Source organism: Cannabis sativa, chromosome 6 (assembly GCF_029168945.1).
Source record: "Cannabis sativa cultivar Pink pepper isolate KNU-18-1 chromosome 6, ASM2916894v1, whole genome shotgun sequence".
NCBI lineage: Eukaryota > Viridiplantae > Streptophyta > Magnoliopsida > Rosales > Cannabaceae > Cannabis > Cannabis sativa.
The window spans coordinates 66,867,927-66,940,015 of NC_083606.1; the positions used below are offsets into that span (position 1 = coordinate 66,867,927).

The following is a 72,089-nucleotide window of genomic DNA, read 5'->3' on the forward strand; positions in this document are numbered from 1 at the left end:
AAATTTTTTTTTTCAAGTCTTATGGTATTTTTGACAAGTGTTGCTTAAAATTTGTTGTATTTGTGATATTTAATTATTTAATCATCGTCCAAACCGCATAAATTGTACCGCACCGCACCATTTTTTACAGTGTAGTTTTTGCAGTTTTTTAGTTTCACAGAGCGGGTGCGGTTTGAGAAATTGAAAAAACTGCATGTGCGGGTTGGTTTGAAAAAATAGTCAAAAACTGCACCACCCGCACCGCGAACACCCCTAACGTCGACCATTATTTTTCTTGAACAACGAATGGAGAATTTCGAAGCCAACAATCACATTATCATTTATCGCTCGCCCGACACAAGCACACTCTGAAAGGAGAAGATAAGAGGGAAAAGAGTGCCTTTTATCCTTAGTGCCAAAGCCTTCCATAATTGTATACATATCAGAACACAAACTAATGGGTCGATACTCCTTAACCAATTTTGATTTTTGAGTTTTCAGTATCAACACCACATTTGATCTGTTGACTTGTTGCGCGGACTTTCCATCATTAAGGATGGACAAGCACGCCTGGGATACTCTCTCACCCACCACATCCCAAAATTTATGGAAGAAAATTACATGAAAACCACTCGGACTTGGAGCATTGGTTGCCCCAATGGCCTTAACCACGTATATAATATCATCTTTGGTAAATGGAGAAATTAACATCATATTATCAACTTCAATCACACGGGCTTCCACATTCTCAATCCCATGTTGTATCTAGTCATGGGTCGGGTTAGTAGTTTGGAAAATTTCCTTGAAATAATGCTCAATTTCCTCCACAATATTCACCTCAGTAGAAATTCTTCGTCTCGCTTTAGTTTTAAGTTCACTGATAGTGTTCTTCTTTCTCCTACCTAAAGATTTATTGTGGAAATATTTGTGTAAAGACCGCTCAATTTTAATATGAATAATTATATAATAATTAGGGTTTAATTATGAAATTAGAGTAATAACCATAATTTATACATTTATGGAGATTTATATGAATTCAGATTATGCTATTTATAATGTACATGCGAATTTCTTGTTTTCCATATTTATGTATGCTAGCATTAGACCGCGACGTTGGGCCATTAGAGACTCACGTTTTCATATGGTTTAGAATTTTAGTAGTAGCAGGGCAACATGGTTAGACATTGGAAGTGTCGAGAAATTATCAAGGTTTGGAAATGATCAAACTACCCTTGGGTATCATTAAACTATTGGATTATGTTAAGGGGCAAAATAGTATTTTCCCTTAGATTCTTTGTCCTTTTGTGATTTTTGTTGGGTTTTATGCCCTAAATAAAACTCCATTTCAATGTAATCCATTTTATTCAACATCAATAAAGAAACAGAAGTATTTTTCATTCATTTGTGTATGTTTTGGTTCATCTTATCAATTGCTTGTCTATTTGATTTGTAAATTCATCTGAAACCCTTTTCACATACTTGATCTTGTTTATTGTGTTGTCAACACATTGGAAAGTAAACATGACTATGTGAATAAAGTTTCCTAGATTTATTAGACACATGGTTTTTTTTGATATGATAATCTACAACAGAGTTTACTTGCATTTGGAGAAATACTATGTTCTTTCCAGAGCATTGGTTAAAGTAAAGCTCAGGTTGGATGCATGGAGTATGCATTGGAAGGGAGCGATATTAAACTTTGACTTAGATTTATTAAACTTACCGTAATATCTATTCAAGTCAATATCGCCTAGTTGATCCTAAATCAAATGATCTTAATCCTGTTATGATTAGGCTCAATCTCAAGAGGTTATTCGTGTTCTTTGATTTGTTAGTTAAGCCTACTTTTGGGTCAGGGTGATACATACATTTTGGGAACACGGTAGTGCAATTGAGTGGGAGCGCTAACATAAACATGGAATCTATAGCTTCTATCTGGCGAATAGTAAGTAAAGGGTGATCTCCTTCGAGCTTGACCAAACGAAAATAAATGGTGGAGTACTCATTTCACATAAGCTGAAATATCATTTATACGGGGTTAAGTGTTTTAAGGATAAAATACATTGTAGGGTGTAAATTGTAATCTAATCCCTTTACAGTGTAGATCATTCATATAGAGGATCATTGATCAAATTAGGATTATAACAATGGATAACTAATGATGTGTCTATATGGTGGAACATATAGAGAATTCTATATACTGAGAGTGCAATTCTAAGTCCTATGCGTGGATTCAACGAAGAATTAATAAGTCAGTGAATTTAGGTTATAAATTCTTGATCTGCTTATTGGAAGCTCGGTTATATAGACTCATGGTCCCCCCACTAGTTGAGATAATATTACTTGTAAGACTCATTTAATTGGTTTTGATTAATCAATTATAATTCTCAAATTAGACTATGTCTATTTGTGAAATTTTCACTAAGTAAGGGTGAAATTGTAAAGAAAGAGTTTTTAGGGCATATTTGTTAATTATGATACTTTGTATGGTTCAATTAATAAATATGATAAATGACAATATTATTTAATAATTATTTATAGTTATTAAATAGTTAGAATTGGCATTTAAATGGTTGAATTTTAAAATTGGCGTTTTTGAGAAAATGAGATGCAGAAATGATAAGAATGCAAAATTGCAAAAAGTGAGGCCCAAATCCACATTTCCTAGGCCGGCCACTTTTATAGGTTTTTTCATCTGATATTTTCATTATTTTAATGCCAAATAATTCAAACCTAACCCTAGTGGAATGCTATAAATAGATAGTGAAGGCTTTAGGAAAATTACACTTTTCACTTCTGATTTCCTTTAGAGAAAAACCTGAGCCTTCTCTCTCTAACCTAGCCGCCACCTATACTCTCTTCTTCTTCCTTGAAATTTCGAACCACTTAGTGTTAGAGTAGTGCCCACACACAGCAAGTGATACCTCAATCATAGTGAGGAAGATCGTGAAGAAAGACATTCAACAAGAAGGAGTTTCAACACTAAAGGAGGAGAGAAAGAGATCCAGGTTCAGATCTTGATAATACTCTGCGACAGAAAGGATAGAAGGGTTAGAGATCTGAACGGAAGGAGACATAATATTCCGCTGCACCCAATGTAAGGTTTCTAATACTTTATATGTGTTTATTTTATAATCGTTTTAGAAGTTCATATTTAGGATGTTAATCAACATACTTATGAGTAGATCTAAGATCCTGGTAAAATAATTTCCAACAATTTTATGTTGGAGTAATAATATGATTTTTTTAAGTAATAATCCAACTTAAGAAAAAATAAAATAAAACCTCTTCATCACCTCTCTCTTCCTCTCTTTTATTTTTAAGAAATAACCAGAGGAATCCTAACCTTTCCTTCATCAAATTCTGTAGAATTCATCAATCATTCAAGATTTAAAACCCAAAGAATGACTCTAGCTCCTTTCTTTAAAGCTTTTTGAGAGTTTTGGTTAAGTTCAAGCTTGTAAATTTTGGTTATAAGTTCTTTCTGAACCTTAAGCTTTTAGGAGTGGTTTTTTTTGGGTTAAATTTAGGGTTTTTGGTGTTTAGTTGATCTAGTTTTGGTGGCTAAGTGAGTGGTTGAGCAAGTTTGGCTCAACAATGGCATTTTTTGATTCTATGTGTTTTGCTAGCTAGTGTTGCTTGGATTTTGCTTATTGTTGCTTAAATCGGTGTTTTGGAGCTTGGTTTCAAGTTTGGGGTTAGTTTGAGCTCGAATTGAGACTTGGTGATTTTCTGCAGTAGAAAACGGTAGACTATTTTTTCAGAAATAGTCTACCATTTTAACTGGCAAATTACCCAAAAAAATAGTCTGCCATTTTTACAAAACAAACTACCCTTTTTTCTGACAGTTTTTCCAAAGTCTTATTTTTTCGTGTTTTCTTGATATTGAGGGCATTGCCAAGTTATTTATTAGTAGGGAAACTTCTAATTTTGTGTTTAGGTTCACGTAAAAGGTTTTAGTAGTTATTTACCTGTTTTATGTGATTGAGACATGGGCCTCCATTAAACGTGTGAATTACTATTCAAGTTGATCGACACACTTGAATCTGAAAACGATGTAAGACTAGCATAAAATATATATATATGTATATCACATCCAATATTTTTAGGCCCATCCAGATCCGATCCAATTATATATTGGATGCTAGATTTTACCATCCGATCCGATCCAATTGATTTCAGTCATCCAACCGATCCAACATCCATTGGATGTTGGATTGGATTGGTTCTATCCATTGGATATATTTCATATATATTTATTGGTTCAATTTTAATTTATTTAATATTTTAGACTAGTATTTTTGGATCGGATCAGATCTATCCAATATTTTAGATCCAATATGTACTGGATTAGACTAGATCCATGCAATCCAAGAAAAAAAAGAGTAAAATTTTAATGTTCATTTTTATGTTTACATATATATTTTACGTATAGCATTATAAAATCTAATTACTCATCCAAACTAAATGAAAATACTAATTAGTTTAATTGGATGTTGGATGTATTGGATTTTTAGACACTCCATCCAACATCCGATCTGATCCAATTGGATATTCAAAAATAACATCCAATCTGATCCGATCACAATTGGATATCCAATGTTTGGCGGTTGGTTGTGATTGGATCGGTCGGTTGTCATTGGATTGGATCGATTTATGCACACCCCTATGTATATGTGTATGTGTATTATATGCATGTTGTATTATGTGATTTGGATACTACTAACACTAGTACAGTTGCGGTACGAAGTGTATTAGTACAGTATATAATATTCATAGTGTACGATATAGTATTACCAATACTAGTATGGGACGAGTATGTAGTGCATGTGGTACAACATTTAGTGGTACTCAAGGTGTAGTTCAATTCTACCAACAGTAGTACGAGACAAGTACTTAGTGCATGTAGTACATGGGTCGTACTTCTGTTAAGAACGTTCTTGATGCATCTAAAGCCTTATAAATAGGTGTATGGATATCTAGATACAAGATGATATGATGTTATATGTTTTGTGCTTTTCTTACTGAGTTTATTGACTCACAAATATGTTTGCATGTGTATGTTAAGGAAAGGCAGAGGCTGAGCACCAGCAAGTCCGAAGCTTGAGAATGGTTGTCCCTATTATGATGGTTAGACCTAGAGAGTTCGATCTCGAGACGATTTGGGCCTTTATTTTGTAGTCCCGTAGTGACATGTTTATAAAATGTATTTTGAATAAAATTGTACACAGTTCAGACGGGATTCCAGCTTTTATGCACGATTATGTATTTATAAAAGTTTCAAATTTAGTTAAAAATTTAAATTTGACACGATTTTTTGAAAAACTCTTCGACTAGTAATGGCGTGCACAATAAAAGAAAATTATTGTAGCATGCTTAAGTAATAGGGCGTTAGACCAGATCTCAAACTAACTCAAAATCCTTCAAACGCAGGGCCCTACCGTGTCAGATTTTGTCCTCTACATCAGCGTGGCGGAGTGTGTACACTACTAAAAAGAGGTCACATTTTTGTCCAACGTCATAATCTCTAACATTCTTAGTACAAAAATGACATCGCATGACATCGAACACCTTTGAATGGTCCCTGCTTGTACAGACAATTTTCACCTCATGAATCGGGCCTCATTCAATTGGCCCAAAGTCAATAAACATTGTATTTTACCCCATAAGATGATCTATTTGATACCTTAAAATCCTACTTGGTCCGAGTATGCCCATACCCAGTTCTTTCCTATAAATAGAACATTACTTCTTCATGTGAGGGGAGTGAGAGATTGATTTTTGGGAAGAAGAACTAAGAATTAGGATTCTTCAACTAGGACATATACACTTGTAAGAAATACTTTGGAGATTTTTTAGCTTAATAACATTGACTCGTAGACTAGAGTTGATTAACACTCAAACCACATAAACATCTAGTTTCCTTCTCCTTTAATTTATATCTTTCTTAAGCTTATCTATTTAAAATATTTAGTTTCTAAAAATTTTGGTAGCCAGAGGGTTTTACTACCAAAAAATTAGTTTGTGGGGTTAAGTGTTACAACATGTATAGTTCCTGTAGTTAAACTGCCAATATTCAAAAAAAAAAAAATTATATGTGCAATAAATTATTTAAACTCTGAGTTTGACACTCTACGTTGCTCTAAATTTTTTGAAATTTACAAATAGTCCTAAATAACTATAATAAAACTATCGTATAAATAAGTTAAAATTACAATTTTATTTTTATGAGCCTAATCGAAAGAGGATGCACCATAAACATTTTTTAATAATGGTTAATTAGTATTTTTGTTCCCATAATTTTTATATATATCAAATTATATCTTCAGAAATTTTTAGGTCCTTAAAAATTTCCATCGAACTATTGAGATTGTTGAATTTAAAGACTTCTCTCCGATTCTATTTAATTTTACAAATGCAATGATTGTCCATGTACTAAATTGTGCCCAGTGAGGACATATGACCCCACTTAAGTTTTACTAAATTGCATTTCTGTATAGAAATTTTTGAATAATTTTAATTTTGCCCCCCAAAAATTATCTCTTTTTATATTTTTGCCCCTATAAATTTATACTTTATATTTTTATTGTTACATGTTGTTCATGTTTATCCTCGTAATAAATATATATGTATTTTTTTCCCTCATATATAATTATTTTTATATCTATAAAATTTATAAACTTTTACCAAAAAAAATTAAAAATATTTGTTCATATCCTATTTCAAAGAAGAAAAAATTTGTTGCCCCCTTAAGATAAGCGGCTGGCTCCGCCACTCTTCTAGCCTCCTAAATTTTGATATGTATTAAATTGTTTATATCCACTTTAAATTTTTGTTAGTAAAATTAAAATTTTAATAATTCAACAATTTTAATAATTCGATCAAAAATTTTAACACCTTAAAAAATTCAAAAAATATAATTTAAGACATATATTAAAATTTAGAGGACAAAAATCATAATTATCTATTAAGAATGGTACCAGAAAAGTCTCTAATAGTATTTATGTAATGTTTGTTATTAATAAAATAAATAAAGATGAAAATGTGCTTTTGATAATTTCATCAATATGTTTTGATCAAAAATGACACTTTCTGAAATATGCTGCTATTTTATATATATATCATAGGAAACATAAATACTCTGTACAAATATATTTATTAGTAGGTAATAATTGGGTGGTCCAAAATTGAACCTTTTATGTTATTTATTTTTATTTTTTATTTTCTCTAATTTATTGTCTTCTCATAATTCACTAATTACGTGGCATATTTGAATGAGGTTATAGATGACCAATATGTACTCATTGTGCATATGCTGCCTGTTTTTTAGATTGATTGCCATTAATTTTCTCATGTAAATTTTTTAATTAATGATTTCTTCACTCTAATGAGTCTAATCAAGCATATTGTCAAACATTATAACGATCAAGATCAATCCTGTTTATCGATCTACTAACACTTATGTCCACACTTTAGCTAAGTATGTTTTTACGGTGGATACTGAATGTATTTGGGTGGAGATTTTTCCTTCTCCACTAATGACTCTTATATAATTCTTTTGAATTAATATAACAATCTTTTTCTCAAAAAAAAAAAATACAACACTGTCAATTAATTTTGCTTTTTATTTGTCTTGAAAAAAAAAAGTATTTTATAATATTTTCTCTTGCTTTACAGTATTTATATTTATTTAATAATATATTGAAATCAGGAATAACTAAATTAACCTCTTAACAAATGTTGTACATCCGTACGTGTCAGGCCTAATTTATTCTGTGTTTTATAAAATATTATCGTGTCGTGTGGTGTTATAAAAAAATATAATTTTTTTATTGAAATATTAAATTTTAAGCAAAAAATTATAATTTTACTGTCATAAGGAATTTTTTATAAAAATACGATCTTTTTATAAAACAACCGTAAAATAACAAAATAAAACAATTAAAACAACAGTTGAAAAACTTAAAAACAACCGTGAAACAACAGTAAAAACTTAACCTAGTATACAGTATAAAATTTACATAGTATTTTTGAAAAAAAATCAGCCCCACAATAAAAAAGTAAAAAAGTTAAAAATTTCAGTATGTGGTGTAAAACCTTAAAAAAAATATAAGTCATGTCGTATCGTGCTAACATATCTAAAGAGTACACCCAGTACAACTCGTAAGCCCAATGTTTTCGTGTTGTAGAGTGCTTTACTCGTGCAAATAATCCAATTTTCTTAAATAGGTCAGCCCATTTTTATATTCAGGGTCGACTTCATGTTTTACTTTTTTATATTTATTTTTACAAGTAATGAGTTAATTATTAAAATATATATTATTTAAAAATTTAATTATAGATATAATTTTTCAATAATAGTTTACACATATTCATATTAAAAATTATTAAAATTTTAATATTTTACTTATAAATATTCAAACTCAAATTTTTATTTCATACTTTATAAATAAATATATCTTTTTAATTTCTAATTTTAATTATAAAACTATACTATATGCATTTAAGTTTTATTATTAGTTTAATTTATTTATAATTAATAAATATATATTATTTATTGTTATTATTATTAAATTATAGTATTTTTTAATATGCTTTGTGCTTTTTGGGCTTGTTTCGTCTTTCGGGCTAGTCTATTCGTGATTACGTATCGTGTCATTTGTACTTGTCGTATCGTGTCGTGCTTAAATACATATTTTTAATGTCGTGTCGTACTAATGTATAGCATCATATTGTATCGTGTCCAAATTTATATTTTTTCGTGTCTAGTCGTGCTCATACTACCGAAACTAGTGTCAATTTGTGTCATATCACAATATTTGGTTTGTATTTACAGCACTACTCCTTTCTAAAGAAGCCACCTCCTTTCTAAAGAAGCCACCTTTAACTCACACACTATCCCATAGTGTGTAAGTATGCAAATAAAATCTTCTAAACTATGATTTTGGAGAGTTATGCCCTTGGAATTTTTTTTCTAAAAAACCCACTAATATTCATTGCAAATATGTTCCATAGGTTGTATTTTGTTCATTTTCCTAAAATAATTTGTTATTATTTTCTATTGCTGATCAAACAACATATATTTTCTTTTTTTTTTTTCATTCAAATTTATTTTTGTATTTCTTTCCTCCCTACTAGAGTCTAGACATTAAACATAATGATAACAGTGTTAAGCTTTTAAAGCTTTTCTTTACTTATTCATAGCTTTTTTAGTCTTTATCTCATTTTAATTCTTATAATTTTGATCTTAAACTAAAATGTTTGAAATTAAATCCCAAACTTGAAGACAGTAACAGCCAATTAAAATGTTTGAAATCCCAAAATTGATCGACAATAATGGATGATGAAATATTGAGTTAATTAAGAGAATAATAATAATAATAATAAGTAAAAGTTGCATTTAATTTTCTAGTTTTCCTAGAGAATAATATTTATAATAATTAATTGTTATATGTAATGTAAGTGTAAGTGAACCCCAAACAAAATCCAACCCAAAATTCTACAAATTGATAATAATAACAACAACATCAAAACAGCCGGGACCAGAACACGTTGCTTTTACACAAAACAACAACAATCACGCTCCATAAAGCACCACTTTCCTTCCTCCTAATTTCTTTCTTCTAAATAATATTTTCACCATTTTAATTCAACTCACTCCATTACAAAATTTTCTCTTTTCCCTTTTTTCTAATGTTAAAAAATAAAAATGAGAATAGAAATGAAATGAAATGATCCAAATATACAACAGTAAGTAAGTAGAACAAGTATGCCCATTACTTCACAGCCTGTATTATTATTTTAAGCTCTTCAAAAATGAAAAATCAGTTTTTAAAGCCGACACTTGAAGATTATTCTAAGCATCCCATGTGGGACTTTTTTATTTTATGTTCTTTCAAAATTTAATTTTTCTCTGTTTTTTTTTTATATATTTGCTCTGAATTTTCAGTCTGAGTTGAGAAGAAAGAAAACCCACCTCAGATTTTCCAGGATTTTTGGTTATTACCATCATCATGTGGGAATCTGAAAGTGAGTCAGTTGCTGAACGTGAGTATGGGAATGGAGTTCTTAGCTCAAGCAAACATGGTGTTAAAACTGATGGGTTTGAGCAACGTGGACGTGACTGGTATGTATCATTTTTCATTTTTATGGTTTTTGGAGGTTGAATTCTGCCATGGTTGGAATGTTATGAAAACCCCATTTGAGATAATGAACTTTTCTTTTCTTATGTAATAAGGTATGTGGCTACTGATATTCCCAGTGATTTGCTTGTTCAAGTTGGAGATGTTTGTTTTCATTTGCACAAGGTACAAAATTTCCTTAACTTTATTAAAAACAAGACTTGAAATTCTGTGAATTGTTCTGAATTGTGGTTTGTTTTTTGGTTTTTTAAGTATCCCCTTCTTGCAAGGAGTGGAAAGATGAATAGAATTATATATGAAACCCGGGACCCGGATATGAGTAAGGTTGTTCTTGATGATATTCCTGGAGGGGCTGAAGCTTTTGAGCTAGCAGCAAAGTTTTGTTATGGAGTAGCTGTTGATCTAACGGCTGCTAACATATCCGGCCTTCGTTGTGGCGCGGAGTATCTTGAAATGACTGAGGATTTAGAAGAAGGCAATCTTATATTCAAGACAGAAGCTTTTCTGAGTTATGTTGTTTTGTCTTCATGGAGAGATTCCATTGTTGTTTTGAAGAGTTGTGAGAAGCTCTCTCCTTGGGCTGAGAATCTTCAAATTGTGAGAAGATGTAGTGAGTCTATTGCTTGGAAGGCTTGTGCTAATCCTAAAGGGATTAGATGGGCTTATACTGGGAAACACCAGAGTGTTTCAAGCCCGAAATGGAATGAAAGGAACGAATCTAGCCCGAGTAGGGGTCAGCAACAAGTTCCTCCTGATTGGTGGTTTGAAGATGCTTCAATTCTAAGGATTGATCATTTTGTTAGAGTCATTACTGCAATTAAAGTAAAGGGTATGAGATTTGAGCTTATTGGAGCTGCAATAATGCATTATGCATCTAAATGGCTACCGGGTTTGATAAGTGAAGATGGATTTGTAGTTGGAGATGAAGGCAGCCACAGCAGCAACAGCAACACTAGTAGCAGTGGAGCTGCCAGTTGGAAAGGCGGGCTTCATATGATTCTCGCAGGGACTAAAGAAGACATCCCAACGGTGCAGGCAAAAGATCAACGGATGATAATTGAGAGCTTGATTAGTATTATACCGCCGCAGAAGGACAGTGTCTCCTGCAGCTTCCTTCTTAGGCTGCTGAGAATGGCAAACATGTTGAAAGTGGCACCGGCTTTGGTGACTGAGTTGGAGAAGAGAGTGGGAATGCAGTTTGAGCAAGCCACTTTGGCTGATCTTTTGATTCCTAATTTCAACAAAGGAGAGACTATGTTTGATGTTGATCTTGTTCAAAGACTTTTAGAGCATTTTCTGGTTCAAGAACAGACTGAAGGTTCAAGTCCAAGCAGGCAATCATTTTCAGATAAACACATGTATGATGCAAGCCAAAGAGCTGCTCTTGCTGGTCCTAATGCCAAGATGAGAGTATCTAGGCTTGTTGATAGTTACCTTACTGAGGTGTCTAGAGACAGAAACCTCTCTCTCACTAAGTTTCAGGTACTGGCTGAAGCTTTGCCTGAATCTGCAAGGACATGTGATGATGGCCTTTATAGGGCAATAGATTCCTATCTTAAGGTAAAATTCACTCTCTCATTTCATGCAATTTTTGTCAATGCCCTTTTTTATGAAGAGTGATCAAAACTATATGCAAAAAACATTGCTGGCCAATACCCTTTTTTCAAAGAAAAATTCTTAGCAAACAAATGGAGCTGCATTGTAAATTTCCAATAAGATTTCATGTATCCTTTTTGGGTTTTTGTCATCAATTGAGTTAGCATCTGGGAAATGTTTTGTTTAGCTCAGAAACTTTATATAACTCAAAATCAAAATTGTGAACTCAACAGGCTCATCCAACACTCTCTGAGCATGAAAGGAAGAGACTTTGTCGAGTAATGGATTGTCAAAAGCTATCGATCGATGCTTGTATGCACGCTGCTCAGAACGAAAGGCTTCCATTGAGAGTAGTAGTCCAAGTACTCTTCTCAGAACAGGTCAAGATAAGTAATGCCTTATCCAATACTACACTGAAAGAGGCTGCAGGAGAGTCCCAGTTCCAACCAATGGTCTCAAACAGAAAAAGTCTACTTGAAGGGACCCCACAATCATTTCAAGAAGGATGGGCTACTGCCAAAAAAGACATTAACACACTAAAGTTTGAGCTGGAGACTGTTAAAGCCAAGTATGCTGAACTCCAAAACGACATGGATACCCTTCAACGACAGTTCGAAAAGATGTCAAAACAAAAACAAGGATCTGCTTGGACAAGTGGATGGAAGAAACTTGGTAAACTTACAAAGATGACACACATTGAGAACCATGAAATTGGTTCTCAGCTCCCTACAACAGCTGCAGATCAGCAGACCAAAAAGACTCCTAGAAGGTGGAGAAACTCAATATCTTAAGAGAGAGAGATACATATAAAGAAATAGAGATTGATTGGTTTTTTTTTTCTTTTCCAAAAGTGATTTTCATTTTTTATTTGCAAGAAAAAATGAAGGCCTTTTCTTTCTTTTTTTGTTTCTTTAGTACAGTGTTTTTGGGGAAACTAGCATAATAATTGACACTAAATTCTGTTAGTTGTCTTCAGTGAGTGACCCCTTTTTTCTTTCTGCTTTTTGTAATGTAAATGGATTTTTGAACTTTTTGTCTTTTCACTTTAAAGAATGAAACAGCCTTGAGCTGTAAAATCACATAGAAATTATGATAGTTACCAAAACAATCAGTCAAAGATTGAAGAAACAAAAAAAAAATGTCAATTAACTTAATTACAAACTAAAGATTCATACACAAAGCAAATTTACCAAGTTTTCATTTTTCATTATGGCCTTAAGTCTAAAGATTTACCCAATGAACCAATCATAAGCTTCTTTAGCTGTAATAACTTATCTTATTGAATCTGACTTATGTCATTATTATCTTTTTGTCTTATATATAGTAATAGTATAAAAATAGAATAAATATGATCCTATCTTGGTTGAACATGTATAGTTTAAAAATGTGGTGTTCAAAGTATGAAAAGAATGATTTTGAGTTCAATGTCGGATAGACTTTGAATGTGGAAGACAATGTGCCACGCCATTACTATATATACATATATTTATATATATATGATGTTTGATACACATTATTTAATGTTATGTTGTGTTGTGACTCTAACATGTGCATTGCCACATTTAGAGTTAATAATTAGTATCCCCACCAAGATTTGGACTTCAAAGGAAACCTATATCTATATGTCTACACTATTACTAATATATACATTGGGATATATATGATTTAATATTAAGTTATTATTACTATTTTTATTATTGGTGGGAGGATCTTAGCATTTGAATCTTGATGAAGTACTTCATCATGTATATATAAAATTGTAAAATCACATTCTCAAATATGTTGCACTTTTCCCTTTCAAAAAAAATGTTGCACTTTTTATAGTACAAGCACACTTGTGCCTTGTACAGCCTTCCCTTCGCATGCTTGCATTGCAGTTTATTCCTTTTCTAACAAATATGTATCTTAGGTTAGAAAAATTAATAATAAACACAAGATCTATTTCTATATAACATAGAACACAATAATAAAAATAATAGTTAGGTATGTGTACCTGATTGATCCATAGCAATTATCTCTATTTGATCCACAGCAGTTACTCCAGTTTGATAGTGCAATACTATCAACTAAGTCTTCCTCCCTAGATCTCTAAATCAGAAGCAGTTTATTTATCTGATTATCAAAAGGTATACAATTGTGATGAGATAATATGTATTTATAGAGTTAGGGATGGGACTTAGCTACAAAACCCTAGTTGGGTTGGGCCTGCTCATCAAAGGCTTCAGTCAACTAGAAAAGCCCACACTTCTGCTTCACCTAGACTTTACACACAGATGCTAAGCCCATTAACAATTGATCACCAACAACATGGGCTAACACAGCAAAGAACTATCCAATCAACCCAAGTTTTAATAAAACTAATAAAATTTAATGTAAGCCCAAATAAAAGTCTAACATTCTCCCACTTGGGCTACATTGATTTCAATACATATATATTATATATCAAAATAATTTTGTTTGAAAACGACTCATGGGTTGAACAATAGGAAAACATTTGTGGCCACTTTAAAAAATGATAGTTCTCTGATAGCATCTCAACATACCGGTCCAATTTAACCTTTGATAATGAACTATGACAATCATATTGTTTTTAACTCAACAAAAGACATTCATAATCACAAATACCAAAGTATTAAATCGACATGGTCAATAAGTCTAGTAGTGTGGTAAGGAATTATGTTCAACATGTGATCAATTTAAAATAACATAATATCCTTATCAGTCCTCAATTTCACTGATACCGTGATGCTTAATAAAATAAGCCAGTGAAATTAAACATACACTACTTAATAAATAAGTAAGTGTCATTAAACTTGCTTAAAACATTAAGCCAACAAAATATCATTGTCTTTTAGTAAATATACTTAAAATACAATGATCACAACAAGATATGAACTACATGCTTTCAATTCAATTATTCTCGAGAATATAACAAAGCCTAACTGAAAGCATAAACATCCAATAATCAAAAAAGTATTGGCCCACAAAGTAGTTCATAACATCAACAAGTAAATTACATATAAATGTAATCTCAAAAGATAAAGCAAGAAACTCCCACTAACCCAAAGGAGCAAAAGATTATAAAATGCCTATATCAAAAACATGTTTATCAAACAATATGGCACTTAATCCTTTGGTTAGAGGATCTGCAAACATCAACTTGGTCTTTCAATATTCTATCACAATATCTCCTTTCTTAACCAAGTCTTTAATAGTGAGATACTTTATTTCCTTATATTGGGAAGCACTACTAATCTCATTATTCTTTGAAAAGAAAACAACAATACTATTATCACAATAGATTAGTATAGGAGAGGAAATAGGATCAACTAGTCGTATCTCTAAAATCAAATTCTTTAACCATAAAGCTTGCAAAGATGCCCCATAACATGCAACAAATTTAACATACATAGTAGATGATACGATTAAAGTCTATTTAACACTTTTTCAAGAAATAGCAGCACCAACAAAAGTGAAAATATAGCCAGAAGTTGACTTTAAATCATCTACATAACCACCAAACTCTGAATCTGAATAACCAACAACTTAAAGATTGTTGACATGCTTATACACAAGCATAAAACTCTTCGTTCTATGCAAATATCTCAAAACTTTATTGGCTGCAACCCAATGATCATGGCCAGGATCAGATAAATATCTCCTAAGAACATCGACCATGAAAGCAATATCAGGTCTAGTGCAAACCTAAGCATACATCAAACTCCCTACTGCACTTGCATATGGGATATTCTTCATTGCTTCTCTTTTTAAGTCGTTCTTAGGACAATGTTGCTTAGTAAATTTGTCCCTTTCAAAATAGGAACGAAACCAGCTTTACACAAATCCATGTTGAACCTTTTGAGCACACGATTATTGTAAGCTTCTTGAGGTAAGCCAAGAAATTTTCAATTCTTATCATGATGAATCTCAATCCCCAAAACATAGGATGCCTCTCCAAGATCTTTCATATCAAAATTGGAAGACAGAAAATTTTTTGGTCTCATTTAGTAATGACAAATCACTGCTGGCAAGTAAAATATCATCTACATAAAGAACAAGAAAAAATATGATGACTCCCACTGATCTTCATATAAATACACTAGTCAAACTTGTTCTCGATGAAACCCAACAGTGTCACAACCTTATCAAACTTCAAGTACCACTGGTGAGATGCCTGTTTGAGACCATAAATGGATCGTTTTAACTTGCAAAACAAGTTGTCATTTCCATTTTCCTCGAAGCCTTCAAATTGAGACATATAGACTTGCTCACTCAATTCTCCATTCAGAACAACAGTTTTAACAATCATTTGATGCAACTCTGAATCAGAGTGCACAACTAAATCCATAATAATTCTGAATGAATCTTTAGTGGTAACAGGTGAGAAAATTTTGAGTGTAATCAATACCTTCTCTTTGAGTAAAGCCTTTAGCCACTAAACACGCTTTAAACCTTTCAATCTGTCCCTTTTTATCCCTTTTAGCCTTTAAAATCCACTTACAACCTATTGGTTTAAAACCATCAGGTAATAAAACTAGCTCCCATACACCATTTTTCTTCATGAAGTCGATCTCATCATCCGTAGCTGCTGACCATTTTGAAGATTGTGGACTATTAAGTGCTTCACTAAAAGTGACAGGATCCACAAAATGATCAATATCATATTCTCCTTCTCCAAGATAAACAAAATTATCATGACACTTTGTTGACTTCTTTTGTCTCTGAGATCTTCTTAGAGGAGGTACTTCTGGAATAACTTCTCTTTGTTGATCATTGTTTTGAATAACATCTTTCACAACTGGAATTTCTTCAATAACAGGATTCTCATTAACAATAGGAGCTTCATCATTAATAGGCCCTTCATCAATAATAGGACCTTCATCATCTTCGATATCGGGAGCAATGTATTCATCAACAATGGGAGCATTACCAACTGGAGTAGGATAGAGACTACTATTATCATCTCTTGAAAATGACATAGGAATACAAATTCCTTTAAATGACTCCCCCATTTCAAGAGATGTTGAAGGAATATTTTCAGCAACATCAAATTCCAGAAACTTAGCAGCCTGAGATTCAACAATTCGCGTACCACGAGTAGGACAGTAAAAGCGATAGCCTTTTGAGTGCATTGGATAACCAATGAAATAACAAAGATTTGTTCTCGGATCTAACTTTTTCAAATTAGGATCATAAATCTTTACTTCAGCTGGACAACCCCATACACGAAGATGATTCAGACTAGGCTTCCGCCCAGTCCACAACTCAAAAGGAGTCTTGGGAACAGATTTACTGGGAACATGATTTAAAATATAAGTTGCAGTCATAAGTGCTTCACCCCATAAAAACTCTGGAAGATTTGTTCTACTCATCATACTTCTAACCATATCCATGAGAGTGCGATTTCTCCTTTCAGCAACGCCATTTTGCTCAGGTGAACCAGGCATAGTGTATTGAGCAACTATATCATTTTCTTGTAAGTACTCTGCAAAAAACCCCATGTGTTGTCCAGATTCTGTATAACGACCATAATATTCTCCTCCACGATCAGAATGAACAACTTTGATGATTCTTCCTAATTGTTTCTCAAGAACATTTCGAAAGATTTTAACTTTATCAAGAGCGTTGGATTTTTCTTGAATCAAGTGAAGCCATATAGAGAAAAATTATTTTTAAAAGTGATAAATACTTGTTTCTGCACAACGTGGTGGAATAAGGTCCACTAATGTCAGTGTGGATAATCTCTTATAAAGAGTGACTATAGATAGCAGTCTACTTTCTTATTTTAGTCAATTTTTCACAAGTACAATCAACACAAGTATTCCAACCAGAAACATCAACAGGAGGAAGAATTTTAGCTAGAAGGAATCGATCATTTTTTGTTTAGAAATATGACCCGATATATCGTGCCATAATAATAAGGATGTTATCTTAATATAAGATTTCTTACCCACAATATTCACAGCATTGAAAAAAAGAAGCTAAGGAAGTCAATGATAATTTGAAAAGAATATCAGAGTAAAAACAGTTTCCAATTATTCAGAGTCAAACATAATGTCAACACTATAATTGGCAAAAGGAAAAGAAAATTATTGTTTAACTAAAAGCGGAAGCGAAACTGAATTACTTTAAAAGTAGGAATCAATAAAGTACTGTTCAAAACAATCTGAACACTAAACTGTAATTCATGAATTAATGTGCCAACATAAATAACGTCAACTCCAATATAAGTGTCCACTGTAAGCATTGACTCCCTCTCACTTGGCTTTCTGAGATCCCTTAGCCCCTGGTTGTGGTTGCTTCTTTTCATATTTTCTTTATCCTTTGTTGGGCTTGAGTTGAGAAACAAAGTGAGAAGATTCATTCTTCTCATTCTATTAGCTTGCTTGTTTCAACTATATACTGAGAAATAAGGTTACTAACACTCCATATTTTACTATAAGTGTTTAGGTTGTCTTGGTAAAGCTAAAAGAAGTAAGAAGTTCATGAAGAACTTGAAGAATGGTGTAAAAGTCAGGAAGAGGAATATTATGATCTTTCAACTTGGACTGAACATTAAAAATTGCAGAATAAAATCTCGCACTCCTTTTAATTCCTCATACTTAATGGTTGTCATTTCATCCATAAGATGTCCAGCTTCAGCGTTTTCACCAGTGTCATATAGTTTTTCTACAACATTGAAAAACTCTTTGGCATTTGTAGTGTCTGGCAAACCACTCAATAGATGTTCAGGAATGGATCTTTTCATAGTAAGAAGACTAAGACGACTTGACTTTTCCCATTGTGCATGATGAGTTCTCTGGGCAGTTGTACTGGAGTCAGTAAGATCAGCAGGTTTTTCTTCTCGAAGGCATAAGTCCAAATCTATTATGCCTAAAGTAATTTTCACATCTCGTTTCCATGTCTTAAAGTTGGAAACATTCAGAATTCAGATAAAAACGTTATTGTTGTTCGCAGAAAGAAGACCGAAAAATCCAAAAAATTAAAACTTGAATAAGCAATATGAGCAATGCATTAGAAAATATTGTAGAGTCAACTGGTCATTATAAACTCCCCTTTGGGGTGAGAATATAACACACACATGATCTACCTTCATGAAGTTAACAACAAAGAAAAAAATACATATCATTTAAGAATTTTATTACCTTTGGGCAAATAAATTTCTTAAAAATATGTATTAATTCAAGCAAAAAAACTAATAATAAATTTATATATTTAAATTATTACCTTTGGGCAAATAATTAAAATATATACATTTAATATTAACTCACTTCATGGAATGTGAACTAATATATGTAAATACTACCTTTGGGCAAGTAATTACACATATAGTCAACCAAAAGATATAATATTTTCTTCAACATGTGAAATTTGGTGATAAAATAGTCATTGAAAATTAATAATTTTCAACCAAATTTCTAAAAGAGATATATAATTGCTTTTATTATATTGATAATCAAAAAATAAAGTGTCCACCATAACACATTATTTTTGTATCAAACAATCAAGTTTTATAAATTTAGAACAACAAATAATTAAAAGATGTGAATATAAGAAAATTGGTGGAGATTACATAGTCAAGATAAATTAAACAAGAGAGTGACTATGTCATATGGAACGAGAAGAAACTCAAAAAAAAATTTCTATGATCGACAGATTTCGAAAAATCATCAAAAATTATTTTGTATAATTTTTTAACTACATAATTATCATTAAAATAATAATAATTATTAAACGGAGTCAAAAAATTAATTAAAAATCATAGAAAAATTAGAAATTTAATTTTAAGCACGCTGAAAAAATAACGTCGAAAAACGACATTCCAGGAGGCCTCACGCGCCCCCACGCGCCTCCTGCGCGAGTGGGCGTTGCTGCTGGGACGGTCTTCTTCAACCTCCAGCGGGTCGGATGCGGGTCACGCGACCCGGTCGGCCCCAGTCGGGTCTGTCCCATTTTCCGGCCAAAAAAACGACGAAAACACACGATTCTTGATGGGTTTTGCTCGGGATGGAATTTCTAATTGATCTATGCTACTAATTTCGGGTATTAAAGATTAAATCTCTAGATTTCATGGCAAACCCAATCCGAAAATTAAGAACTTAAAAAAAAATTGATTGTGATATCAATTCTCGATTGAAACACGAAATAAATGGTGTAAGAAGGTTGATAAACAATTGATAATGAGATATCTATAATCAATTTTAGATCAAAAACAATAATATCAAAACACACAAATTATAATTTCATATTATAATTATATAAACCCTAAAACTTTAAACTTAAAATTCTCATAATATACATAATGATTTCATGCATATAATATATCAATTGAAAGAGAATTTAACGATCAATAAAACCCCTAAAGTTTTAAGATTTAAAAACAAAAAATTGAACATAAAATAATAACGAAATTGATATGTAATTTTAGATAATTAACATATAAAAATTAATTATACTAATTATAGGTTATAAATTATATACAATAGGCAATCTGATACCACATGTTAGAAAAATTAATAATAAACCCAAGATCTATTTGTATATAACATAGAACACAATAATAAGATATAATAGTTAGGTATGTGTATCTGATTGATCCATAGCAATTATCTCTGTTTGATCCACAGCAGTTACTCCACTTTGATAGTGCAATACTATCAACTAAATCTTCCTTTCTAGATCTCTAAATCAGAAGCAGTTTATTTATCTGATTATCAAAAGGTATATAATTGTGATGAGACAATATGTATTTATAGAGTTAGGGAGGGGACTTAGCTACAAAACCCTAGTTGGGCTGGGCCTGCTCATCAAAGGCTTCAGTCAACTAGAAAAGCCCACACTTCTGCTTCACCTAGACTTTACACACAGATGCTAAGCCCATTAACAATTGATCACCAACAACATGGGCTAACACAGCAAAGAACTATCCAATCAACCGAAGTTTTAATAAAACCAATAAAATTTAATGTAAGCCCAAATAAAAGTCTAACATCTTATGTATACAACATATATTTTGTAACAATATCTTAACACTTTATTAATTAATCATTCCATTAAGAAGTATTTTCATACATAAGTATATTAATATATATAGTTAAAGGATAGAATAAATAGGATTCCCCCTTCAAATATTACTACATTCAAATTTTGTTTTCTGAATTTTTCATATTAGTAAAAATTATTTGTAATTTTTTAATTATACGCGCGTAGCGCTGAGGTGACGCTACCACCTAAACTCCAAAAGTATCACATAAGTAGTCTTTTGGCCACGTGTAACTAAAGGGCCAAAACTCTAGAAAAGGACTAGTTCGGGGGATTTTTACCAACGAAAATTTTCAAAGGACAATAGTTGAATGTGGTAATACTTAAAGGAAAAAAAAAATACTTAGCGGGAATGTTAGGTAATCAATCAATATGTATACTAGTCGTAAAGTATATGCCAAGAGGCACGTAATACCCATCAAAACTTATGAGTTATAATTATATATCTTACTTTCATTAATTATGTTTAAACAATTATTAAAAAAAATATGTTTAAACAAGAACATAGTGTAGTATAAGTTCGTATATTAAAAGTAAGATCATCAGTCGTCCTGTCTAAATATAAGCTTGTTTGATTTTTTTCGTTATTATCTACTAATAAGCAAAAGAAATTTAAAAAAAATAATAATATAATAACTAATAAAAATTTATGACAAAAAGATGAAGAATAATACAAAAAAATATAATATCATGTGTATGCTCGTATAAATTTTTATACTATTATATATTTACTAATAAACAAATAAAATGAAAAACTAAAAAATAATAAAGCAAGTAAAATTCATTATAAAAATATCGAAAAAATGGTAAAAAAAATGTACAAAAAAACTTTTAAAACAAAAGTATTTTAAAAAAGCAAATGGAGTGAAAAAAAAAATAAGAGATTTTTTAAAGAAAAAATAAAATAAAAAGGTGAGAGATTTAAAAACAAGAGAGAGAGAGAGAGAATAATGACAAAAATATTAATAATTAGGGAATAGGCCTGCGGGCGGTTTTAAATATCTTTTTAATTTTATATTAAAATTAATTATTTTTTTATTATGAATGAAATTTAAAATATAATATTTTTTAATTTTTTTTTTTTTGATGAATCGGATTATGTATTGGCTCAAGAACAAGTGTTTACAAACTAATAGCACCCATTAAGAGGCAATTGTTATACCCGAAATTCAGCTACACTTTAAAAGTTGACACGTGTCCAACAAAAGGAATACGAAACAATTCTAAATGATACTTCGATATAATTAAATGGATATTAAATAACTCGTTTATTAATTAAAGGTTAAATAGATAATATTCAAAATTCATTGACTTTATAGTCAACAACGAGACAAGAATAGTAACTATTGATTTGAGATTAACGAGATGCATGCCTCGGAACATACCGATAAAGAAAGGAATATTCATCCATCCGAGCAAAGTGAGTGTATCAACACAAGATGCCTCGCATTTTATACAGTGAGAAAGATCACCTCGCATTACAAATATCACAAAAAGAATATAGGAAGATGAGAACCTTCCCAACACTTAGCATATTTTCTTATCAAGATGGATAAGGAAGATAACTCAAATCAGAAAAGATATAACCTTTCACGTCAATAATAACCATCTAAAGGATAAAACTAAAGAATGGCTTAGTAGTTATTTAGTATTGTCTCATATGTGATTTAAATGAAATGTAGGGATTGTCCACGTTTTATGAACAGTTATATTTAAATATATCCCAAAATGAACAACTGTCTAACCTATACTCCTATAAATAGGGGCAGATTCCATGAAAAAGGAGACGGAAAAAAAATTGAGAGAGAATCTTTATTATTCAAAATTAGAGTGTATTTTGTACTCAAATAAATATCCCTAATAAGAATGACTCGTGGAATAGGTAGATTTTAACTACAAAACCACGTAAAAATATCTGAAATTATTATATATTTTGTTATTTATTAATTTATGTTGAATATTTATTACTAAAAGGCTACTTAATTTTAGTTAACGAAAATCTATGTTAACAGTTATCTTTATATTTATCAGTTTTTGTATTAGTGAAAGTTAGTAATGCATCTCTTATATATATACGAATTCATAACTATTATCTAGCATAACACTTGGTTTGTTGAATTATCAGAGGTTATGAAGATGTAAATCTTAGATATTAATATTAGTAGTGTTTGTCTTCATCTTTAATTAGCATATCAACTTAGGAACATATGTACTCTTTTTTTTCTACCCTACAATATTTGAGGACTATCAAACTATAGCAATTCCTATTGTATTTGTTGACAACCCTTTCATTAGAAACACACTTAGACAAAAAAGAGAATATTGCTAGCAAGATCTAAAAGATGCTATTACAGAATTATGTTCCCATGAATTCGAAGCCAAGATCTCATTTTCTTAATTTTTGTTTATTTTATATGTAATTTTCAGCTACAAACGTTTGGGAAAGAATGCTGAAGAAGCAGATATAGAGGAGTTCATAGACATGGCTAGTAAGCCCTTTTTTCCGATCAAGAGAAGCTAGTCCAAGAAAATGTTCATTCTCAAATGAAAAGCTTCTGCATGTATATGGATGAAATTCTTCTAAATATTGAGAAGAAAAAGGAGCCAAATGATCTTAGTTTTGCTACTGATATGGATAACTCTCCATCTAATCATCAGGGTGAGTTCCTATTGAAGTCATTTGATGTTTCTACAAGTAGTCATGCACGTTCTATATGGCCATTCATTTGTACTTTCCTTTGATGGTCCAAGAATCTTTGCACACTGTTAGTTGAGATTCTGGTATCTTTCTTCTAATTGAAAAGAATGTTGGAATGATATTTGAGAATGATTTATACAGTGCAGATGTATCTGAAAAGAGGCCATTAAGACGTGCTGAAGTTTCTCAAAAACTCAAAGATCTTATGGGCTACACACTTGAGATTAAACCCTCTCAAATACCTCACAAGGAAGCAGGGCAAGGATTATTCTTAGATGGTGAAGCTGAAGTTGCCATCTACCCCAGTCTAATCTACTCCCCTGCTTATTATCGATACATTCCTGGATACCCAACAGCTCATGCAACCAACCATATTGGGGTTTGGGGGATGAAAGATGTGAGGTGTGGGATGCCTTTGTTAGAATTATTATTGTGGACTAATATAATCATGAGCTTAATACTATAAACACAATCATTAACTATGTGCCTAATATTTATTCACTACTATAATGGGATGGTTAATAATTAATAAATGTATTTGAGGCACATGAGAGCACTCTAAAACTATAATTGGCCCATTAAATTATAGTCCACCACTAATTATACTCATTAACCCAATAAGCTTAATAAAACCCCTTAGGGTTAAGTGTTGGATATATATAAAGGGTTAATATGTGTTAGTATGAGGATGATGAGAAAGTGTGTGTGGTGATAAGAAAAGGACTTGCTTTCATAAGCTCCTCTTCTACTTCTTTTTCTACTTCCTCTTCTACCATCTTGGAGACACATTCACATTGAAGATTTTGGTGTCATAGCTCAAATGGAAAATGCCAATATAGGAGGTATGTGTTTTCATAAGTTTGTGATGCTCTAAATAAAGTATTGATTTTGCTTTTAATGATTATGAGCAATAATGTTTAATGTGTGTTTGGATAGTTCATAATCTATGTGATTGTTTAACAGCCTTGACTGTTTCAAAAGTCAGTATCAATCAATATCCAGAGTGATGAGAAACAAGTGAATTATGGCAGTGATGTTATCGAGTGAAGAAAGCCATTAGCTTTTGCTCATTATGCCAACCACCCTCACCCTGCCAAGGGTGTGGCCCCAAACATTATGGTTTGCCCTTATGACTTCCCATTGACAGAAAAGGACATGCGAGTTTACATACCAAATGTTGCATTTAGGAATTTAGAAGACTCAAAGTTGAAGGGGTTTGGAAGTTGTTGGTTCAAAAATGGGAGCTTTAGAAATACTGGATGTGAGGTGCCTCTTTTGAAGACATTATTAGTGTTGGTGTCTACACGAGCTCTCTGCAACGAAGAGTTACTATTGAACTACAGGTGGAGCAACTTGGAGCATCAACCTGAATGGTATACTCCAGTTGATGAAGAGGAAGATACAAGTAGATGAAGCTAAATTTTGGAAGGTTGGTATTGTTTGTTGCCTTTTACAGCCATTGTCTCTAGTTGAAAGAGAAATATTTACCAGTTTTGAAGGCTCAAAACTCCCAATATTGTTGGAGCATAATTAGGTTGAAGTTGAATCATACTTCTTGTTTTACAATAAATTAGGCAATAGATTGTCCAAGTGTCTACATTTTGTCATATCAATTTCTTGAACTCATAGGAATTATTCTTCGTAGAAATTATTCATATATGCATATTAGAGACTAAAATTGGTATCCTAATCTAAAACTATACATAATTTGTAAAATGGGATAACTTTTACTTAAACCCAATTTTACCCCCCTCATTTCTAAACTCTCTCTCTCTCTCTCTCTCTCTCTCTCGCGTTTGAAATCGCACCATCCACGATTCCCCACTCGAATGAAGAACCCACCGAACCCACCACCCCACGGAGGGAACCCATCCACAGAGCACGCGACGAGCCTGTCCCCTTTCGGTTTTTTAATTTTTTTTTCTTATTGATTATGGTGAAAATGTTGTTAGTTGATAGATTTAGGTTGGATATGTGCATTCTTGATTAGATCTAGGGTTAGATGGAGTAGATCTAGGGTCTGTGATCTTTCTGGGCAAGAAAATCCGATTTTCTGGTTTGATATGAGCTTGAAGATGAAGGCCCGATGGTCCGATGCATGGCCCGATGCATGGCCCGATGTAGGCCCCGATGTAGGGCCCGATGGTCTGATGCCCATTTTGGATTTTTTTAAAAAAATTTCTATTTATAGGACTGGCCCGATGGGCTCGATGTAGGGCCCGATGGTCGGCCCGATGGTCAGATGCCCACTTTATTTTTTTTTAATTTTTTTCATTTTATAGGACTGGCCCGATGGACCCGATGTAGGGCCCGATGGTCGGCCCGATGGTCAGATGCCCACTTTATTTTTTTTAATTTTTTTTCATTTTATAGGACTGGCCCGATGGACCCGATGTAGGGCCCGATGGTCAAATGACTGGCCCGATGGGCCCGATGTAGGGCCCGATGCCCACTTTAATTTTTTTTTTATATAACAAAGAGAGAAGAAGAGAGTGGGGAGGCAGTAATGTAAATGGGGGTATTTTAGGAATATTCAAAATGTGTCATATCCCACAAATATTAAATGTTATGTGTTTAGAAAAAAAATATTAGGTATATGTAAGTATAAAAAATTAAAATTTCCCTATTATTATTATAAGAAATAATATTACCATTTCAAATACTTATTATATTTACACACATTATATAAGCTTTTGTTAAGTAGTGAAGGAGTTTTGAAATAGCCCCAATGTGAAACCTCACCAATGAATGAGAGATGAAGATCAGCATATGACAGTTGATCTAATCACCACCACAACTGCAAACAAGCTATTGAAGAAGAAACCATGCATCACATCCACCACTCCAATACCCTTTTGCCCTATTCTTCCTATTTGGATTCTTTTTTCCAAGTAATCCATCTTGATGAACTATTGTTATAGCTGAGTTGAATGCACTGCAATAAAAATGAAAGGGAAACTGAAATAATAAATACTTGTATGCATAAATACAAAGAAACAATTCAATTCAAGAAAACTAACACAAAACAACTTAGGGATCGTTTGGGACAGCTTTTGGAAAAATTAAAAGTTGATTTTTAAAAAAACTATGATAAAAAAGTGTTTGGTAAATAGTTCAAAAACAACTTATTGAAAAATTTATGGAGAAGCTACAGCTAATACAGTCTAATTTTTGAAAAAGTTGTTTTGATTAAAAGTCTTTATAATAAATTTATACTAAAAATATATTTACTTACTTATTATATATTAAAAAATAAAATATTTAAAATAAATAAATTATAATAAAATAAATAGTATTTAGATCTCTTATTTTTCTTACTTCTATTTTCTTCCAATTTTCCTTATTTCTCATTTTTTTCACTAAAAATAAACTTTAATTCCTACAACTTATAAATTGAATCAAAATTAAATATTTTCATTTATAAATATATCTTAATAATTACAAAAACATTAACTAAAACTCAACTTATTTTAACATTTAAAATAAATAAAAGTATATTTTCATTTAACCCACAACACTATACATGCACCTACATACGTCACAGTCAGGGCCGGCCCTGAAACAAAGTGGGCCATAGGGAAAAAAAAATTTGGGCCCTTATGTTAGAGAAAATATGGTATTTTTCAAAATCGATAAAAAAAATGTATAATTTTAAAAGAGGAAAAAAAAATTTGGGCCCCTGGGGTGGGTGGGCCCTAGGCACAGGCCTAGCCCGCCTATGCCCAGCGCCGGGCCTGGTCACAGTTGCAATTAGTGTTGTAAGTTCGTGGATGTTGGTCTGACCCGTATTTATCTGTATTTTTCAATAAACGGGTCGTGTCATGCGTGCCATAGAAAAATACGGGTCGTGCTATGTTGTCACAATATGATTGTCATAGTTCATTATCAAAGGTTAAATTAGACTGGTATGTTGAGATGCTATCAGAGAACTATCTTTTTTTAAAGTGGCCACAAATATTTTCTTGTTGTTCAACCCATGAGTCATTTTCAAATAAAATTATTTTGATATATAATATATATGTATTAAAATTAATGTAGCCCAAGTGGGAGAATGTTGACTTTTTATTTGGGCTTACATTAAATTTTATTGGGTTTATTAAAACTTGGGTTGATTGGATAGTTCTTTGTTGTGTTAGCCCATATTGTTGGTGATCAATTGTTAATGGGCTTAGCATCTGTGTGTAAATTCTAGGTGAAGCAGAAGTGTGGGCTTTTCTAGTTGACTGAAGCCTTTGATGAGCAGGCCCAGTCCAACTAGGTTTTTGTAGCTAAGTCCCCTCCGTAACTCTATAAATACATATTGTCTCATCACAATTGTATACCTTAATTTTGATAATCAGATAAATAAACTGCTTCTGATTTAGAGATATAGGGAGGAAGACTTAGTTGATAGTATTGCACTATTGAATTGAAGTAATTGTTATGGATCGAATTGAGATAATTGCTATGGATCAATCAGGTACGCATACCTAATTATTATATATTATTATTGTGTTCTATGTTATATACAAATTGATCTTGGGTTTATTATTAATTTTTCTAACACAGTATTTTTGTGCCATGCTCGGATTCATATCGTGCTTTGCTCGTGCTGGCCCGTATTTCTTAAACAGTCCAATCCATTTTCATATTCGAGCTTAAATTCGTACTTTACTTTTATATATATATTTACAATTACAAAATTATATGTATATTTCAAAGTTTTAGTTGTATTTATATAACTTTTGAACAATATTTTACAAATAATCATATAAAAAAAATTATTAACATCATTGGAATTTAAATATTTACTTATAAATACTGAAATTTTTATATCACACCCTATAAATAAATGGGTAAATGCCATTTTGGACCCTCTGTTTTACAAAAGTTACCAATCGGACCTTGTGTTTTGTTAAATGACAAAATGGACCCTGTATTTTCTAAAATAGTACAAATAGGACCCTGAATTAATTTTTTGTCAAAATAAAATTTAATTATAATCCGATCTAAAAGTGCTATATGACAAAACTGTTTATATTTTTTGTATCTGTTCGTATTAAGCATTATCTTCAAGTTGGTTGTATTAAAAAAAAAGTTATCAAAAATTAAGCTCAGGGTCCTATTTTTACTATTTTAGAAAATACAGGGTCCATTTTGTCATTTAACAAAACACAGGGTCCAATCTGTAACTTTTGCAAAACACAGGGTTCAAAATGGTATTTACCCTAAATAAATTAATATATAATCTTATTTTTTTTATATCTAAATAGTTTTAATTATAGAACTATAATACTCAATATTATATTTAAGTTTTATTATTATTTTGACTTATTTATAATTGATTAATTAATATCTTATTATTATTACTAATAAATTTTAAGTTTTTTTAATATGTCTTGCTGTGTTTTCGGGCTTGTTGTATGTCGTGTTTTTCGAGCTAGTCTATTCGTGCTTACGTATCGTGCTTCTCGTGTTGTGTTGTGCTTAAGGACATATTTTTGGTGTCGTGTTGTGCCAATCTATACCATTGTGTTGTGTCGTGCCTAAGCCTATATTTTTTCGTGTCTAGTCGTGCTCATGCATTTTAGACTCGTACCGATTTCGTGTCGTGTCAAATAGCCAATTAACTCGTATTTACAACACTAGTTGCAATGATCATCCACATATTTTTTTTGTGTATTAAAGAAAGAATGAATCATCAAATATATATATATGGTAAAATTTATAGTACGGTTTTTACATGAACCTTCAATAAATATATAAATGGATTTTTTCATAAATATGAGAAAATGTAGTAGAGTTAACTTTTATATGGCATAAATAAATAATGTAAAAAATATGAAATTAAAAAATAATTTAAGTTTAAAATATAAGAAAAGAATAAATAAATTTAATAAAACTTGTAATAATAAGTTTTGCAGGAAAAATTACCAGCGCCGAAAAAGTCGCTAATATCGGAAAAGTTATTGTCACCGAAAAAGTTACTGAAAAAGTTACCATCGCCGAAAAAGTCAATGTTGCCAGAAAAGTCATTGGAAAAGTCACCAGAAGTAGATGTCTCAAATATAAATAAAAATAGAACCGGTTCTATAACATAATGAATAAAAACAAATAACTCAAACAAGTTATAATTGAAATATAATCGGTTCTGTAACACAATGAATAAAAACAAATAACACAAAATAATTCAAACCAATTACAATTAAAATAGAACTACTTATATAACAGTGTTATAATGAATAAAAATAAATAACACAAAATAATTTAAACCGGTTATGACTAAAATAAAACCGGTTATATAACATAATGAATACAAACAAGTAACACGCAATAACTTAAATCGATTACAATTAAAAAAAAAAAAAAAATCAGTTCCTAAAATACTGAAACATAAATTAAAAACAAAATTAATTAGTTCCACAATAAAATACTGCATAACACATAATACCTCATAAAATCGGTTATAATTTTTTTTTAAAAAAAAAAGTGGGGATCAATTCCAAAAATATTGAGGCATTAATATGAAAAAAAATCAATTTCATAAAAAAATAAATAAACACAAATAATAACACACAATTACTCAAATATAATATAAAAAATTGGTTATATTTATCAACTAGTTAAAAATTTGAGACAAAAATTAGTTTCGTAAAGCAACTAAGATAAAAACTCACACACAAAAACTGTTAGGAATATTTTACTAGGATCTAAATTTACTAACAAGTATGTTTCATTAACATCCTAAATATAAATATATCTAAAACAATGCAATTAAACACATAAGAGTTTAGAAAACCTTACATTGATTGCAGAGGAATATAATGACTCCTTCCACTCAGATCTCTAAACCTTATTCCTTTTTTTCGTAGAGTATTATCAAGATCTGAGCCTAGATCTCTTTCTCTCCTTCGGGTTTGGTTACCACCGTCTTACTCACTATGATTGAGTACTTGACTTGCTATGTATGGGCATGACACTCTATCACTACAGGCTCGAATTGGATGAAGAACAATGAAGGAGAGTTTGAATCACTATAGAAGGAGAGTTTAAATTTCAGGGCAAAATGAATTTAATTGATCAGCTCAATTTGAGTCTGATAGTGAGCATTTCATTTATAGAAGCAGGGGAATATAATGAGTAATATAGTGATACAATCTTAGCCTCACACGTGTTACAATCATTACAGAGCAAAAAGAATCTTCCCACAATCAGGCCTAACGATATTGGTTGTACAGCTGGGTTTGTTACCTCGGGAATAAAATATTCCAACAACTTTGGAGATACCTCATAATAGACCATGACTAAACTACCCCTGAGTATTTCATTCTGTAACACCACCCCTCAAGCGCGAGGGTGATGCAATCACTCCAAGCTTGCCGACTAAGAACTGAAACCGAGTGTGTGAAAGACCCTTAGTCAGATAGTCTGAAACTTGATCATGGGACAGTATATATCGAACTTCCAGCTATTTTTGTGGAACCTTATCTCTGACAAAATGAATATCCAATTCAATATTCTTGGTTCTAGCATGATAAATTGGATTAGCAGCAAGTGCACTTGCACTCATGTTGTCACACCAAATGACAGGAGGTGCTGGCAGTTTAAACCTCATTTCTTTGAGTAGCTCTTGAATCCAAGTGAGTTCAGTAGCTAAGTGAGACAAGGCCTTGTATTCAGATTCGGTACTGGATCGTGCTACCACTGTTTATTTCTTGGAGGACCATGAAATGAGTGAATCTCCCAAGAAAACACAGTAACTAGCTATGGATCTTCGGTCATCTGGGAAACATGCCCAGTCGGCATCAGTGAATCCTATAAGAGAGAGCCTACAACTTGGTGATATGTGTATACCATGCTGCATCGTGCCCTTGAGATACCTCAGAACATGTTTGGTTGCATTCCAATGCACATTGGTAGGACATTTTAGAAACTAAGTTTGTTCACAACAAAAGAAATATCGGATAGTGTGTGGCTCAGATTTTAGAGTGCACCTATGATGCTTCTATACTGAGATGGATCGGTCATGGGCTCACCATCGTTGATTGATAAGGTTTTGTTCGCTGTCATAGGAGTTGTACTAGGTTTCAAATTTGACATGTTAACTCTTTGAAGTAACTTAGAGATGTATTTCCCTTGTGACAAGTATAATCCTGTATCATCTCTAAAAACCTCAATTCCTAGGAAGTAGTGCAGAACTCCTAGATCTTTAAGGGAGAATGTGTTGTTCAACCGTGATATAAAATTCTCTAACTTGTGTGATTTATTCCCTGTGACAATGATGTCATCGACGTAGATTAGAACCATTATCACATAGTCATATTACTTCAGCAAAAAGAAGGACGAATTAGCCCTTCAATTCAGAAAGTTCCACTGCAGCAACATTGTTTTGAGTTGTTCATACCAAGCCATAGGAGCTTATTTCAACCCGTAGATAGACATTTGTAGCTTGCATACATAATGAGGCTTATTGGGATCTTCGAAACCTTAAGGCTAAACCATATAGACATCTTCATCCAAGGTGCCATTTAAAAAGACATTGTTTATGTCAAGTTGTCTTATGTCCCAATTTTTAGCTACAACAATAGTCAAGATAACTCTAACTGTTGAAGCTTTGATTACTAGACTAAATGTCTTTTTAAAATCCGCTCCAGGTCTGATGAAAGCCCTTGGCAACAAGGCGAGCTTTGACTCATTGAACTGATCCATCTGCATTCAACTTAATCTTATAGACCCACTTATTTCCAACAACATTGTAGTAAGGTGGAGGAGGTACTAAGTACCAGGTTTTGTTCTTCTAGAGGGCTACCATCTCAGTACTCATTGCTGAATTCCACCCCTTGTGACTAAGTACCTCTTGAACAGTGCGAGGCTCATAAAGATCACCTGTAGCAGTAACTTTTGACAGTAGAATTCGTGGCTTGAATATCCCAGTTTTTCCACTAGTAATCTTGGGATGTTGTGGCTGCTGCTACTCAGTTGGTTGAGGATTAGTAGCAGTTACTTCAACTGAAGCTTAAGCTGTTTCAGGTTCTTCAAGGTTTAGTGTGTGTTGACTAGATGCAGAACTGGCAGAAGTAAAACTAGGAGATTGCATTGGAGTCAAATCTGAATCTGAGTCAATATTAGGCATAGCAGATATGGGAGAGCCATAGTCAGGATAGGATGCAAATGTACCTGGTTTTGTGAGGAAAGAGTCTGAGATGATGATTCTGCAGGAGACTGAGATGGCATTGTGTTGAAAGGAAGATTGACCCAAGAGTGTGGAGTAGTGACAATGACTTCCTTTTTTGGTTGATAATTATTGAAGAAACCATGTTGGCATGGGTATTCTTTTTCATTAAATACGACATGTCTAGAAATATAGATTCTCCCATGAGAGCTAAGACATGTATAGCCTTTATGCACGTCATTAAATCCTAGGTTCACACATTTTGTGGAGTGGTACTAAAATTTATGAGTTTGGTAGATCTTTAAACAAGGAAAATAGGCTGACCTGAATACTTTTAGCTGCTTGTAGTCTGATTTCTTTGAATGTATGATCTTATAGGGAGTTTGGTGATTGAGTATAGGAGTAGGTAGATGATTAATTAAGTACATGGCAGTCTGAAATGCATTAATAGACCAGTACTTTTGAGGCATTACAGCCTGTGCTAAAAGTGTCAGACATGTCTCAATAATATGTCGATGCTTACGCTCTGCTTGACCGTTTTGAGTCGATGTGTTAGGACATGAGCGATTAAAGAGAATGCCATTTTGAGCAACCAAGTCATTAGAAGCTTGGTACTTCCCACCTGAATCACTTCTTAACTTTTTAATCTTCCTACCAAACTGAGTTTCAACCATGTTCTTGAATTGAACAAAGGTAACAAGGGCATCAGATTTACTCTTAAGTAAATACAGCCACGTATATCTGCTATGATCATCAAGAAAGTGGATGTAGTATGTGAAGTTAGTGTGTGAAGCTATGGGAGCAGGTCCCCATAGATTTGTATGGATTAAGTCAAGTATGTTAGCAGCTTTGGCTTGAGAATTTTGCAATGGTAGAGCATGAGATTTTACTATACTGACAAGCATCACAGAAATGTTGAACTTCATTAATAGGAAACTTTACATTTGACATTTTTAGAACTTGATTGAACAGATTTACAGAAGGGTGTCCTAAACATCTATGCCAAATGTCTTTTAGGGAATGATGACTAGCTAAGGCTACTAGTGGTTTGTTTATGGCAACAGCAAAGAAAGGAGAATGGATATGTTATGACTGTGGAAGAGGGTTGAGTTGATACAAGCCATCTTTAAGAGTCTCTTCCAGAACCACCTTCCCTGTTCTTTGATCCTTCACACAATAAGAACCAGAGAAAAATTCCATAAAAAAATTATTATCAGGTGTAAGTTATGAAACACTAATAAGATTTTTTGAAATATTGGGAACATGTAGCATATTATTCAACAGCAAAGGTTTTGAGGTATTGGTTTGAAGAGAACTTGTACCAATGTGAGAGATTGGCAGTTGACTGCCATCACCAATTATAATCAACTCATTATCCTCATATTTAGCTTTAGTTTAGATCTTGTTGGGGTCTGAGGTCAAGTGGTTACTCACACCACTATCAACATACCATGACTCATCATTAAGCATTTCTGGTGTGGCTATAGGTGCTGAGAACTGCTTGTCTTGATTCCCATCAGTATTAAGCTGCTATCCCATATAACTCTCATCATATCTGTTGTAACAGATTGCTACAGAGTGGCTATATTTTCCACACACTTGACAAGTGGGTTTTGACCCATTTCCTCTAGCTCCACGACCTCAACCTCTATAGCTTCCACCTCTAGTGTTTCCTCCAGTTTGCTGCTGACCTCTACCATGATTCTGGTTGGGATTGAATCTTCTCTGACCTCCATTATTGTTAGATCCACTAGAGTCTGACTTCTATGCAAAGTTAGCAGTAGCATTACCCACGAGTTTGCTATTTGTAGAGATAACATTGAGCCTTTTGAGTCTACTGTCAAAGCTGAGAAGTGAGCTTTGCAGCTGTTGCCAAGATAGGTTAGCCTGCGATTCAATTAGCACAACAATGAAGAGGTACTCTGCATCAAGACCAGAAAGAACATTAGAGATTAAGTGTCTCTCAGGATAGGGCTCACATGCTAAGGCCAAGGAATCTGCCCACATTCTTTTCATCTTTAAGTAGTCTGCCATGGACTGAGACCCTTTTTGAGTAACCTGTATCTTTGTTCTTAAATCATCCATGTTGGCTTGAGAGTGTGCTCCATAAAGTTCTTCAAGAGCATTCCACAAAGCAAGGGCAGATTGACACCCCATAACCTCAGAAGCAATGGCTTCGTCATTGACCCATACAACCAACCCATTAAGAGTTGATCATGTACAAGCCATGTTTCATAATCTGGATTTAGATCCATACCAGATCCAAGTACTTCTTCGACTAGTGTACCCGTGGGAATGAACTCAAATGGAGCTAGTCAAGTACCGTTTATGAAGCCTTCCAAACGGTGTCCTCTTATGATGGTGTTCACCATTATTTTCCACAAAGGAAAATTGTTTCTGTCGAGCTTCAAGGAGAAGGGTTGGCTCAACCTGTTGCTGAACGGAGTTGCGATCGGAGCAGGGCTTGATGCAGATGGTGTCTGAACCATTGTCGATACTGGAGTCTGATCACCAACATTTGTTGCACTTGACTAATCCTGGGGAATCGACATTATGTTGGCAAGGAGGCGCTCTGATACCAAGTTAAATTTCAGGATAAAATGAATTTAATTGATCAGCTCAATTTGAGTTTGATAGTGAGCATTTCATTTATAGAAGCAGGGTAATACAATGAGTAATACAATGATACAATCTTAGCCTTACACGTGCTACAATCATTACAGAGCAAAAAGAATCTTCACACAATCAGGCCTAATGATATTGGTTGTACAGTTGGCTTTGTTACCTCTGGAATAAAATTTTCCAACAACTTTGGAGACACCTCATAATAGACCATGACTAAACTACCCATAAGTATTTCATTCTGTAACAATAGGAAAAATAGATTAAAAAAAGTATTGCTGAAAATATCTAAATTGTATATTGAAAGTGAATCAATTATGTTTGTAAGGAACTAATTTGTAAGGAAGTAATGACACTAGCTCCTAATTAACTTTTTACACATAATCAATCTTTAACTACCTAACTCTAATACAAGCTAACTTCAAACAAGGACAAATCCAAACACTCTCTACAAAATAACATTAAATACTTCCTTTAACACAGTTAATATTCAAAATTGCAACTAATAAAAAGTAGATGGCTTTTTTTGTCAAAAAAAAAGAAAAAAAAAAGTAGAGGATTTCTTCCTGTAATTCAGTCATCTAAATCCATGCACCCTATTATACAATGCTTTGAGTCACATATAATCCTTTTTTCAATTTAATTCAAACACAAGAAAATATTATTATAAGAAGGCCTATCTAATGGCACATTTACTACCCAGTATTCAGAATTGACATAAATTAATAAAAAAAATATAACGAAATAAATAAAAAAAATAATCAGAATCAATATTTGTAATATGTTGTTTACTAAAACTGTTTGGAAATGGTTTGATAGTGATTTATCTTGTTTACAATATCAGGAAATGTAATCGAAATGCTTAAATTGATTAAATTACCCTTTTGAGTTAAACTACAATATATGGTAGTTATTTTGTAAGACATATTTTAAAAGATAAAATTATCATTATAAATTTAATATTAAAAGATAAAATAAAAATAAATAAAAGTCATTACCCTTAATGGAACTCCTTGAAAAATTGATAGAAGAAGTCTTCCCTTTCTTTTCTCCCTTATTTAATCAAGTTTTCCATTTCCTAAATTTAATAAATTAAATAAATAAATGTAACTTTCGCCCAGGGGTATAGAATTGGAGTTTATTTAGTACTTTAATAATCTTTTTTCTTCTGATTCCCTTACGCTGAGTGATATGCAGAGAGTCTTGGACCTTGTACCTTCTAAGGTCTCACTGGATATGGCTAACTTACTTCTTGTTCCTTTTTTCCAATTTTGATATTAAGTTTGCTTTGTTTCAAATGAATCCCTATAAAAGTCCAAGAATCAACGGTATGGGAGTTGGTTTCTACTAGAAGTTTTGGGCTACGGTTGGCCCAAATATTTGTAAAATGGCTCTTGAGTTCCTTAATGGTAATGGTCAGTGGCTTGTATCAATAATACTTCTATTTGCTTGATTCTAAAATTGAAGGAGACGTGCAGAACTACTGATTTTCCTCCCATAAGCCTTTGTAATATGATTTACAAAATAATTATGAAGATGATGACTAACCAACTTCGTGATATTTAGGGTGATCTAATTTTTTAGGAGCAAAGTGCTTTCATTCTAGATAGGCTTATCACTAATAATTCCATGATTGGTTTTGAATGCTTGAATCTCATTAAAAGACACAAAAGGGGCAAAAAAGGATTCGTGGCTCTCAAAGCTGATATGGCTAAGGCTTATGACAAAATTGAGTGGGGTTTCATTGAAGGAACGATGAAGCGGCTGGGTTTTCTTGAGTTATGGGTTAATCTAGTACATATATCTCTTCGGTACGATAGTCCATTAATGTCAATGGGAATTTGGTGGGAAACATTATCCCTTCTGGGGATCTTTGCCAAGGTGTTCTACTTTCTCCTTTTTTGTTTCTTATTAGTGTTGAAGGACTTTCAGCTATTATAAAAAAATGATTTATTTGGGTAGGCTTCATGGGTTGCCTTGTGGGAGATGGGGCCCGATGGTTTCTCACTTGTTATTTGCTGATGATAGTTTCTTCTTCCTCAAAGCTTCAAAGGAGAGTTGTGCTAGATTCAGAGAAATTATGGGTTGTTATGAACGTGCTTCAGGTCAGTTGCTCAGTCTTTCCAAGTCTTCTGTTTGCTTTTCTTCGGGTGTCTCTCGAGGTATGAAAGATAATTTGGCAGCTTTGCTAGGGGTTCAATGTCTTCCTTGTCATGAAAAGCATTTGGGACTTCTTTGTTTCGTAGGTCACAGTAAGTCTAATTTATTCCAATCAATAAGTTCTTTGGTTGGAAGTCTAAGTATTTATTTGCTAGTGGAAGAAAAGTGCTCCTCAAGCTGTCATCCAAACCATCCCCCACTTATTCCATGAATCTTTTTCATCTTCCTGTAAAATTGGTTTAGGAACTTCACCGACTTTGTGCTCATTTCTGGTGGGGTGGGGATGATGATAATCAGAAGATGCATTGATGTACTTGTGAGAGATTATGTTGGGACAAGTCTAATAGTGGAATGGGATTCTGCGATTTATTTGTGTTTAATAAAGCTCTTTTGGCTAAGTAGGCATGGAGGTTTTATTCTGTTCTAAATTCCTTGGCAGCAAGAGTCATGAAATGGATTTATTTTCCTAATTGCGATTTTCTCAATGCAGCTGAAACTTCAAAGGCTTCGTACATTTAGAAAAGTATCATTTGGGGTCATGAACTTTAAGAAGATGGAACTCATTGGCTCATAGGTGATGGTAGAAATGTTAACATAAAATCTCGCGTATGGATTCCTAAAAGGTCTGCTGCTCTTACTTATTCTTTTGGTGGCCATCATGTGATAACCATGGTTAGTGATTTCATTCATGAGAATGGGGAGTGGAAAGGTTAGTTGATTGATGACTTGTTCTCTGATGATGAAGCTAGGCAGATTTTATCCATTCCTCAAAGTCACAATTCTCAAGATCATCTCATTTGGCACTATAACTAGTATATTGTGAAAAGTGGCTACTGGAATTCTATTAGGCTTCTGAGAAGGGGTCATTTTGACTCTTCTTCAGAGCCTTGTTCTTAGTGGAATTACATTTGGAGTCTCACTATCCCTCCGAAGATTAAAGTGTTTATATAGAAGGCTTGTTTAGATTGGTTCCCTACAAAATGTAATCTGGCTACACATAAGGTTCCTACTAATTTATGGTGTCATGTGTGTCATTTAGAGGAGGAGTCTTCATTCCACGCCTTTTGGGACTACTCGGGTCTCCATGATATTACTAATAGAGTTCATTTTGTGAGTTATCCCTCCTCTTTACCCTCCACCAATCTTTATGCTTTTCTCTGTGAACTTGAGGTGATTTTAACTAGAGTTGAGATGGAATTTTTATTAATCCTACTTTGGAGAAATTAGTTTCATAGAAATCAATGAGTTCATAATAACAAATTGCTCAACACTGAAGGAGTTTTGGGATGGGCTTCCGAGTACACAAAGAATTTTCAGGCAGCTAATGCAAAGAAGTCTCGATTTGTTGCGTGTCCCGTTCCACCTATTCTGTGCTCGATTGTTCCTCCATGGGTGCCACTTGATAGTAGTCAGCTGAAACAGAATGCTGATGCGGGAGTTTAATGTGTTGATCGACACATGGGGTATGGGGCTGTGGTGCAAGATCACTGGAGTAATTGTTTGGCTTCTGCAATTGTTATAGCTCTGGGATCCCTTTCCCCACTAGTGGCAGAAGCTATGGAAGTCCTCCATGGCCTACTTCTCTGTTTTCGCCTTGTTTTCAACAATGTAGAGGCTGAATCGGATTGTCAATGTGTTATCCATATTTTGCAGAAGAAGGACTTTGTTTTGGCTGAGTTTGGCCTAGTTTTTAAAAATATTTATGATATTTATAATCATGTCAATGTTTCTAAGTTTCTCTTTTGTAATCGTTATGCGAACTGTTTAGATCACAATCTTGCTAAATTTACCTTATCCTTGGATATGATAAAAGTGTGGTGGCCGGATTTATCGAATGTTCTTTGAGTCTTTGCAACTTACTTTGGCTTTGTGCCTTTTAATAAGAAATTCATTCTATTAAAAAAAAAATAATAATAAATGTAAGGAAATGATTCATTTACCATTGCTTCTCGTTGTTTAATAATAAATATGCCATTAGAAGGACTTTTTCAGAATTCGTGTACTCGAATTTTGATCTCGAGATGATGAATCTACAACAACAAAATCTAGGATTAAAAATATGTTAAAATATATGTAATACCTCAAACCGGTAAACAAATATATCATTCTAACGCCATCTTCAATGAGACACTAAAAACTTAAATTTAGTGTTGTTTCTTAGTAATACACTATAGACAACATTGAATTTGCTTCATTTTTTTCATTTTTAAATAATTAAATAATTAAATTTTTTAATATATATTATTTATATTTGTATATAAAAATAATAAAAGAAATATATATTTTTATTTAATTTATAGTGTTGTGATTAAAATTAAAAAAAAAATACTAAAATAATACTTCTTTTTTTTGAATAAAAATCATTAGATTTATTAATTAATAAATTCGTTCAAAACAATAACGCACTTCAGAGGAACAATCCTTCAGCTGAAGCACACCACATGTAGAGAAACAAGAGTCTCTTGCCAAGCAATGAACACTTATTTGCAGATCGTTTTAGAAAACACAAATCAACAAAAGATAAAGCCAAAAGAAATTTTTGAACATCTTGAACAATAAGACCAAACTTTGAAGGCATAAAAATACCGCTCTGAATCGATTGGACATACACCAAGCTATCTGTTTCCAACATAACTCTATCCCACGAATGAGTTGCAATCCAACTCAAAGCTTCTTTAATGTCTATTATCTCCGCAATTTCGGATTGAACACAACCAATTTTCTCCTTCTTGAATGCTTCCACCATATGCACCCATGTACCGTCTTCCATAATCGTACCACAACTAGCAGAATCCCGAAAACAAAAAAACTAAATTAGTTTCAACACATAAACACGATCACAACATTAAAATTAATTAAAGAATGAACTCCTTATAATTCTAACCCCATGAAAACAAAAATATGAAACAGGACGTCGTTGAACCGAACCAAACCACTCTCAGAGGACTTGTAAAGACCGCTTAGTTTAATTTGGAAATTAGCAGTTAATTATGATTAATTATGAAAATTATTTATAGCCATTTAAATAATTTATTATACTGTTATTTATTGAATTCAGAGATGCATTTTTATGTCATGTAGTAGTTTGCATAATTTTGCATTCCGGTGCCCGGTATTTTGGAACCCGGTGTTTGGCTAAGTAGAAATCACAACTTAGTATGTTAGTAGTTTGGGACGGGTTATTAGACATTGGGAATGTCGGGAATGGCCGGGAATTTAGAATTTTCCAAAAATACCCCTTTAGAGTTATTTATGTGATTTTGGTGTGGAGGGGCAAAATGGTCTTTTTGCCCCAATGATATTTTGTCTTTTTATGATTTCGTTAAATGAAAAATAAATGTTTAATTATGCTTTATTTGGCTGAAAGTAAGTGTAATATGCTTTAAAGTTCATTTTCTTTTCACATTTTCAACACTTAGTCAAAAATAGGAAAATTTCAAAATCACACACTCTCTTTTCCTCTCTCTCTCTCTCGGCTGGTTGGGGGTGTGCAAGGGCTGGATTTTTCTTTGGTGATTCAAGCTTTGTTTGCAAAACTCTAGTGATCTCTTGATTGTGGTATGTGATTTCTAGCTTTCTTCCCTTATTTTCTTAGAAAAAGTTTGAAAAGTTGATGATGCATGCATGAGTTTTGGTTGTTGTTGCTGCTCTATTTTGTGGTTATTTTCTGAGGTTTAAAGCATGATTATTAGATGTTAATTAAGCTACTTGTGGAGTATGATTCTTAGGTTGAGCATGCTAGAGTTTTCTTATGCAAAAGTTTGGTTTTCAACATGAAAATTGTTTAATCTGTTGCTGTGATGTTGTTGAAGTTTATGGTTGTTTCAGAAGCTATTCTAAGCATGTTTAAGTAAGTTTAGATGGATTTGATTGCATGCTAGCTAGGTTTGCTCAAGTTTGAGTTTAGAACTCAAAGCTTGAGCTCTGATGGTGATTTTTGATTATGTGCAATCTGGGTGGTTTTGATGCCTTAGAAATGTTCTAGGGGTTATATGAAATAGGTCTGGAAGGTTTGAGATGATTTGGAGTTGATTTGAGCAAGATATGAATTTTTGATTGTTGCTGCCTGCGAGGAACCGGAATTCCGGTTGTGCATCCGGAATTCCGGATGGGGTTCTGAATTTTCCCAGAACCGGAATTCCGGTTGGGCAACCGGTCTACCGGTTGGGGAAAATTCAGGGACCCTAGTTTTCCTCGTTTTTATGTTTTTGGGGGTATTGCCATGCTTTTTATCGATAGGGAAACTTTTAGTTCCTAGTTTAAGTCCCCGGGAAGTGATTTAGCGTATCACTTATAGTGTTGTGATTTTTATGGTTTAGGAGCCTGTACTTCGCCGCGCAGTTAAAGTTCCAGTCAGGTTGACCGGCACACCTGAATTCGGAATCCAGGTAAGATTAGTATAACAGTATGCATATGTAGATTACATGTTTAGCGTGCATGTAGGAAGCCTGTTAGATTACATTAGTTATGTATGTTTGCTTCGAACCATCCAACCCTGTCACGTCGGTACAGGCTGGAGTATGACCAAGAAATGAGTATGACCGGTTCGACCGATCAGGCTAACACTTGGTTGGTGGTTCCGTACTATTGACGTATCCCGTCGGTATAGGCTGGAGTATGACCAGAAGCCGGAGTATGACCGGTTCGACCGATCAGGTGGATATAGTAACACGTCGGTACAGGCTGGAGCATGACCAGCAGCCGGAGTATGACCGGTTCGACCGATCAGGCTATTACGTGTCAATAGTACCGTCCCTATGAACGTTCAGAACTCAGTACCGTGTTGGACACGGCAGTAGTGACTCAGTACCGTGTTGGACACGGCAGTAGTGGGACTCAGTATCGTGTTGGACACGGCAGTTAGGGTTATGATCAGGGGTATGGGCGTCTGATCATGACCGAGTTTTATGTATGAATATTATTATGCTTTTCTTACTGAGTCTGTCGACTCACAGTTCTACGTTTATGTGTAGGTAAAGGCAAGGCTAAAGCTGATGGACCGTGAGCGAGCTTATGAAGATTGTACATGCCGGGGCGGTTAGGCCTGGAGAGTACGATCCTCGGGACAACAAGGCTGATTTTGTAACTAGTCGCTAGGCGACAATTATTTTGTTTAAACAGTTAACTCTTTTTGTAGATGATTTTGTAATCGGGATCCCGAGTCTTTTGTAATATTATTTTATAAGTTTAATTAAAAAGCAAAAATTTTAATTAATCACGTTTTTCATAAACCTCGTTGATTAGCAACGAGCTGCACAACATGTTTAAAAATCACGTAATACGCCTATGTTAGTTAGGGTGTTACAATTTGGTATCAGAGCCGCCAGGTTGTCTTCCGAAGATCGTCACGACATGTACAATCATCATCAGCAGTTAGCTCGTTTCACGGTTCAGTAAGCCTTTATTGCTTTAGTAGTTTATTTTATTCAGTTATGAAAAAAGAAAAGCCTGATAGGAAGCATGTTAGTAGCCTGATAGTAGAATAGGCGCATGTTTCGTTTTTAATTTCCAAATTAAGCGGCATTAGTAAGCTCTCCTTGAATACGACCTGATATGCCAACTCTTGGTTTCGCAGGCGGTTCTAATCAGATGGATGCCAGGCGGACTACCAGGAGTCAGGGCAACTCTGTAGGGTCGAATCAAGGTCAGGGAGCTCAGTTTCCCCCACCTGTTAGGGGCCGAGGTAGAGGTCCCCGAGGCAGGGCTCGTGGTCGGGGTGATGAGAACCTGCCACAGGCTGCCCAGGCTCCCCCAGCCGATCAGGGAGCCCAGAATTGGGAGGTAAGGTTTGCGGAAATGCAAGCCCAGATTGAAGAGCAGGACCTCGAGATTCAGAGGTTGAGACAGCAGGGTGCTCCTGCAGTTCCAGTGCCCGTAGTTCCAGTGGCACTTGCCCCTGCTGCCCAGGCCGAGATAGTGGTGGCGGTCAATAGATTGGAACCTCTGTATGAGCGGTTCCGGAAGCAAGCACCTCCGGTTTTCTTGGGAGGTCCGGATGTAATGAAAGCCGAACAGTGGCTGACGGTGATTACCAAGATCCTGAATTTCATGGGTGTCACCGGTAATGACAGAGTGGTGTGTGCCACTTTTCAGTTTCAGGAGGACGCTCTGGTCTGGTGGGACACGGTGTCTCAGATTCACGACGTCACCACCATGACCTGGGAAAGGTTCCAGGAACTCTTCAACGCCAAGTATTATAATGAGGCGGTCAGAAGCGCCAAGAGGAAAGAGTTCGCTCACCTGACCCAGCGTGAGAACATGAGCATCACCGAGTATACTACTCAGTTTGACCGGTTGGCGAGGTTAGCCTCGGGAATTGTGCCAACCGACTTCAGCAATAAAGAGAAGTATCTTGATGGTTTAAATGCGAAGATCAAACATGATTTGATGATCACCACGGACGACAACACCACCTATGCTCAGATGGTGGAGAAGGCACTGCGAGCTGAGGGCGCAGTTGGGTGTATGTCGGAGTCAGCTAGCAGTCCGGCGAGTGGCGGGGCTCCTACCCCTCCTGCATCAGGCTTTAGTAGGGGGAGTAGTGGTTCGGTCATTTATCAGAGAAAGAGAGCACCCACTGCTTCCGGTGGCTCGAGTCAGAACAGGAGGTTTTGGGGGAACCAGAACAGAGGGAGTCGTCCTGGTGGTACTGAGACCCGATTCTCCTATCCCGAGTGCCCTAGCTGCAAAAGGCACCATCGGGGTGAGTGTAAAGGTCAGGGATGCTTTCACTGTGGCATGCCCGGACACTTCAAGAGGGACTGTCCCCAGCTCCGCTCAGAGGCACCGAGAGCTTCGGCGATACCCACTCCAGCCAGGGTGTTCGCCATCACTCAGGCTGATGCAGATGCCAGCCCATCAGGGTTTGGAACCCTATTACCTGGCGGAGAATTGGTTATCTCCAACAGGTGGATTAGGTCTATGCCGATCAGGATAGATGGTAGAGAGTTAAGTGCTGACTTGATAGAGATGAGTCTAGCTGAGTTTGACATTATTTTAGGAATGGATTTCCTATCTAAATATTCAGCGAGTATAGATTGTAAAAGGAAGATGGTGATCTTCCAACCGGAAAGTGAAGAACCATTCGTGTTTGTTGGTTCAGTTCAGGGATCTCGGATCCCGGTGATTTCGGCCATGTCATCTAGAGATTTATTGCATGGCGGTTTTTTTGGGTTTCTGGCCGTGGTGGTGGACACCACCCCGGCCAAATACCATTCGGCCAGAGGACATCAAAGTGGTTCGGGAATTTTTGGATGTTTTTCACGAAGAACTTCCAGGGTTACCACCTCAGCAGGAGATTGACTTCGTGATAGATTTGGCACCAGGAGTGGAACCGGTTTCCAAAAGCCCCGTATAGAATGGCTCCAGCTGAACTTAAGGAATTAAAGATTCAGCTCGAAGGGTTGCTTGACTTGGGAGACACTAGTGATTAAAATCCATTGTGAGTTTAAACAAGTAATGGATTGTCAAGATAAGAAACTAAGAAGAAAGCCAATAGAACTATGGTTTAACCCATTCACATGGAGTAACCTAAAGTTTTCTATTACAAGGACATAAAAGGAAATTTCGTTTATAAGTCTATTCAATGGACTTAACAAAACTTTCTGTTCCTAGTATTATAGGTTTGAGTTTATCTAAACCTATGGCTTGTGGTATACCTGGTAATTACTTACTCTAATGCAAGCAACTTACTTTAATAAGATGCTGAAGCATTTTCTTTCTAATGGCAATCAATAGAAGCTTCACAACTTCTTAGGTATAGATTTTATTTATCTAAGGAAAAGTCTTAACTATTCCAGAAAAGATAAAGTCATGAAAGAATTTCTTATATCAACAGTAAGAGGTCTTAGATATGCTTTTGTATGCCTTAGACCAGACACCTGCTGTTGAGTGGGAGTAATGAGTAGGTATCAGATTAATCCAGGAGAAGAACATTGGAAGACAATCAAGTAAATCTTAAGATTAAGAAGAGGAACTATATGTTAGTCTATAAGGGTGTGTTTAAAACTCTTAGACTACACCATATCAGATTTCGAAATTTGCCTTTGTGCTAGTAAATCTTTCTGATAAGATGGTGATTACTCTGGGGGTGGAATAGTGATTTTGGAGAAGTGTAAAAACCTATCTGAAGTCTCTAGGTCTACCAGAGAGGGACTGAATGTTAAGGTTGCAGGAAAGGTACTTATTCAGTCTAAGGAAAGTTCTATACATTTTTGGCACCATTCCAAATTGCCTAAACTACTAGTGTTAATTTCCTGATTAACCAAAAGTAGTTGCCAAAGATATAGAATCCAGTATCCCAAGAGAGTAGACATATAGAGAGGAATTTCACATTATCAATGATTTTGTGATTAAAGGAAGAGTAATAGTGGAGAAAAGGTTGTGGTTAATTCAACCTTTCAGATCCTACTACGAGGAGTTTACTACTACTACACTTGATTTGTATATCAAGGTGTTGAGATTATTTGAAACACACTTTTTTGTTTTATATTAGTGCAAGTGGGAGTTTGTTGGGTTTTATGCCCTAAATAAAACTCATTTCAATATAATCAGATTTACTTATTAATATAGATCAGAAATAACATTTAATGTTGCATGGTTCACATGATTTATTTCATGATTATATGTACATAAAGTATAAATTCATCTGAAACCCTTTTCACATACTTGATCCTGTTTATTGTGCCGTCAACACATTGGAAAGTAAACATGACTATGTGAATAAAGTTTCCTAGATTTATCAGACACAAGGTTTTACTGATATGATAATCTACAACAAGAGTTTACTTGTATTTGGAGAAATACTATGTTCTTTCCAGAACATTGGTTAAAGTAAAGCTCAGGTTGGATGCATGCAGTATGCATCGGAAGGGACCGATATTAAACTTTGACTTAGATTTAATTAAACTTACCGTAGAATCTATTCAAGTCAATATCGCCAAGTTGATCCTAGATCAAATGATCTTAATCCTGTTATGATTAGGCTCAATCTTGAAAGGCTATTCGTGTTCTTTGATTTGTTAGTTAAGCCTACTTTTAGGTCAGGGTGATACGTACATTTTGGGAACACGGTAGTGCAATTGAGTGGGAGCGCTAGCATAAACATGGAATCTATAGCTTCTACCTGGCAAATAGTAAGCAAAGGATGATCTCCTTCAAGCTTGACCAAACGAAAATAAATGGTGGAGATCTCATTTCACATAAGCTGAAATATCATTTATACGGGGTCAAGTGTTTTAAGGATAAAATACATAGTAGGGTGTTACGGTAATTTAATCCCTTTACTGTGTAGATCATTCATATAGAGGATCATTGATCACATTAGGATTATAACAATGGATAACTAATGATGTGTCTATATGGTGGAACATATAGAGCATTCTATATACTGAGAGTGCAATTCTAAGTTCTATGCGTGGATTCAACGAAAAATTAATAAGTTAGTGAATTTTAGTGCTAAATTCTTGATCTACTTATTGGAAGCTCGGTTATATAGACCCATGGTCCCCCCACTAGTTGAGATAATATTGCTTGTAAGACTCATGTAATTGGTTTTGATTAATCAATTATAATTCTCAAGTTAGACTATGTCTATTTGTGAAATTTTCACTAAGTAAGGGCGAAATTGTAAAGAAAGAGTTTATAGGGACATATTTGTTAATTATGATACTTTGTATGGTTCAATTAATAAATATGATAAATGACAATATTATTTAATAATTATTTATAGTTATTAAATAGTTAGAATTGGCATTTAAATGGTTGAATTAAGAAATTGGCATTTTTGAGAAAATCAGATACAAAAGGTGTTAAAATTGCAAAATTGCAAAACCCAAGGCCCAATCCACTAATGCTTGGTCGGCCACCTATTGTAGGTTTTTAAGTTGATTTTTTCATTATTTTAATGTCATATAATTCAAATCTAACCCTAGTGGAATGCTATAAATAGATAGTGAAGGCTTCAGGAAAAATAGACTTTTCTTCAGACTTTCTGAATCAAAAAAAAAACTGAGCCTTCTCTCTCCCTATCTTTAGCTGACCACTCTCTCTCTTCTTCTTCAATATTTCGAAATCTTTAGTGATTAGAGTAGTGCCCACACACATCAAGCAATACCTCAATCATACTGAGGAAGATCGTGAAGAAAGATCATCAGCAAAGGAGATTCAGCATCAAAGATTCAGAGAAAGAGATCCAGGTTCAGATATTGATAATGCTCTGCTACAGAAAGGAATCAAGGGCTAGATATCTGAACGGAAGGAGTCATATTCTTCCGCTGCACCCAATGTAAGGTTTCTTAAACTTTATATGTGTTTAATTTATCGTTTTAGAAAGTTCTTATTTAGGATGTTAATAAACATACTTGTGAGTAGATCTAAGATCCTGGTAAAATAATTTCCAACAACTGGCCTCAGAGCCATGGTAATTGATTTACTTGCAAGAAATTTGGACTTTAAAACGATTGTTTGTATGTTCTTTGGATGGTATCATGTTGTATTGAGTGTTATTTGATGATTGATTGATGTTTGTAAAATTTTCGTAAAAAATAATTGCGATTTTATCTCTGGAATTATTTTTATTGGATAGTATGGAAAAAATTAAGCAAGTTAGCCTTTTACAGAACTTAATTTGGATTTTATTTGAATTAGTTATGATTTTTTGAAGATTTGAAAAAAATCGGGGCTGTGCTGATATTTTCCTGCGATCGCAAATCTGTCCGTACAGTTCACAATTTTTTTGTTTTTCTTCGATTTTTCATGCTTTTTCATGGAATTAACTTCCGATTTTTGGTATAGTTTTGTATTTATACTATTACTATTCCTAATTCAATTCTAATTATCATTTTGAATTAATTTAATATTTTTTAAATTTAATTCAAGATATTAGTGTAATTTGAATTTGAATAGAATTAGTATCTATCTTCTTGCTTAAAAATCTATCTTATTTTAAAATTTGATTATATCTTATCTTATTTTAAATTTAAAAAATAAGATATTTATAATCATGTAATTTTTAAATGATATAAGATATTTTGCTAATTTTTTTTTTAAATTTTGTTATTTTATTTATTTAAATTACATTTAAAATTTGAAAAAGATATTTATTTATCTTTTCTAATTTTTTATTTAATTTTTATTTATAAAATAACTTTTAAAATTTAAAAGTAGTTAGCAAATTTTTGAAATGATATTTAGGTTGGTTAAAACCTAATTTTTCAAAAATTGTAGATTTAATTTTAAATTAATTTTTTTTTTTTAAATTTCGAATTTTTCAAATTTTTTTTAAATTTTCGAATTTTTTTTTATTATTATTTAATTAATTATTTTCGAAATTAAATATTTAATTTAAAATTAAATAAATCCTACATCCAACTATCCAGCTAACCTTGTTGCAGGAGTATGTGTTTTAGCTTGTTTGTAAGTTTTCAAAACCTATTATTACTTGATTGCAAATAGCCATGGTTACTTTTCGCCAGATCTAATGATCTGATGGCTCCCTTGGTCAATTTAATAATTTGTAACAGGTATATTTACAATCTTCTTTCATCTGCATATGACCTAGCAACATGATAGGACCCATCCAAAGTGTGTCTGTGTGAGCCTATGTGTTTAATTTGATTATAGATACATATAGGTTGTTGTTGCTAAAATAAATTATCATAGTTCTTGATAGAATTTATTTAGGCCCATTTAGTTATTGGGCTTATTCAATTAATAACAGTTGTTCTTATTAAGGTTAAATTCCTCTCTTTTGGGCCTTGTGTGAGAGTTGGGAGCCATAGAAGTGGGTACGACATACTGAACCCAGCACCCCCTCACATGAACCACCCCAATTGTGAAGGCCCATTTGCCTGATTTGAACAACTGTACTAGGTTAATTACACTAGTTTAACTTAATAAAAATTGATTAGCAACATAATTAATTTCATTTATTTTGAAATTAATTTAAGAAAATTATAGTTTAAAGAATTCTTTATTCTAAGCTAAACTATATGTATTTTCTTGTATTTAATTAAATATAGAATTATAACCATCTAGATTCTTTCTGGAACTTAATTTAAATTTTTCATTAAATATTCCTATTTAAGTTGAAATTTAGTTATCTACAACTAACCAACTTAAATCTGAATATCTTTTGAATTTCAAATTTCAAAATTAAGTTGAGGAATTTTAGGCATTGGTTATTAAGATTCTTTAGATATTTTTTAAGTTAATATCTTTTCAAATATTAACTTAAAATGGAATATTTTCAAATTAAGTGGTTACAACTTAATTTTTGATATTTAATTAAATTTAAATTTGAAAAATATTTAAGTTCTAGATTTTTTCTAATACAACTTAAATTAGATATTTTTTCAAATTTTGTGGAAAAGATACTTAGTCAAATAAGATATTTTCTAGATAGTTATTTCTAGACTACTTATTATTTCTAATATTTAAAAGGAAAATATTATACATTGTGAAATTAATTATTTAAATAATTAATTTTGGTACAATTTATTTTAAGTATAATTTTTCCTAGTATTAAACTAGAAATTAATAATTAAGCATTCTCTACACTTAATTATTTATTTCTTGAATTTAATACATTTAATTAATTTGAAAATTAAATATCTAAGTTGATTTTCATCATGATACTTAAATATTTCTTTTTCATGACATTTAATTAAATAGAAAATTATTTTTAGTTGAAATTTTTTTTCAACTAAATTTAAATAATTTTCAAAATATATTTTTTCTTTATTTTATTAATCAATTTTCGAAATTGCATTTCTTAAATGCTAGAATTTCGAATTTTATCTTGAAAAATAGATTAAGTTGTAAATTAAGTTGGACACGGCAGTAGTGGGACTCAGTATCGTGTTGGACACGGCAGTTAGGGTTATGATCAGGGGTATGGGCGTCTGATCATGACCGTGTTTTATGTATGAATATTATTATGCTTTTCTTACTGAGTCTGTCGACTCACAGTTCTACGTTTATGTGTAGGTAAAGGCAAGGCTAAAGCTGATGGACCGTGAGCGAGCTTATGAAGATTGTACATGTCGGGGCGGTTAGGCCTGGAGAGTACGATCCTCGGGACAGCAAGGCTGATTTTGTAACTAGTCGCTAGGCGACAATTATTTTGTATAAACAGTTAACTCTTTTTTGTAGATGATTTTGTAATCGGGATCCCGAGTCTTTTGTAATATTATTTTATAAGTTTAATTAAAAAGCAAAAATTCTAATTAATCACGTTATCCATAAACCTCGTTGATTAGCAACGAGCTGCACAGCATGTTTAAAAATCACGTAATACGCCTATGTTAGTTAGGGTGTTACAGGACTGCTCTTGAACCCCTCATAGACGACTGACGACGACTGCTCTTGAACTGCTCTCAGACGGTAGCCGTCCGACAGTGATGCCGGCCAACGACGTACGGATGATGACGACGCTCCTGTAGCCGCTGTCTTCGTTCCTGGCCAACGTAGCCGCTTCCTTCGTTCCTATAGTTGGGCCGATATTCTTGGGCTTAAAATAATACTTCTTTTAATATTAATTTATCACTAAATTTGAGTTTCACGTTGCCCTCAAAATAGGCTAAATCAAATCCTCATAAATAAAAATAGAGAAAATTAGACTTTATACCCTTTTCACATTGTCCTCTTTCATTTTTACTCTCTTTTTTAAAGCCTACTATTTTTACTTCTTTTTTTTAAATATTTTACTAATTTTACCCCTGTCACTTCAATATACTCTCCATATAACTCTTTTATGTTAGAATATTTTGAGTACAATACATATAAAAAGAGATATGATTTAGTTCATTGAAAAATAAAAAAAAGTATTTTTCAACATACCTTGTAAAAATAACTTGATAAGAGACAGGATAGGAGTTCATTATCTCCATTAAATAAGCCCTAAAATAAGAAACCAAAAACACCCTTCCTTCCTTCCAAGTATAATTTCAATTATCAAAAAGAGAGAGAAGAAATTGAAAAATCCTAAAATTCTTCTCATCCATCCTCTCCACCTTTTTCGGAGTGAAGCATACTATCTTCCTCTTCCGACAACGTTCGACCCGCCTAACTGCATAAAGGTATATAATCTTATCATCCCCTTTTGAAAACTTCAAACCTGTACCACTACCACCCCACAATGATTTTATATAGAATTGAAAATCTCCAGTTCATTTTTATATGTTACCATCCACTCTGACTTGATTAAAAACATCTCATTTTTTACTCTAATGCTATTTAAATCCTAATTACTATAAGGTTAATGTAAAATTAGCTGTTAGTTTTCCATTTCTATAACTGATTATATGAAATCACTGAATTATTCCATTTCCTTTCTCTGTTCTTCATTCATTTTTAATTTGTATTGATGAATAAAAGTGTGAAATATGTTTTCCCTAATTTAAAAAATTCAATCCTGGATTTGATTACAGAATGATATTTTTTTATTAGCATATGTATCCTAACATAAAGTTGTATTTTTTTTTTTTTGTCATTTCTCAAAAGGTAAGAAATTTCTAACATCAAGTTTAACTGAGATACTTCTCTTCACTAGTATGTGTGTGTATATATTTGGTTCTTTTCCATTTTCAATATCCAAAATTCAGTTTGGCAGATCTCTATCTCACTCGGTAAGTTGCTTTTGTTTGGTTAATTCTTTCTTTAGTTTGGTCCATTCAGTTTCAAGATATTATGTTTATTTTTCTCTGATCTGAGAATTTTATTTTGTAATTAAGGTGTGTGGTTGATTTAGTATGTAATCTGCTTTATCTATTTTTTATTTTTGTTTTTCTTTAAAAGTATGTTAAACTTTTCTGAATTATTTGTGCAAAGTACAGTTTACCTGCTGAGGAGCACTGTGTTTCGATTTATTAATGTCTATATATCTGATCTGAGCCTTTTTTTTATTTAATTAGTGAACAGGATAGTTTTTACCTAACTATCCTTTTGTTTTGGGATGAATTTTGCCAGATTTGCGTGCAAATTCCCAACCTGTAATGCGATATGTTGTGGATATTTGTTACAATAGAATCATAACTGTGGATTAACCAAATAATAGTCTGTTTTTCTCAAAAATGTGGTATCTTAGAATAGTGAAATTTCTACTTACCCTTTCTCTCTCTTTTCTCTCACTTTCCAGAGAAAATTGACTCGGAGGCTTCCTTGTTATTCATCTGTCCTCATGGCTTCAGGTTTGTCATATTTTATGAGCTAAGCTTTCTGTCTAGTACTCTATTTGATTGATTGACTCATACATTTTGCTGCAATTTGTATTTTTCTTTATTCATAATATCTTGAATTATGGTTGATATTACTATTTTGTCATACAATATGTTTTTGAAGAATTTGTTTTACAAGTTTGAATGACATGTTTAGGCTTAGCTTGACTTGCACATTTATTTAATTTATTTTTTTCCTTTATTCTTATTATTAATTTTTATGAAAAAGATTGCACTATTTAGAGTTGGGGATTTTGATATATGTTAATGTTTGTCTCTTGCAGATTATGCCTCATCTAGTTTGACTGAACTTGAATCGGCTTTGAAGTTGAAGAATGTTCAGTACTTCGTCACTAAAAGACCGTGGCTTGGTAGGGTCCTACCTCCTTATATATACTGTTTTTTTGCTTCATTTTCCTTTTTTTTTTTTTAATGTGGTAACTCTTAATATGTGACAATTGGGCTAGATTAAGTCTTTGTATATTGGTTTTTATTGTTTCAGGTTTTATGTTTCAGATCTTTATGGAATCAATGTTAGACCCGTTGCTCCGTTTGGAAGTGTGAGTAGGAAAGCATATGTTGATCCAGCTCTGATACACCGTAGCTTACCCGATGAGCTTCTCTTTGAGGTATGGCATTTTAGAAACTATTTTTTTGGTTTGCTACTACGTTGAAATGCAACACTTTTTCATCTACATTACTTATTAGGGAGTGACTGGACAAAGGTAAGGAAATTTTGTATTGAGGTAGGCATTTTATTAATTGATGTGTTAGTTATGGGAAGGAACAAATGGGAGTAGAGAGGAGAGGGGTATGCATAAATCCAATCTCTAAATGCCTAAGGATTGTCACTGTTTTGCCTTTTTCATTAAGAGATTTCTTCTTCACTTGTTTTGTTGCTGCTATATGTTTTCTGCACAATTTAGATTGTGCATAAACGGGTACATTAGTTGGTATATAGCCATACGGACATGTGGTATGACCTATACACCAATGGAAGCTCATGTTGAATTTATGGAAGGACTATAGACATCTATTCAGGGTGATATCTCATCGGATCAAGAGAGTCAGAAAGTGGCTGTTACTCAAGAAGGTTTAGAGGGTGTCACTCGGAGATGTTTTCAAGTGGTAGATGAGCAAGATCTGATCAAGAACTGGTTGGAATTTTGCATTATGTTGTTCAACTGTTGTTGTAAAACCGATTATCCATTTAATCAATTGATGGCTCTCCGTTATAAAAGTTTGGTGATGGAGTTCTGGACTCGGTTCAATCAGATTGCAACACAAATGTTTGGTATTCTGAAAACCTTCCTCCGTGATATATTCTTTGGGAATCTACCAGTGGAGATGGTGATTAAGGTGCGGGCATAGACCTGCGACCCTCATTAATGTTTTGGCCGAGGTGTTGCTAGGGACTACATATTGATCTCCCTGTTTTTCCATCGGAGATGATAGGGACTACAGTGACAAATCATGGCTTCTAACTAGCAGAGTATATGCCAAGAAGTCAGCAACACAACTCAGTGATCGAACCCCCTGTTTCAGAGATAGTTTTGCCACCGGGAAGGCTGCCGATTGCGGTGAGCAAGAACTCGTCACTGCCAATCACCGAGGAAATTGCATTCGGGTTTATTTTATCGAAGACAGTTCCTGTAGCAATCGAGAAAGAAATCGTTAATATGTTACGTGAAACCGGAAGGCCCAGTCCCTTCACTTATGTCATGTCCAAGCCCGACCTACATAAGCACAATAGTTAACCTAATTAATCATAGTATGGGGTTGGACCCATTGGGTCATGTTGTTTTCTCTAAGAGGGAGGTAGGAAGTCAATTTTTACTAGCCCAAGATCGACGCAGACCACCATGGACAACTGGCTCTGGAGAGTTTTACAGTGCTGGAGATTGAGTCAATCTGCCAATTTTGGGGATGAATACACAAACAACCAGACCAAACAATACACAAACAACCAGCAAAAGGAAATATTACAGTAACTCTCAGGTGTTCGAGAGACCTGCACTTTCTAAGAGCTAAGCTCAACAAAATACAATTCTGGCATCCCTTTTCTTAGTACTCAACTCACTACATATCCCCTTCCCATAAACATTCCTTACCACATCATTAGCAACCTGCCCAGATTACCCCTGCTATAATCTGATTACTCTTTTCTGCCCCTCCTAGCATATGTAAAACGTATCACAGGTCTATATACTGCTCATGTGTTCCATTGATTACTTTTATTTATAATTGCTTGTGAAAATTATTGACATGTCACATGTGCTAGGGCAGGATTGTGCTTTCTATACTATTTTATATTATTAGAGATTTTTTTTTTTTTGAAAAAAAGAAAAAGGTCACTTGTCTTAGACTGACCCACTCTCAAATTTATTGAGAAGAAACTGTAAATTCTCTTGAAAAGCATTGTTGTTTTTTTTTTCTCTTCCTATTTTGAAAGTATCCAAGAGGGACTCAAACGTCAGTCCTTGTGGGAGCAAACCATATGACTTAAAAGTGTTCTTTTACTTAGAAATGATCTAAATCTTTTTTGATGATCTTCCGATGAAGTGATTATTTGTGACAAGTTCTTATGGCACATAAATTTGTTCATTTGCAGGTCTTTGCACGAATGACACCATATGACTTGGGCAGGGCTTCTTGTGTGTGCCGAAAATGGCGGTATACAATTCGCAATCCTGTGTTTTGGCGCAATGCATGCTTAAAGGCCTGGCAGGTAACTGGTACTGCTTATGTTTTGAGCCTTTAGTTTGTCAATTGTCTGTTGTCTTATTTAAAACTGGGATTCATTGTTTTGAAGCTTTCTGGAGTGGTCGAAAACTATAAAATTTTGCAGTCAAAGTATGAGAGTTCATGGAGAAGAATGTGGCTTTTGAGACCAAGGGCTCGTACTGATGGTAGGAGATGCCTTAATTTTAATTGTTGTTTGTATCTTTCTGATTTTATTTTCACTTTTTGTGCTCTCCAATTCATATGGTTTGTGTTTGTTAACGTAACTCTGATTCGGTGTTACCATCCGAATTCCCGTTATCGTATTTTTGACTGTTTGGATTTGGAGAGATGTTCATGTGAAATTTTTTTGGCATGTCAGGACTTTATGTAAGCAGGAACACTTACATTCGTGCTGGAGTTGCAGAATGGAAAGTCACTAATCCTGTTCATGTGGTATGCTGTTATTTTGTTGTTAAGACTTCAATTTGTGTGATGAGGCAATCACTTTCTATTGATTGAATTTCATATTATGCTCTTCATCTCTAAAGCCTAAGCTTAGGTATCTGAAACATATCATAAAGGTTAAATTAAAGGGTAAATAGCACTTGGGGTTCCCATCATTTTTTTTTGTAGGGGTTTTCATCCCAAATCAGTAGGGAAACCATTTTATTCATTTGTGCATCTTCAATGTTCTCTATTGAAAAAGCTTGCATGTTCAATTCTAGATTTAAATTATATGTTTCAGTTCCTTTTGTACAACCTGTCTTAGTTCCTTTGGTTGTTCAGGTCTGCTATTACCGTTACATCAGATTCTTTGCTTCTGGCCGATTCCTGTACAAGGTTAAATTTGTTCCAACTCTTGTGGAAGGTTTTTTTAAAGGTGAAATATGATTGATTATGTTTTTGTATCTGAATTACTTTTTCTTTCTTCCATTTAAATCTGCTGTTGCAGAATTCATCTCAGAAGATCAAAGATGTGGCAAAATACATGAACTTCCGTGCAGCCAAGGCTGAAGCTGTTTTCAGTGGCCATTACACTTTGTCAGACGATAAGGTCAGATTGTTCTTCTCCAGACCTTAGTTGCATTTTCCTTATGATGATAATGTTGACTTCTTCATATTTTATTACTCCATTATAGATTGAGGCTGCAGTTTTGTACCCAGGCACACGCCCTACAGTATGGAGGATCCGATTAAGGTATGGGCATACTGTTTGGATGTAAAGCTTAAATGGCCCTGCATTGTTATTTGATTGGTGATAATTATTCTTGTTCGGGCAATGATTTATATTTTGAACAATTCTTAACTACAATAATTTTAGGGCGTACTGAGATAAGCCCACAATTAGCACCAATAACATTAGACAGTAACCAGTAAAAGCACATTAGTAGAAAGCTTAAACCATTATAGTCATGCTCTAGATTGTATTTCTCAAAAAGGAAAGTAATAACAGAAAGAAAGGATAGGGGTCCTTTCAGGCCTTGATGGAGAGAGAGAAATCTCAATTCTTACATGACATGACATTCTCACTAGCACTAGCTGCCACTATATCCCTTTCCTAACCAACTCAACAATTACCAAAAGGCCCCCCACACACATTGCTGCCCTTACATGTCAATATCCTTATTGCCCTTGGCCCTTCTAGCATAAGTAAATCTGATAGGAGTTCTAACACTGGACTATTAGTTTGTTTCTTTTAATTATGTTTCTGCCTAAACTAAACTATTAGTAAGTAGTCTGGAGAGAGGATAAGCATCGCATTGTATTTTGTTGGTTTTTCAGTCAAGAAAATTCCTTAATAGGAAGAAATCCCTGTCATATTGATTGATACATTACAAAGAATCATGAGTAGGGAAAAATACTTGATATTATTCCCCATTGTTCTATATTTTTCCGGCTTTAGTGAATTCCTCAAATCAAGCGCTCTTTCCTAGGAAAGCTTAGTGATTCTCCGAAATCATGAATTACAAAATTCGCTCTTTTTCCTTCGTCTTCGAATGAATTATGTCTAGATATATATATATATATATATATATAAATGTGTGTGTGTGTTGAGATAATTGCCCTGTAATCACAACACCAAACCCAACACAACAGGAAATTAAAAATAAACAAAGCTGGAACTGAGAAACCAGCAATGGATTTTTCGAGAGCCTGGTCTTTCTACAATTCTCACAAAAATCCCAAAATCCCTTCTCATTTGCCTTACTGAAAAGCATAACTCTTTCTCTCACCTATGAGTCAGCACCACTGTCTTGCTCACCTAAGACACAGACATGTCACCCACTCACCCTATTTTTTCCTTCTCACATAGGTATATTTTGCCAATGGTCTTATCACTACTGCCCTCCTGAAGAGATGGATGGCCCTACTGAAAATAATTCTCAGAAGTGGAAGTGGAAGTGGAAGTGGAAGTGAAACAAGCCATAAAAGTTAGGTTAGGGGTGGTATGATAAGAACATAGAGCCTTAGCTCATGTCCTTTACCAATAATATTAATGTCATAAGAACCTGAAATAAAGAATGATCGGAAAAGAATGAGATGCAACACTTAAGATTACTAGTGGGTTGACTGATAGAAAGCAAATTGAATGATAAAATAGGTAAGTGTAAGACATATGACAAAGTAAGCAAAAATATCGCCAAATTCTCAGAATCATTTTTAGATAAAATTTGCTCTTCTGACTTTCTCTTTGTATCCATCTATGTATGAGTATTGTTTGCCAGTGGGTATATATGATGAAGTTTTTGTCCTATAGGATAAGGGGAACTACGGACGGTGCAAACAATCGGATGAATTTACTCTCACTTGTTACAAGTGGTGTGAACATTGATGAGGTCAATGGCCCTGGTGAGGATATTCTTGGAGTAGTTGAAAGTTGGTTGGATGATGAAACACACAACCCAGATGTGCCTGCTGTATCACACCAGAGGGGTCTCACACCTTTTGTTTTTGTTCCTTTCGAAGAGGTAAGCTTGTCCCTCCCTCATTAGTTTTTAGCCCCAAGAATGAGCTAGTTTGAAAATATTTTGGTGTTTGCTTTGCTGCGCATGGTGTAGGTGGAGACTTCGGTTTTGAATCTTCCCGTGGACAAGATGGATTATTTTGTACCTGGCTGATTACTCGAACAATGAGGCTATTATTTGTAAAGTTGTAATTACATATGAACTATTAGTTTCTTTGTTCCAAAAGGTTGAAATAGTTGCCTGAAATATTGGCTCGTGTTGTAATGCACTGTTTGCTGTACGTACAATAGGAGTTGGTGTAATAATTATAAGAAACGAAATTGGATAGCTGAATTGTGTATTCTATGATGTAATAATAGATGGATTTTAAGTTAAAAACGCTACTCATTGATGGGGGACCAATGATTTCAAACTTTGATATTGTTCTTTTGTTTCTTACAGGAAACTGGGGAGGAATACTTGTTTTTTTCCTTTTATTTTAAAAGGGTAAATATCATTTTGGACCCTCTGTTTTACAAAAGTTACCAACTGGACCTTGTGTTTTGTTTAATGACAAAATGGACCTTGTATTTTCTAAAATAGTACAAATCGGATCCTGAATTGATTTTTTGTCAAAATAAAATTTAATTATAATCCGATCTAAAAGTGCTATATGACAAAACTGTTTACATTTTTTGTATCTGTTCGTATTAAGCATTGTCTTCAAGTTGGTTGTATTAAAAAAAAGTTATCAAAAATGAAGCTCAGGGTCCTATTTTTACTATTTTAGAAAATATAGGGTCTATTTTGTCATTTCACAAAGTACAGGGTCTAATCTGTAATTTTTTCAAAACACAGGGTCCAAAATGGTATTTACCCATTTTAAAATAGGAGTTTTTACACAAAAATGCTGTACTTTTTTTAAAATTTTACATTTATATTGTGGTAAGAGATTTTTTTAAGAAAAAAAATATAAGCATTTATTATATATATTTTTTTTGTTGTCTTTAACATTCTCTTACTATTCATACCCAAATTACTTTATATTATTGTTTAAAAAAATATTTTATATTATTTTTTTAATTAATCACATTTTATAAAAAAAAATTAATTAATTTCTTTTAACTTTTATTAAAATAAGATTTACTTACACACTTTTTCTCATATTTTTTTTACTCTCTCCTACAAAGATTTTGGAGCACTCTTATATCTTTATCTCTCTTACATGATCATAAAAATAGTATATTTTTTTTTATATATTTTATAATTTATTTAGAGTTGATTTATGAAAAATTTACATATTGCAATGAGGTCGATGTCATATTTGAGAGGAAACTTAGATTTCTCCTCTCCTTTAATCAAGCTAACACCTTCATGAGTTTAGGAAGAGGCTTGGAAATATCGATGACAACATGAACCCGCAAAAACTTTTTGAGGCAATTCTTAGAAGAATTCTCAACTTCGGTCACCGGCCCAAGAAGGCCACAAAGTTCTCTGCCCATTATCAGCAGTCATGCACGAGATCAGAACAAGATGAATTTGAACCCAAAATTTCACTCTATTAAACGTCAACAAATTGTAATCACCAACACTCGTAGGAACTTTGAGTGCCAACAATTGATATTCTAAAAGCCATGGACCACCACCAAAGACTTTATGTGTATCCTTAAGATTCAAAAACCGAAATAAAAACGTATTGTTACTCACTGCCTTGACAGTCACGGTACCATTAATCTTCCAAAAAAATCAATACTTGTGTCATATGTTCCCTGAAAACTACCTTGGAGGAAATCAATTTCCCCACTAGAGTTCTCTCAACACTATCTTTGCTGACATCCACAAAAGCCGTCTCAAGATCACCCTCAATAATATCCTCATCACTATTATCGTAGTCAAACGAATTGTTCAAAGCCGCCCATTCATTACGATCCATGATGAAAAAACAAGCAACTCCTATGGTTAAACTTCTACGTCCAGAATTTTGAAAAACCAAGACGTTAAATCAAAATCACAGAAAAAGTATTCCTCATTTCTTAAAAAGATTTCTTTGAAAATCTTATTAATACACATTAATTATTTTACAATAAGTATATATATTTTTAGAACTCCAAGGCATTGTTCTTAAAAAAAAAATCATACTTTCCAATTTCCATATATATATATATATATATATATATATATATTTGGGTAAGGTAATTATTTGAATGAATTAATTACTAAAGACTGTGAAACTAAAAAAAAACAAAAAATTACCAGCATTAAATATAAAATAATAATTATTCATATCACAATTTCTTAGCCCTCACATTACTCATTTTTGTAACTTTCTCTTCTTTCAGTAAACTCAAACCAAAAAGGCCTGAGGTATTACTTTCTTTTTCTCATCTTCTAATTATTAATTTAGATCAATATTCTATAGATAATACTAGATAGATCTTATGAATATCGTCTCTAACTTCATGTTTATATGATATACATTGGTGTTTTTGATATTTGAAATTCCGTATTTTAATATTCCCAGTTTGATTATTTAATTAAGTGATTAATTAAATGCGGAATAATGAAACTGGTACTGAAAATAGTTTTTCCGTAGTTACAGAATACAACTCTGTAACTCCAGAGAAACCCAGAAAAACAAACAGTGCATAAAAGTAAAAACACATAAGATTTTTGTACGTGGTTTCAACAATCCTTTCAGATTGTTACTAGTCCACGGGGCCACGCCCAGAGATAAGATTCATTAGATCGGTATCAAAAATACAAAGTAATTGACTTATGCATAAATAGACTCCCTCTTATTGTATGCCGCAAGCTTGATGTATTCCACCTACTAACCGAATCTTGATAAAACTCCAAGAGCTCGAACTCCCTTCGATCACCTTGAAGAGTGGTTGAATCCTCCCGATTCAAGGCTTAAAGGCTATCTCCCGAAAGCCTATACAACCATCTCCCGAAGGTTGTGTGCTTGTATCATCCCGATGCAAGACTTCAAAAGCAATCTCCCGAAAGCTTGTAAAACCCTTCTCCCGAAGGTGTGCTTGTATCCTCCCGATGCAAGACTTCAAAAGCAATCTCCCGAAAGCTTGTAAATACCCTTCTCCCGAAGGTGCACTGATGTTCTTCTTCGTTGTAGACTTGAATACAGACTCAAGACAATACAAACAACAAATAAACAGAGTAAGAGTAGAACAACTCTTCTCTACAAAACAAAGACACTCTTTTCTTAAGATATGGAAGTGAATAAAAGAGTTTAACAAAGACAAAGACACTCTTTCCTTAAGATATGAATACAATTCTAAGTGTGTGAAAGAGATACAAAAACCTAGCAGCTATAAGATGTATTTATAATGAATATACATCTCATAGACAGCTTACATTCGGTCTGAACAAGACCTCAACCCACTAGAAACTTCCCTAAAATAATTCTTCAATCAGTCTAGGAATTTCTGTTTCTGTACCTACAGAATCGTGGGCAGTAACTACAACTTTCCTTTTATAGAAAAGGAAAGTCTAGCTCCGGTTTTCTCTTCAAGAAACATGATCTTAGAAAATGGGAAACTCAACACAAGATCAGAATAACAGCTGGTTAGCAAAGAATCAATGTGTAATCAAAACTTACCATTTTTACCTCAATTTCCATAAATAGGAAAGCTAGTCAACTTTCCTTCCAAGTTTAGATTTACACAAATATGGAAACCATATCAATAAATGCCAACCGAAATATACAAAGAATAATAAAATATTTTTGTCAATTAAATATGCCAAAAATGGAATTAACAATCTCCCTCTTTGGCACTTTGATTGACAAAACATTTTATTATGAGAAAACCTGCATCAAGTGTTAGAAACCAAAGCAAATAGCTTTTTAAAGATACAAGAGTATAGAAAATACTCCCCCTGCATGAAAGCTCTCTAACACATAAAACAAATAACTTTTTTTTGGACGGAAAAGCTTACAAACCGAAGGACACAACTTTTTAAACGGAAAAGTGTTAAACCACAAACAAGCAACTCCCCCTAAAACCAAGGGTCCAGAGTTGTAACAAAGAGTTCAATGAATCCAAAAAATAATACTACTCCCCCTTTTTGTCTATCAAGGAGCCAAAGATAACAAAAACAAACATGGACAAAGTCATAAGTTCAAATAAACATTAACGAAAAGCAAAAGATAAAAGATTAAACCACTTATTCATCATCATTGGGTCGGAAGTATTTCATGATGCTGTCCATCTTCCTAAGAAGCAAGGCCTGACTTGTCTCCATTCTTCCCAAACGCAAGTTGAATTCTGCCATTTCTGTAGGAGCAGAAGTTGAAGCAGATGCTGCAGCAGGATCATTTGTAAGACCAGGGGAAGCAGACCGAGCCTTTCTTTGAGCAGATTTTCCATGAGGAAGCTTTTCAGGAATTTTGAAAGTGGTTCCAACAACAGGCATCTCAATTGATTCATTCTCAAGAATCAATTCCTCTTGATCAGATAAAATTTTATAGATTAAGTGAGGAAAACTGAGATTGAGCCTAGGTTTCTTACCCTTTCAAAGAGAAACAATTTGCTCCCAAATCATGTCAGACAAATCAATTTTAGCACCAATTGAAACTTTATACAAAAAGAAAGCAAGTTCATTTGAAACATTTACCAGATTGGAGCAAGGAAACCAATTGGATAGGGCAAACCTCATGAGAGCAGCATGTTGATAGGTGAGTTGAGACATATGCATGGTGTCGGAGAGTTCAATTTCATTATCACCAGAGAGATAACCGAACACCTTTTGACGATCAAACTCCACATCAGTAGTCTCAATTCCCATAGGCAAATTGAGAGCCTCAGCAACATCCTTCACAGTAAAGGAATACCAGTGTCCTCTGACAAAAACTTTGTGAAACATGAAAGAGTCCTCATCGAGAAACTCATCAGTGATGTTAGCATAAAATTCCTTCACAATTCTATCCACATACCCATCAAAACCGATCAAGGTATCTACCCATTGTCTTTCTTTCAACATGTTATACACTCCAAAAGGCTTATGAGCAATAACATTAAAAATTTTCTCCACAGTAAAATTCCTATTCTCATAGAATTTCATATCTCTAGCATGATCATTATAACAAAAATAATGAGAGTGGGGCTTGAAGTTATCAAGAGAAATACCAGAGGGCCTCTTTCTTTTCTGTGGAAGAACAGGATTTGTAGAGACAATGGGCCTTTTTCCTTTGTCCTTCTTTGGAACAACAGGAGGGACTGGAATAGATTCTGTAGTGACAGGCTCAGTTTCTGGTTCTTCACTCTCGGATCCAGAATCATCAACAGCAGGAAGATCTTTGGGCACAAATTCTTCACTTGAATCGGACAAACCCTCTGAATCATGATCCTCCTCACTTTCTTCTGGTTCAGAATCCGAGGAAGAGACCGAAGGGGGATTCTCCTTGAGATTTTTGGCCTTTGAAGATGAAGAAACCACCTTTTCCCCTTTGGATGCAATTTTAGGTTTAACCACTTCAGGCTTTTTAGGAGTGGAAACCTTGGACCTTGTTCGAGAACTCACCGTGGGCAAGGTCACCAAAGCTTGGTCGACATTAGGAACACCATTCGAGGAAGAGGATTTCGACAATGTGTGATCGGATGAATGGGATTCATCATGATCACCCAACCCAGGTGTTAAAGAAGCAATAGGAGAGGCACCAACAAGTGGAGAGGAGAAATTTGCCACTGATTTTCGAGCTTGGGTCTTCAATTTCTTGGCAGACTTCGTCGGAGCAGAAGACGAACCAGAAGCTCCGGTTGCTGGTGCAGGCGGCGCAGGCGGGGTGACCGGAGAAGCAGAGACAGAGCCACGAGAGGGCTTCTTGGAAGGTTGAGCATTCTTAGTTTTGGCCATTTTTCTTTGAAACCCTAGAACACAACACTCTTTCACTTTGAAAAAAATTAGACCTTTGAGAGAAAAAAAAGAATGAAAGAAGAAGAGAGTGGTGATCGTGGGTGAATGGGTGGTTAAGCATATATAACATTTCAATTTTAATTACCCAATAAGAAAAAAATTGTAAAAATGAAAGTAACTTACTTACCTTACTTACCACGTGGGAAGAGGAAAAAGAGGAAACCAAAAAAGGTTTTTCAAATATAGTCAAAGTTTCCTTAAATGGAAAAAGGAAACCAAATATTCCCACAAAATTTAAGAAATAAAAACCCCACCAAAACCGAAATTGCCACCAAAAAAGAAACCAAAAATAATTAAATATTTAAGAACAAGTTTCCTAAAATAAGACCAAATCTCCACAAATAAAGGAAACACAAAATAGAGTATACAATTAACACATGTTTCCATAAAATGAAAAAAATAAAAGAAAAAATATTTACAAGGATTCGAAAAACTATGCCCCCCTTTTTCTTTTATTTTTTAAAAAAATGCCCCCCAAGAAAAATTGCAAATAATGAACAAGAGAACACACAAAGACACAAAAAGGCACTAATCACCACTTAAGAGCAAAAAAATTGTGTCTAAGAATAGAATGAAACATAACAAGGAAAAATAACAAGAATTTTTAAGAAAGCTCAATTGACAAACTCGATCACTCATTTCCCTTTTTTTTTTTTTTTTAATTTTATGATTAGAAGACAGAAAAATAAAATAACCTTGATATTTTTGCAAGTAGACTTCACAATGTCCATTTGTCTTTGTCCTTGATGAAAAAATCAAACTCATAAGAATAATCAGAAATTATTTTATCAAGCTAATGAAGTAATAGAATGAGGTGATACCGGTTCACAGGAAAAATTGACTCCATCACCAAGAATATTAAAGCACATCAAACAGTATGTAACAACTTTATAACACCATTTTCGAGAATAAACAAATTTTACCACAAACTGTGTCAAGCATTAGTGTGTGAAAGTGTAAGCAGAGAACATTGCCCAATTTGTCAAAAAGACTTTTTCTGAAAAATTGTACCCATAGGAGACGCTGTCACACTACCTCAATGGTAGCCCTTTTCAATGGTAGCGTATCTTCTACATAACTCCTAATTACATAGTTCCAACTTACTCAGAGATGACTTTCACACATTGAGATAGGTAGCTCTATTCATCCAATGGAGCTTGAACACACAGTTTTTGAACAACATTATTCGAAAATGGTAGCTTACATAACACTGTTTGAAGAACCTGAATATTCCTGTGAGGAGTGAACAATTTTCCCGACAAACCTGTATGCCATCATAATATTACAACATTAGCAATAAAATAATGACTGAAATTCTTATAAGGTTGAAATTTTCTTCTAGGACAAAGACAAGACATTATGAACTCTAAGACAACTTAAATATCAAGGATTATGAAAAAATAAAAGCATTAAACAGTACAAACCCCTAAGGATTTCCTTAGAGAAATAAATCGGACCGAGTCAAGAGCTTTAGTAAAAATATCTGCAATTTGTTTGCTAGTTTCAACATATTCTAAGACAAGAATTTTATTTTCCACAAGCTCTCTAATAAAGTGATGACGAATGTCTATGTGCTTTGTGCGAGAGTGTTGAACAGGATTCTTAGAAATGTTTATAGCACTAGTGTTATCACAAAAGATGGTTAAAGTTTTCAAATCAAACCCATAATCTTCCATCATTTGTTTCTTCCATAACAATTGGGTACAACAACTACCCGCAGCAATGTACTCAGCCTCCGCTGTGGACAGAGAGATTGAGTTTTGCTTTTTGCTATGCCATGAAACCAGATTGTTTCCAAGATAGAAACATCCACCACTAGTACTTTTTATATCATCTGTATTACCTGCCCAATCAGCATCACTAAAGCAAACAAGGTTAGAATTAGTGTCTTTTGAAAACCAAATCCCAAAATCAATAGTGCTATTTACATAGCGAATGATTCTTTTCACAGCAGAAAGATGGGATTCCATGGGATTTTCCTGATATCGAGCACAAACACCAACACTATAACAAATGTCAGGACGACTAGCAGTAAGATAAAGCAAACTACCTATCATACTTCGATACAAAGTTTGATCTACCTTTACTCCTTGTTCATCTTTGCTTAATTTCAAAGTTGTGCTCATGGGAGTGTTGGTATGTTTGGCTTTCTCAAGACCAAACTTTTTCACCAAGTTCTTTGCATACTTGCTTTGAGTGACGAAATTTCCCTCATCTGATTGCTTCACTTGAAGGCCGAGAAAATAAGTGAGTTCACCTACCATACTCATTTCGAACTCCTTTTGCATTTGGGAAACAAAAGCATGCACTTCAGAGTTAGAAGTAGATCCAAAAACAAGATCATCAACATATGAAAAAATAATATCAAATTGAATGTGTGTGTAGAAACTCAGATAGACGCTCATACCAAGCACGGGGTGCTTGTTTCAAGCCATACAAAGCCTTGTCTAAAACATGATCAAGAAGGTGGGAATCCTTAATCGCTCCATTTTGTTGTGGGATTTTAGGAGCAGAAAGATTATGAAAAATACCATAAGATTTACAGAATTTACCATACACAGTATTTTCAAAATCTTTTCCATGATTACTCTTACCACAAACTATCTTACCAATGTTGCAATCTTTTTGAACTTTTAATTTCAAGCAAATATACTTAAAAACATCAAAAGTATCAATGTTTTCTCTAAAAAATTCTACCCATGAAAACCAAGAGAAATCATCAACCTGGATTGGACCCATTAAGTCCATATGTAGGAGTTCGAGAACTCTGGAAGTATTCACATCAGAAACACTCTTATGAGAAATTTTCAGTTGCTTACCAAGCTGACATGGTCCACATTTTCCCAAAGACTCCTTACCTAATTTAGGTAATCCTCGAACAATTCCTGCATTAGACAATCTCCTCAGATTTTTAAAATGAATATGACCAAGTTTTTCATGCCATAAATCGGTGGTGTTATCAATAACAGAATGACAAGTAGCATAGGTAGTGATGGTGTAACAGTTATCATTAGATCTGAACCCTTGCAAGACAATTTCATCAAGAATATTATACACATAACAATGATTACTATCAAAGCTCACAGTATAATCCTGATCACAAATTTGACTAATGCTAAGAAGATTAGCTTTTAGTCCATCAACCAACATGACATTCTTCAGTCTAGGAAGCCCTTCGAAATTGAGGGTTCCTATCCCTATGACTTTTCCAACAAGACCGTTACCAAAAGTAACTTCTTCACACTGCATTGGTCTAATGTTCTCAAGAAATTCTTTTTCACCTGTCATGTGTCTAGAACAACCACTATCCAAATACCACATGTTAGAAGCAGCAGTTTTAAAACAAGTAGAACCTACCAAGCATTTGTTTTTGACAACCCATTTTTGTTTTTGTAAAACATGTTTATTTCCAAGATAATTAGATTTAAACATGTTTTGCATGGTTATGCACTTAGGTCGAATGTGACCTTTTATTCCACAAAAATGGCAAATAGGAATGAAACGTCTTCCAATCCCTTTGAAATTGTCAAACTTACCGTGCTGCTTCTTTTCTGTAACAACAGAGTGCTTTGCTGTAGAAACAGAAACCTGCGAGGTAGAAACAGTTCTTCCAGAAACAAAACTATTAGTTTTAACAAAAGTGGTATTAGAATCGGGTTGATTTGGAACATAACCCAGCCCCGCATGATTAGATTGGCCAGATTTTTGAATTTTTTCAAAGATGGTGGAACCTGGATTTAGCATTTTAACATTCTTTTTAATGTTATCAATTTCCTTGGTTAAAGAAATAATCTTTGACTCTTTTAAAGACAGTGCAGATTCACAACATTTAAGTTTATCTTCCAACTCATTAATGTTGTTACACAAGACTTTATTATCTTTAACCAGGGAGCGATTTTCAGCACATGTTTCCAACCACTTACCAAACATTACCTTGTAGGATTCAGCCATAGAATTCTCATCAATTTCTGACTCATCTGATTCAGATCTAGATTCTTCCTTGTTGTCATCGATCGAAGTATTATTCATGCACATGAATTTTCCTTTTTCCTGCAAATTTCTTGACAAAACACTTGTTAGAGCAAATTTTTCTTTTTCATCTTCACTACTTTCAGAATCATCACTCCAGGTAACATTCAATCCCTTTTTATTTTTCTTTAACGTATTGGCACATTCATATTGAATATGACCATACCCTTCACACTCTCTGCAACGAATACTTTTGTTAGATGAAAAAGGTTTAGAGGGATTGTTACTTGAAATGTTACCATTTGAGTTCTTTGAAAAGTTCATTTTATTTCCAACAGATTTCATGTATCTTTGGAAATTTTTTGCTAACAAGGCCATTTCATCATCATTTTCATCATCAGAAACAATAATTTCAGAATCATTGAAAGCAATACCTTTGATTTTCTCATTCGAGAGACTTTGCTTACTCTTTTTCTTGATCTGTTGATTCAACTCAAAAGTTCTTAAAGACCCCATGAGTTCCTCAACCATCATTTTGCCAAAGTCTTTTGCCTCTTCCATTGCAAGCAATTTTGTATCAAACATGTCAGGAAGAACTCGAACAATTTTTCGAACCAAGACAGATTCATCTAATTTTTCTCCCAAGGCAAAGAACTCATTAGAAATATCAGATAATCTTTCATAAAAATCATTTAAAGTTTCAGTATCTGACATTCTCAATTCATCAAATCTAGTTTGCAACATGGTAAATCGTGATCTCTTTACATCAGGAGTACCTTCAAATTGAATCTGAAGGATTTCCCATGCTTCCTTTGCAGATTCACAAGATGAGATTAATTTAATAAAACCTTCACCAACACCATTAAAAATAGCATGTAAAGCCTTATTATTATAACCAGACAATTTTTCATCTTCAGTGGTCCAACTAAGTTCAGATTTTACCTGAGTATTACCTTTTTCATCATTTTCAGTAGGTTGAGACCAACCTGTAAGAATAGCTCTCCATGCCTTCTCATCTTGCGATTTGATGAATGCTCTCATCCTGACCTTCCAATAAGTATAATTCGACTCATTTAACAGAGGAGGTCAAGAGATAGAGCTTCCTTCTGCAAACAAAGACATCTCACACAAAACAAGTTAAACGGAATAACCTCAAGATCTCACTAAGAATTTAGTGACTTGCTCTGATACCAATTGAAATTCCATATTTTAATATTCCCAGTTTGATTATTTAATTAAGTGATTAATTAAATGCGGAATAATGAAACTGGTACTGAAAATAGTTTTTCTGTAGTTACAGAATACAACTCTGTAACTCCAGAGAAACCCAGAAAAACAAACAGTGCATAAAAGTAAAAACTGTAACGCCCTAATGCTAAGGCACGCTACAGTGCTTTTTCAATAATTGTGCAATCTTTGCTAATCAAAGAAATTTCTCGAAAAACGTGTCAAATTAAAACTTTTGCATTAAATACTAAACTTTGTAATTTAATAAAATATTTACAAGTGCCGGGATCCCGTTTTTTTTTTTAAACTTTATAAAATTTACTTTTCAAGCATACATTCCAAAATATACAGATTTACAGGTCGCACAGCGACTTTCAAAATACAACTCCCAGATGTCCCGAGACCGAACACTCCAGGTCGCGCTGCTTGACATGTACAATCCCATCTGAGCTCAGGTTCACCCCTGTTCAGCCTTCGCCTTTCCTTTACCTACACATGGAAGTAGAACTGTGAGTCGATAGACTCAGTAAGAAATGCATATAACATATCACATAAATTCCGACCTGTAAATAGGCGCCCATACACCTATCTACAGGGCTTAACAGATGAGCAAGAACGTTCTAACTACTTGTGCTACTGACCATGATATCACTCCTACTAGCACTATAATCGTGCTGTAGGACCGGCACTATGTTCGTGCCGCTATGATAGCATCAATAACATCCAAAAGTATGATTGGCCATGATATCACTCTTAACCAGTACGATGCCTGTATCTTTGAACCGACACAATGGTTGTGTCGCTATGATAGTACCAAAACATACTTTCCGGGGTGAATAACACTCTTAACCGCACGATGCTGTATCGCCGAACCGACACAATGGTTGTGTCGCTATGATATCACCCAAACACATACAAGGATACACACGGCATGCATATATATATCATACATATACATACACCCGGATATTTATATCACACGTTATATTCGATTCTTTGTTTTCCGAATTCAAACGTGCTGGCCGACCTGAACGGAAATCTCGTGCTAGATGGATGCCCTAGTCACATTGTGAAACCGGGTAAGTTACATGATTCAAAACCCTAATCCCGGGAAATCCAAAACCAAAACCCTAGGTTCTGCTATGCTCTTAATAGGTTATTCTAACTCTGGAAATGGGGAAACACCCAACCGAGGCATCGAAATGGCAAAAATTGAGAAAATGAAAGGCCCGGGGAACCCTGCCAAAACTGGCTAGCCGGTTTTTGTGGCACTGCAAACCGGCTAGCCGGTTTGCACCAGTATTCCCCAAACTCTTCATTTGTTGCTCAATTCTTCACCAATTGCCATGAAACCTTCCAGAGCTCCTATTCAATGCATAAACAATAAAACCCAGCCAGTATTTCGCAGAACAAACCATCCAAAATTAATTTGCCATTAATGAACAAAGCTTTGCATTCAAAACTTAAAATTGCATAAAATCATTAACACCAATCAAAATCAGCTGCTATGGCCTAAATTCTACTCAACCTAACCCTAGAATTCGAACCAAACCATCATCAAACTCTAACAGCTCCTATAACACCATTTCACTATTTTAACTACTTCAAAACTTGAAAAAAAGAGAGAAGGAACCATTAGGGCTTACCTTAGATTGAGTTTCCCCCTTGAAACCTTGCTGAAAATCCAAAGAAATGAAAGCAAAACTCTGATTTTGCCTTTGATTAACCCCAGCCGAAAGCAAGAGAGAGAGAGCAAATGGTGAGATGAATTTCTAAGTTTTTCCTATTTTCTCAAAATGAATTAAGGTTGGGAAAATCCTTTTTCCTTTCTGAATAAAGTTTGCTAGGTGTCAACTAACCACAAAGCCACCTATCCATAACTTAAATAAAATGTCCAAATTGCCCTTTGACTCAAACTTAGGGTATTTCTAAAACTAGGGGTAAAATGGTCAATTTCCATAACCCCGCTCAATCCCGATAATTTATTTTCTCTAAAATATTTCCCCCTATGAAATAAGGTTCTAAACTTACTCATGTGATCAATCTAGCCATCCATCGCATTTTTCGTTGTCGCCAAGCAAAAATTACAAAAATAACATATTACACATATAAGCTAGATAATACCCCTAGAGTTTAATGAAATCTCCGGAATTGAGAAATTATAACTCTAATATTTATTTCTAAATATTGGGGTCCACAAATAAATTAATTCACAAATAATAGTAAAATAATAAAAAATTAGTGCTAATTGCCTTTACTAATCCATATACTAGAGCGGTCATTACAATTATCCCCCCGTTAATAGGATTTCGTCCCCGAAATCTAACCTGAATAGCTCTGGATGCTGAGTCCTCATATCCGACTCCAACTCCCAGGTGGCTTCTTCCACCTTACTGTTCCTCCAGAGCACCTTAACCAGTGCAATACTCTTGTTCCGAAGAACTTTTTCCTTTTATCCAAAATCTGTACAGGTTGCTCCTCATGGAATAAATCTGGTTACAGTTCAAGGGCTTCATAACTCAAGACATGAGTCGGGTCTGATACGTATTTCCTCAACATAGATATGTGAAATACGTCATGAACAGCCAATAAATAACGCTGCTAGCCGATATGCTACCTGCCCGACCTTCTCGAGTATCTGAAATGGCCCAATGAACCTAGGGCTTAACTTACCCTTCTTCCCGG

At 33.9% G+C, this 72,089-nt stretch overlaps 3 protein-coding genes across 7 annotated transcripts; all 3 read left to right on the top strand.

The window, feature by feature from the left end:
* The first annotated feature begins 9,544 nt into the window (after positions 1–9,544).
* Positions 9,545–12,804, top strand: LOC115725303 (root phototropism protein 3). Of its 4 annotated transcripts, none has more exons than XM_061117465.1 (5): positions 9,545–9,729; positions 9,929–10,105; positions 10,217–10,286; positions 10,374–11,681; positions 11,951–12,804. In XM_061117465.1, exons 2-5 carry the CDS (start codon positions 9,993–9,995, stop codon positions 12,506–12,508), a joined length of 2,049 nt encoding a protein of 682 aa, XP_060973448.1. In that variant the 5' UTR covers positions 9,545–9,729; positions 9,929–9,992; the 3' UTR covers positions 12,509–12,804. The 4 variants fall into 4 exon arrangements, with proteins under 4 accessions (XP_060973448.1, XP_030510629.2, XP_060973450.1 ...); XM_030654769.2 differs by having other exon boundaries at positions 9,605–9,733; XM_061117467.1 differs by having other exon boundaries at positions 9,727–9,746.
* A 24,055-nt stretch (positions 12,805–36,859) lies between these two features.
* On the top strand, positions 36,860–38,833 carry LOC133039357 (uncharacterized). The gene is made up of 4 exons (XM_061118232.1): positions 36,860–37,074; positions 37,193–37,392; positions 37,965–38,099; positions 38,667–38,833. Exons 1-4 carry the CDS (start codon positions 36,860–36,862, stop codon positions 38,831–38,833), a joined length of 717 nt encoding a protein of 238 aa, XP_060974215.1.
* A 12,432-nt stretch (positions 38,834–51,265) lies between these two features.
* Positions 51,266–58,673, top strand: LOC115725621 (F-box protein 7). Of its 2 annotated transcripts, XR_009688483.1 has the most exons (13): positions 51,267–51,468; positions 52,527–52,578; positions 52,890–52,976; positions 53,122–53,234; positions 55,217–55,333; positions 55,418–55,514; positions 55,709–55,782; positions 56,116–56,169; positions 56,282–56,383; positions 56,469–56,527; positions 58,088–58,298; positions 58,389–58,554; positions 58,593–58,673. XR_009688483.1 is itself a non-coding variant. In XM_030655203.2 (12 exons), exons 2-12 carry the CDS (start codon positions 52,569–52,571, stop codon positions 58,446–58,448), a joined length of 984 nt encoding a protein of 327 aa, XP_030511063.2. In that variant the 5' UTR covers positions 51,266–51,468; positions 52,527–52,568; the 3' UTR covers positions 58,449–58,673. The 2 variants fall into 2 exon arrangements, 1 of the variants encoding a protein (XP_030511063.2); XM_030655203.2 differs by having other exon boundaries at positions 51,266–51,468; positions 58,389–58,673.
* Positions 58,674–72,089: the final 13,416 nt, after the last annotated feature.

What these genes read in the sequence shown, in the direction of transcription:
- LOC115725303 (XM_061117465.1), top strand. Translation starts at nt 9,993, where the DNA reads ATGTGGGAATCTGAAAGTGAGTCAGTTGCTGAACGTGAGTATGGGAAT. An exon ending in TTTGTTTTCATTTGCACAAG is followed by an intron (nt 10,287 to 10,373) that starts GTACAAAATTTC and finishes TGGTTTTTTAAG; the next exon opens with TATCCCCTTCTTGCAAGGAG. An exon ending in CAATAGATTCCTATCTTAAG is followed by an intron (nt 11,682 to 11,950) that starts GTAAAATTCACT and finishes TGAACTCAACAG; the next exon opens with GCTCATCCAACACTCTCTGA.
- LOC133039357 (XM_061118232.1), top strand. Translation starts at nt 36,860, where the DNA reads ATGATTGGTTTTGAATGCTTGAATCTCATTAAAAGACACAAAAGGGGC. An exon ending in TTAATGTCAATGGGAATTTG is followed by an intron (nt 37,075 to 37,192) that starts GTGGGAAACATT and finishes TTATTTGGGTAG; the next exon opens with GCTTCATGGGTTGCCTTGTG. An exon ending in TTCTTCGGGTGTCTCTCGAG is followed by an intron (nt 37,393 to 37,964) that starts GTATGAAAGATA and finishes ATTGGCTCATAG; the next exon opens with GTGATGGTAGAAATGTTAAC.
- LOC115725621 (XM_030655203.2), top strand. An exon ending in CTGGCCGATTCCTGTACAAG is followed by an intron (nt 56,170 to 56,281) that starts GTTAAATTTGTT and finishes CTGCTGTTGCAG; the next exon opens with AATTCATCTCAGAAGATCAA. An exon ending in ACACTTTGTCAGACGATAAG is followed by an intron (nt 56,384 to 56,468) that starts GTCAGATTGTTC and finishes ACTCCATTATAG; the next exon opens with ATTGAGGCTGCAGTTTTGTA.